This window comes from Ursus americanus, chromosome 20, assembly GCF_024610735.1.
Source record: "Ursus americanus isolate L20-20 chromosome 20, mUrsAme1.1.p, whole genome shotgun sequence".
NCBI classification, from domain to species: Eukaryota; Metazoa; Chordata; class Mammalia; order Carnivora; family Ursidae; genus Ursus; species Ursus americanus.
This window is the reverse complement of record NC_142146.1, coordinates 35,810,998-35,883,086: the sequence shown is the minus strand read 5'-3', so window position 1 is coordinate 35,883,086 and position 72,089 is coordinate 35,810,998. Positions and strand designations below refer to the sequence as shown.

General features: G+C 43.8%; 1 protein-coding gene and 1 pseudogene across 1 annotated transcript; both read left to right on the top strand.

Moving 5' to 3' along the window:
- Positions 1-26,627: 26,627 nt before the first annotated feature.
- Positions 26,628-27,389, top strand: LOC123788468 (protein farnesyltransferase/geranylgeranyltransferase type-1 subunit alpha pseudogene; annotated as a pseudogene).
- Positions 27,390-33,730: 6,341 nt separating this feature from the next.
- On the top strand, positions 33,731-55,801 carry RBP2 (retinol binding protein 2). The gene is made up of 4 exons (XM_045791955.2): positions 33,731-33,906; positions 45,066-45,244; positions 53,915-54,016; positions 55,576-55,801. The coding sequence occupies exons 1-4, from the start codon at positions 33,834-33,836 to the stop codon at positions 55,624-55,626; spliced, it is 405 nt and encodes a 134-aa protein (XP_045647911.1). The 5' UTR covers positions 33,731-33,833; the 3' UTR covers positions 55,627-55,801.
- Positions 55,802-72,089: the final 16,288 nt, after the last annotated feature.

Here is a 72,089-nt window from a genome sequence, read left to right as displayed (position 1 = left end):
CCACCCTGGGCACTTCAAGCCTAATTAAGGAGATCCAATCAAGGGGGATCTCCAGCTCCATATTGTACACATAGGAGATGCTCTAAAAATTATTTGTGAATGAGATGGAACTGGATAGAACTGCAAGCCAAAGTTAGAATGAGGTGGCCCTTAATCAAGGGCAATTACCAGTTGGATTTTATTTCAGAGGCATCACGAGCACATACTTCACCACCCCCAAAACCATTCCCACCTCATCTGTGGGCTGCCGTAAAGCCTTCCTTTTCACTGTTACAGATGAGACATAACTTGCAAATCCCTCTAGAGGAGGGAAAGCAGCCTCGTGTTCACTCTAAAGTGTAAATGACTGCTAGTGTTCTTTTGCATAAAGAAACTCAGGGAAACTGAAGTGTAAGGAGACGAGAGACCAGGATAGGGAAAACCACTGGGAAACGGAAGACTTACATCCAGGACCCCTTCGACATCAGTTCTGCTTAAGCTATGCCCTGCCCCTTGGAAAGAGTACTGGGGTAGGAGTCAGACGATCAGAGTTCGAATTCCAACACCACCGCCCACAGGGCAACACCACACTCTCTGGATCTCACTTCTCAGATCAGAAAACCACACTAGCAATCTACCTCACCTCCCACCGAGGTGGGCTGTGAAGCTTGGTAACGCGTATACAACCTGGAGCCTGCCAAGCACTAGACCAGCGGGTCTCAGACCTGACTAAACATTAGAACCACCTGCAGAGCGTCCAGAACTCCCTATATACCTGGGCCGCTCCTCAGAACTGGTTACATCAGAGTGTCTCCAGGTGTGACCCACACGCCAATATTTTTTAAAGCTCCCCACGTGATTCTAATATGCCACTAGAGTTGAGAATCACTGCCCCAGACCTGAGGGTGATCCAGCCCCTGCCCACCAGCATTTGGCCACGTCTGGAGACACTTGGTTTAACAACTTGGGTGGGGGTTGCTACTGGCATCTACAGGCCAGGGCTGCCCTTAAACATCCTACAATGCGCAGGACGGCCCCCACACCGAAGAATTACCCACCACAACATCAACAAAGTTGAGATACCCTGCCTTAGACACATGTAAGAGATGTTGAATGTTTTATTATCCAGGTCATGTCCCTGGCCTAGACCAAGGAAATGAAAACCCAGAATTGTCGAAGATTTTAGAGACCCCTTCACCTTTGCCCTGGTTTGGCTCTAAAACTAGAACAAAGGCAAAGAGCCTTATAAAGGCCGTTCACTCATTCATCACACAAATGTCTAATGAAGGCCTATTCTGTGCCAAACACAGAGCTAGCGTCATACCTGCTGGGCACCCAGGAGTTCCCATCCCATCCCATCCCGCCCCAGGGATTAAGACTCCCATCAGATCTCCACCCCCAATACGCAAATGCCTCACCCAGCAGTTAGGGTCTGGGGGGGACTCAAAGTGTGGCCCCGTTAGCGCGAGTGCGCATGTAACGTTAGCGTGTGTGCGCATGCAACGTAGGAATCATGGCCCCACCCCCTTGGGAATCTCTGGTCCCAGGGGGAGACTCAGACCCGCTCAGATTAAGAGCTTAACTACCAGGGCCTATTTTGACCCGCAGCCGGAGCCACGTGAGGTTTTTGAGCGAGGGCGTGGCAGGATCGGCCTTTCTCCAGGACTAATTCGGGAGCCATTCTCTCACGGGTAAGAAAAGAAGGAAAAACACCTGTTGGAGCTGAGCACGAGGCGGTCACCTTTAACTCCAAATTCGCTTCACAGGAGACTAATCTTCCCAAAGAGGCATATGTAAAGTGGGCGGGCTGTTCCTTGCCGCGTGTAAGTCTGTAACCTCGGCGGCAGCGGCTTTGGCTTCCGTGCGCTCTCCCGTCCTCAGCACCGTCTCCAGTGTTTCGCGGAGGGCTTGCCCCTAAATCGGCGGCGCGCATCGTGGTGCTGGTTCAGCCTTCTCTGTGGGGTTTTAGCAACTCTCACCTCGCGTCCAAAGCTATTGATGTGCGTTCCATTTTTGGAACGCTCCTGCAAAGCTCTGCCCCTGAACCCGCACGCGGATGCCATTGTTACAGGATCTGAAACCGATTCTCAGCGCGAACAGCAGTGCCTGTTAACAGAACGGGGCACTAGCAACGGACTCCCTCGCTGCACTTCCAGAGCACGCCATCAGCCCTGAGAGGCCCACAGGACTGACAAAGGACGCAGGATTGACAAAGGACGGAGCTTATCTATTTAACCAACTCACCTGGTACCACTGAGCTATGGAAATAGCTCCACTACACCTTGCAATGCCCTGGGCCAGCCAACTTGAAAAGGTTTTTTATTATTATTTTTTTACATTTTTCGAACTGAAGGGTCACACGATTTCAAATACGCTCTACACGAATACACCTTATCAACATGCTTGCATTACTTAACTTCAGCTTTTCAGGAAAACTAGTCTGGCCCCGTGCGGCTCCTCAAGCCGGAAGTGCTGAGGCTGAGCCGCGAGCCACGGCAGGCCCTCCTTGAGGAGGGGCAGTGGAGTGAGGTGGCTGAGCTCCCAAGCTCTGGAGCCACGTGGCCTGGGTTCAAGTCCCATCTGTGCTACTCCCTAGCTCTGTGTGGTTAAAGCAAGTCGTAAACCCTCTCTGTGCCTCAGTTTACTCATCTGCAAATCGGGGCTAACGGTTCGTCATAGACTTTTTGTGAGGATTAAATGAATCTAATCCATGCAAGCAGCTTAGGACAGATACAGCAGTCCCTCTTATCCGCGGTTTTACTTTCTGAGGTTTCAGTTACCAGCATTCTTCTGGAATCTTCTGGACGCAAAAGATTCTTCCTCCTGACCAATCTGCAGAAGGTCAATAGTAGCCAAACGTTAAGTCCCGGTGCCTGCGCCACTTGCCTCAAGTCATCTCCTCACGTAGGTTTTTTATCGTCCCACATCATCATCACGAAGGGTGAGTACATATAATAGGATACTTTGAGAGACCACATTCACCTCACTTTTATTATAGTATTCTGTCATAATTGTTCTATTTTATTATAGTTGTTAATGTCGTTACCCAATTTATAAATTAAACTTTATCCTAGTTATGTATGTATAGGAAAAATATGTAGTTTATATAGGATTTTAAACTATCCATGGTTTCAGGCATCCACTGGGGGTCTTGGAACGTATCCCCCACAGATAAGGGGCACTACTGTATATATTTTATTTACAAAGAGATTTGAACAGTGTCTGGCATATAACAAGCCAATTTATATGTGGGTTAAAAATAAAACAAAACCAAAAACAGAGACCTGAGAGGCACCCTAGGGGTGGAATCAACATGATTTCGTTGTGGACACAGTGTAGGTGACAGAGGAACAGAGGGAGCGGAAGTTCAGGGGATGCAGGGAAGTGTGTCACAGAAATCAGGAAGGCTGGCTCAGCTAGGGCTGAGGGAAGAGCTCGAGCAGGGCCTCTCTCATGTTCTGAGGGTGCAAACCCAAGTGCAGTTCCCTCTCTCTCTCTCTCTCTCTCTCTCTCTGTCTCTCACACACACACACACACACACAATACTGATTGGGATCCCGGAATTTGCGATGTATAGACACGTGACCTGTCATCCCAGGACTGGCAGGAGGATGGACCTCAGACCCTAAACCCCCCAAGGCCCCTAAAATATCATTCTCTGGGCAGCCTCCAAAACCCTGCCACAAGAAAATCCTGACAAGGTGAACCCCAAGTACCTCTCTGGAAGCCCTAATTTATAAACCTCCGTCAAAATTAATTAGGACTTCACTATTCTTTTCAGGTGCAAATTAAACAGCTCAACACTGCCCTACAATTAAACTCCACTTAATTTCCCTAAATGTCCCTTATCCACGCCAACACTGACAGGAGCAATCTCCCAGCCCACCCCTACCTGCACAGCTGAGTCTTTCCTAATCTCAGTTCCCAGGGGCTTCCCCGATGCAGCCCTAGCCCCACATCCCACCCTGAGCAGGGTCCTGCAGGACTGAGTCGGTGTAGGTGGTGGGGGCCTGCTAATCACCCACATCACAGGAAGAGCTTTCCTCTCAGGGGAGTGGGAACAAGGAAAGGGATGAGTATCCCTTTGGGAAAGGGGTTGATTCCCTCTGGGAAGGACACTGATCCATGATGACATTCCTCATTCTCTCTGCAATAATCAAAAGCCTACCAATCCTTCAGAGACAAAGTTTGGGGCCCTCCTCTCCTCCCTCCACAGCCCTCAAAATCTCCCCTCCTTTGAGTGCTGATCTTAAAGGTGATCCTGGCCATTTCTTCTTAAGATGCCTCCAAAAAAGAAGACCAGATATGAACAAAAGTTGTGGTTTATTTTAAATGGCTGCAGGTAACAAATAGGTTAGTACACAAAAATACGGTAAAATTTTGCAGGGCTAGTTCCAGGAAAATTTTAGCATTTATAAAATTCCCGAATTCGTAATGTACCTGAGGCAGGCTGGTCCAATCATGGTGCACAGGCTTAAAAGTAGAGAATGAATTCCTTCCATTCTGTCCCGTTACTGTCTCTCTGTGACCTTCACATATAACTTCATTTGGTAATAACATCAAAAGTTGAAAATCCCTTCATGAATGTGATGTCTGGGCCCAACGGGTCCCTTCCCCCAATACCCAGTGGATGTCCTGTTTGAGCTCCTTACGCTTAGCTCTCTCTCTTACCACTGTCTTAGACACCCCAGTGCACATTCGTCACACTTGTGGCTATCTGCCGTCTTGTGAACAAGTTTCCCATATTTAAGGAATTCCTTCATGGGGAATTCCATCTCTCTAAGATACTCACAGAAGGAAGAAATAGCGTTCCCAGCCTACCTTGCATGCAGTCTCCAGGTATGAGACCAAGATTCCCTGAATTGTATGCATCAAGTAACGAGATCTGGAAAGGGTACTAGGTGAGGAAGTTGAACAATGTGAATTCAATTTTTTGAAATGGTCGCAGTGGAGGAATTGGCTTGGGGTGACATCAGTGACAGACTTCTGGTTCCCAGGGTCCAGTGTCATAAGCACTCTGTATACTGGTAATGGACACCAAATAGAGAGGCAATGAGATCTCTGTGCTTCTTACACAAACCACTTATCAAGTGGCCTCACAAAAAAATCCATAGAATCTGGTCAAGTCTCTGGTTCTAACCACATATTTACAGGAAATGCAGGGGCAGAGGGACATATTAAAGGACGTTTGAGGGATGCAATCAGCAAAACCCAGACTGTAAGAAACAACAGGACAAACAATCTGGTTTCTTCAACAAATAAATTGCAAGGAACAAAAACATACAGAGAGAGAACCTATAGTCTAAAAGAGACTCAAGAGGGGGCGCCTGGGTGACTCAGTCAGTTGTGTCCAACTCTTGATTTCAGCTCAGGTCATGATCTCGGGGTCATGAGATCGAGCCCCGAGTTGGTCTCTGTGCTCAGCAGGGAGTCTGCTTGAGATTCTTTCTTCCTCTCCTTCTGCCCCTCCCCCAACGCTCTGTCTCTCTCAAATTAATAAATCTTTTAAAAAATAAATAATAAAAGAGACTCAGGAGACATATCAACTAATTATACTCTATGGCCTTCATTTGAATCCTAATTCAAATAAATAAACTGTAAAAACAAAATAAACTTAAACAAAAAATATATGAGATAATTAGGGAAATTTGTACACTGACATTTGATGATATTGTTAGAAATACTATTAAACTTTCAGGTGTGAGGGTGCCTGGGTGGCTCAGTTGATTAAGTGTCTGCCTTTGGCTCAGGTCATGATCCTGGGGTCCTGAAATTGAGTCCTGTGTCAGGCTCCTTGCTCAGCGGGGAAACTGCTTCTCCCACTCCCTCTGCCCCTCCCCCCTGCTCATGCTCTCCCTCTCTCTCTCAAATAAATAAAATCTTTAAAAAAAAAATGAACTTTCAGGTGTGATAATGGCATTATGGTCACATATTTTAAGAGTTCTTATCTTTTAAAGATACACCCTGAAATATTTATGGATAAAAGGGCGTGATACTTGGGTTTTGTTTTAAGATAATGGGAGAGGGGAGGTGGAGTAGAAATGGAGACAAATAAGACTGGCCATGACCTGATAAATGTTGAAGCTGGGTGACAGGCATACGGAATTCATTCAGCTATCCTATCTGCTTCTGTAGGTGTTTGGAATATTCCATGATTCGAAAGTTTTTTTAAAAAAACAGTTTAAAAATATAAAAATTTAAACAAATAAATGCTCTTGCACAAAATCAAACTCCATATGGCTTAACTATGAATACCCTTGCAAAGCCTATATTTTTCAGAGCCCCCTGGCAAGGTTAGCCAGGCACTTTCCCTTTTATTTATTTATTTATTTATGTATGTATTTATTTATGTCTTTATTTATTTATTAAAAGATTTTATTTATTTATTTGACAGAGATAGAGACAGCCAGTGAGAGAGGGAACACAAGCAGGGGGAGTGGGAGAGGAAGAAGCAGGCTCCCAGCGGAGGAGCCTGATGTGGGGCTCGATCCCAGAACACCGGGATCACGCCCTGAGCCGAAGGCAGACGCTTAACGACTGAGCCACCCAGGCGTCCCACTTTCCATTTTAGATCAAAGAATAGAAAGCCATTATTTCTCCTCTGGGGGAAATGAAGGATGGCACTGCTTGAATGTGGAAACTGAGAAGCTGTCGTGCACTCCGGCCATCTGGTCTCTCTCGGCTTCATGGGTGCTCTGGTCTCCAGGGCTGCATTGGGAACAATGGTGCCCAGTGCCATGACTACCAGGCCTCTGCACTCCATCCCAGCTAGCTAGCTCTACCACCCACCTGCAGCCAGCTCCCTCTGCCACAAACTGTCCACATGCTCTTCTGTAGCCAAGGGGACATTGGAAGGTGTGTGGAGATGATGGAGGATCTTCCAGAGCCAGATTCAGGTTCTGGTGCTCTGAGACAGTTGGAGGGTAGTCAGTGGGATGGTGTTTAAAGCCACTAAATTATGGAGTAATTTGTTACACAGCAAGAAATAACAAATACAGGAACTCTCAGACACACAATCAGAGTGGCCTCAGTGGGAACCATGAAGGACTGCTGTACCCCTTGAGTATGACGTATCAGCCCATGGCAAGACTTCCTTTCTTCTCTGTAGGCCTTTAAAGGCAGAACCAAAAGGAAGCACTGAGGTTGGCACCTGGGTCTTTGATGCCCAAGACTGTGACCCTTCCATAAGGTAACATTTCAGAGTCTGGATGCCAAGGAGCTAGAAGATGGGGAGGGAATAGCTAATGAACCTCAGATTGTTTTTTTGAATCCTAGAGAGGTCAGGAATTGGAAGATACAAGAAGATGGTGGTTCTGTTATTAATTACTTAAGTCCCACGGAGATGTGATTAAGGTAGAATCAAGATAAAATCGTGGTAAATCCAACAAGACTGTCCTTATAGGAGACAGAAAAGGGCACATGCAAAAGAAGGTGGTTTTAATATGGAGGAAAAATATTGGACTGAAGTATCTACAAGCCAAAGAATACCAAGGATAACCAGTAACCACTAGAAGCTAAGAGATAGGCAATGAACCGATGCTTGCTCAAACCTCCAGAAGGAACCAACCCTGTCAACACCTGGATTTTGGACTTTGGCTACCTGAAGTGGGAGAATAACTTTCTGTTGTTTTAAGCAAAAACAAAAACAAAAATAACCTATAATTGATAAAAAAAAAAAAACAAAGATACCTATTAAACATTAATAGGTTAAACAATATCAAATAACAGTTTTAAAATGGCCTAACTGGATTAAAATATCCCCCTATTGTCTTTCATTGCTGCATAAATGTGTACTGATCACATGAGCAGGGCCAGAGCCACGGCTCGGCCATTCAACCAGGAGATGTGACACCAGGGCCAGGGACCACATGAATGCCTCAGATGTCCAGTGCTACAGGAGTTCACTGGCATATTGAGAAGAGCACGCAGTGCAGGATACCAGAAAGACCCCCTGTCGGGTGTGGACTGAGCAAGCTGACTGGATATTTGGAGAGGCAAGAGGGGGAAGTTTTCTAGCAGGCAAAGAGATGCAGTGCAAGGTGAAGCACTTTAGGCTGGTCTGTTGTGTGGGAGGAGTTCCAGCGGGAAGAAATATCTTCAGACTGTTTACTTCTACAAGAAGAATCTGAAGAGAACAAGGCCTTCATCTGAAGAAGGCACCCGGGACCCTCCTGGACACCTTAGACACCATGACAAGTGGGGCGGGGAGAGTGTGGGGAGCTGCCTGAGCCCACGGGGGGCCCCTTAATTCCTGTCCTATAGCATCTGCCCTCCTCATTCAGGTGTCCAAGGCCTCCTTTAGAAGTCTGACCCTTGAGTCCTGGACACACCCTTCCTGTTTGAGCCAGGTCCATCTCCCGAAGTGAACAGTGACAGTTCCTGCACTACCCTCTTGTTCTTCCCATTCTCACTGAAAACATGCCTACCTCTTCCCTTTCCAGCAAATTCTTACGAAATTCTCCAAGTTCTTCCTCCAAAAAGCCCTCTTTGACTAACTCTTTCCTAATTAATTCTGCTCAGTTTTGATTGGCTTGGTGCTGCGGTGATGTTGGAAGACAGGGTCAAGTCAGGTTGCACATCCCAGGAGCTCATTCTTGTTGATGACCACATGGCTTCCGTCAGACTTTCTCCAGCAGGTAGGACTGGTCACATGCCATTCTCCTTTTCCTCTTCACTTTGCCCTGTGTTCCCTGAGTTACTGGGCTGTGTAAGTAAGTTAATTACTCCTTTGAACTTCACACGATGTGGTTATCAGCCCAACCTTGACCATGCTTTCATTTATGGCCGTTCTAAGGACACGTCCGGTGTTAAGAAATCTTCCTGCCACGCAGCAATAGGTAGAGACCTTTGGCCCACCAAACAGGCCACCTCTGAGAGGATGCTGCTCCTCCGATGAGGTGGGCATTGCAACACCTAATCTAGGATATCAGGAGAATGCCTGGGTATGTCTTCAGAGAATTTCTGCTAATTTTATAGCTCCTAATTATTAATCCTCAAGGTTGCTGCAATCACCACAGATTGTTTTCCCCCAAGCCCTACCTATTCTTGAAGACTCAGCTAAAGGCCCTACTGAAGCGAGACACCTTCCTTATCAGCCCTGATGGCCACTCTCCTGATGGACATTGTGTCATTATTAAATTCCATTCTTTTGTGGTACATTCACTCTCTTAAAAATATTTTTGGATCAAATAGTGAATCAAAACTGAAGTAGAAAAATGGTTAGACGTTGATGACAGTAAAAAGACTAGATGGGAGAAAATATTTGCAAATCACAAATCCAGCAAAGGACTTGTATACAAAATATGTAAAGAACTCTCTACACTCAACAGTAAGAAAACAGTCCAGTTAGAAAATGAAGGAAAGGGGCGCCTGGGTGGCGCAGTCGTTAAGCGTCTGCCTTCGGCTCAGGGCGTGATCCCAGCGTTCTGGGATCGAGCCCCACATCAGGCTCCTCCGCTAGGAGCCTGCTTCTTCCTCTCCCACTCCCCCTGCTTGTGTTCCCTCTCTCGCTGGCTGTCTCTGTTAAATAAATAAATAAAATCTTAAAAAAAAAAAAAAAAAGAAAATGAAGGAAAGACTTGAATGACACTTCACCAGTGAAGACATAAGGTTGGCAAACACATTAAAAGATGTTCAGGATCGTTACCACTGGAAAATGCAAATTAAATCATATGACTTAATCTGCTCAAAAAGCATGCTAATATACTTGTTAGAAGGGCTAAAATTAAAAATCTGATAATACCAAGTGTTGACAACCATCCAGAGGTACTAGATCACTCACACATTTTTGGTGGAAATATAAAATGGTAGATCCACTCTGGAAATGAGTCTGGCAGTTTCTTAAAAAATTGCACATACACTTATCATACAACCCAGTAATCACACTTCAGGGTATTTTTCCCAGAGAAATGGAAACTTATATTCATACAAAAACCTGTACATGAATGTTCTTAGCTGCTTCATTTCTAGTAGCCAAAGACTAAAAAAAAAAAAAAAAAAAAAAAAAAAAAAAAAAAAAAAAATCCCAGTGACCTTCAATAGCTGAAGGGTTAAATGAACTGTGGTACATTCATACAGTGGAATGCTAGTCAGCAATAAAAGGAACAAACTATCGATACTTAAAATAATTGGATGGATCTTAGGGCATTAAGCAAAGGGAAAAAAGCCAATCTCAAAAGTTCCATATTATATGGTTCCACTTATATGGCATTATCTAAATGATAAAATTATAGAGATGGAGGACACATCAGCGGTTACGAGGAATTACAAAGGGGCAGGAGGATGTGACTACAAAGGGACAGCGTAGAGAAAGAACAGTTCCATATCTTGATTGTGTTGGTGGTTATATGAATCTATGCATGTGATTAAATATAGAACTATGCACAAAGATATACAAAAAATGAGAGCATGCCAAAAATGGTGAAATCCAAGTATGATTTGTAGTCAATTATATGCATTGTGACAACAAATTTCCTGGTTTTGATGATGCTCTGCAGTTATAGGAGATATCACCAGTGGAGAAAGCTGGGCGATGGGTACTCAGGACCTCTCTGTACTGTTTTTGCAACTTCTCGTGAGTCTATAATTATCTGGGTGATGGACATTGGGGAGCGTATGTGTTGTAATGAGCACTGTGTGTTACATGCAATTAATGAATCATTGAACACTACATCAAAAACCAATGATGTACTATATGTTGGCTAATTGAACATAATAAAAATATTAGAAACATTTTTTAAATACTATATATAAAATCCTAAGGGTTATGATTAAAACAAGGCTCAGGGAAAAATTCATATCCTTAAATAATTAATAAACTAATATATAAATATTCAACAAAGTAAAAATAATTAAATTAATAACTTAAATATTAGAAAAAGAATAGCAAAATAAGAATAAAGATAATAGGAAAAAGGACCTGATAAAGCAAAACCAGAAATTAGTGCCATTGAAAATAGACAAATAAGGGCACCTGGGTGGCTCAGTCGGTTAAGTGTCCAATTCTTGATATTGGCTCAGGTCATGATCTCAGGTTGTGAGATCGAGCCCCAAGTCGGGCTCCATGCTAAGAATGGAGCCTGCTTAAGATTCTCTCTCTCCCTTTCCCTCTGCTTCTCCCCCAGACTCCCAACTTGTGCACATGCACACGCTCTCTCTCTCAAAAAAAAAAAAAAAAAAGAAAAGAAAAGAATAGAAAAGAAAGAAAGAAAGAAAGAAAATAGACAAAGAGAACAAATCTTTAAAAGTAAAGTGATGGATCTTTAAAAATAAAATACAGAAACCACCAGCTAACTGAATCAAGAAAAAGGAAGAATTCATAAGTATACAAAATTAAAATTACAATGAGGAAATGGCTACAGATATAGAGGAAATAAAAGTATGATAATTTCTCCAAAAAATGGAAGATTTTCAAGTAAAATATAAAAGATCAAAACTGATCACAAAACAGGTATTTAGAGAGACCAATGACCTTGGTTAAAATTAAGGAAGTTGTCAAAGAATCATCCTTCCTCATAAAAGCACCAGACCCAGATGATTTCATAGACAAATTTTATTAAACATTGAATACAAATACTAATACAAATAATGCCCTTGTACTTTTTTACTTTCAAGGTTTCATGCAGTTAGTTTTTTGGTATGAATATATTTTTCTTTCTATTTTTGTATTCTCCCTTTCCTTCATAAGCCACCATTAAAAAAATACTTTATTTTTAAGTAATCTCTATACCAAATGTGGGGCTAGAACTTACAACCCCAAGATCAAGAGTTGCATGTTCCACCGACTGAACCAGGCAGGCATGTCCATAAGTAACCACTTTAATAAGTTTAGTGTTAACATCTTTTTGCAAGATGAGCATTCTTTTGTGGCACTGTATTCTTCATTTTTGCAAATCATATTATGTTATATATCTCATTGTTTCCTATCATGTCTGATACTAACTTAAAAATGAAAGCATTGCAAGATAGACTTGGGTGGCTGACTTCTTAACAAGATATATTAGACTAAAATCCAATCAGTTTTTGATAAAACATTAAAAGCGTTTCTACTAGGGGCACCTGGTGGCTCAGCAGTTAAGCAGCAGACTCTTGGTTTCAGCTCGGATCATGATCTCAGGGTCACAGGATTGGCCTGGCGTGGGGCTCTGAGTTCAGCGTAGAGTCTACATGAGATTCTTTCTCTCTCTCTCTCCCTCTCCCTCTGCTCCTGCCCCTGCTCACACTCACGGTCTCTCTCTCTCTCTCTCTCTCTCTCTCATAAATAAATAAGTAAGTAAGTAAGTAAATAAGTAAATTTTTAAAGCATTGTGACTCCTGGGTGGCTCAGTCAATTAAGTGACCGATTCCTGGTTTTGGCTCAGGTCATGATCTCATGGGTCATGGGATTGAGCCCAGTTTAGGGCTCCATGCTCACTGGGGAGTCTGCTTGAAAATTCCCTCTGCACCTCCTCCACTTACTCAAGCTCAATTTTTTTCTCTCTCTCTCTTAAATAAGTAAATCTTTTTTTAAAAAGGCATTTCTACTGAAGTCAAGAATAAGGCACTGATACCCACTAGCATTCCTCTGTAAGGATTAGCCATTGCCAACAATCCAAAAGGAATAAAAGTTAAGCATTAGAAACATAGAAGAAAAACTATCATTATTTGTAGATGATATGATTGTATACATGAAAATAAAAGAATACAAACGAATCAATTAAAAAACTATTGCAGATAATAAGAGAATTCAAAAGGGTAATTAGTGCCCAATTGCACGAAATTAACGCCCAAGTCAGTAGCTTTCCTATATACAAACAAAAAGCAACTAGAAAATATAATGGGAGAAAATATTCCATTGATAATAATGACAGACAAAATATTTAGAAATAACTAGCAAAAAATATGAAAGATATATAGACAAAAACTTTAAGCTCAGTCCTAATATAAAATAAGATTTGGATTAATGGAAACCCCTACTCTGTTTTTGTATAGGAGAATGCAACATTATAAAAATGTCCATTCTTCCTAAGTTAATATGTAAATTGAATGTGAGCATTTTCCCATTTTCATAACATAATGGAATTTTAATTAGTGGGGAAATGATTTGAAGTGGTGCTGGAATAATCAGTGACACATTTGGGAAAATAACTGAGTTAAATCAAAAACTATAGGCTTAAAAGTGAAAGTGTAAAGGTTCTAGAAGTAAATACATGAGGTTTTGTTTTTATTTTTTAAAGTAATCTTAGGGTAGGGCAGACCTTTCTATGACATAAACCTTAGAACCAATAAAGGAAAAGTTTGATAACTTTAAGTACCTATAAATTAGAATTCCTGCACAGAACTTTCAGTTTAAAAGTGTGGATTAAATACATGAATTTATCAGTGCTCTTTCCCAAAATTTCACTACAATGACAATAAAAATGTTAAAGGACAATTTTTTTAAAGACAATAAAATCATGACCTTCATATATATGTATATATTGTATATATGTATATATATACACACATATATAATATACCTTCAAATATAAAATAAATGCTTGGCAAAGATTTTATTTAATTTATTAATTAATGAAAGAACCACTGAGATGTTACAACTCTTACAAAGGAGGGTTTGACTTACAGATTTGTAACCCCACCTAACGAAATCTACTTGCATTGCCATGATCAGGTGTCATTTGCATAGTTATAGACTGGAAACATTTGCGTTATTATCAGTTCCACAAGTTAACTTCTATCGCAGGGTATTGGAAGATAGCCTAGTCAGAAACAATCAACAAAACTGAAAGGCAACCTACAGAATGGGAGAAGATATTTGCAAATGACATATCCAAGCAAGGGTTAGTATCTAAAATGTATACAGACCTTATACAACTCAACACCAAAAAAATAAATAATCCAATTAAAAAGTGGGCAGAAGACATGAATAGACATTTTTCCAAAGAAGACATCCAGATGGCCAACAGATACATGAAAAGATGTTCACCATCACTTACCATCGGAGAAATGCAAATCAAAACTACAATGAAATATCACCTCACACCTGTCAGAATGGCTAAAATCAACAACACAAGAAACAACAGGGGTTGGTGAGGATGTGGAAAAAAGGGAACCCTCTTGCACTATTGGTGGGAGTGCAAACTGGTGCAGCCACTGTGGAAAATAGTATGGAGGTTCCTCAAAAAGCTAAAAATAGGACCACCCTATGATCCAGTAATCGCACTACTGGGTATTTACCCCCAAAATACAAAAACACTGATTCAAAGGGATACATGCCCCCCCATGTTTATAGCAGCATTATCTACAATAGCCAAATTATGGAAGCAATCCAAGTGTCCATCAATAGATGAATGGGTAAAGAAGAGGTGATATGTGTATATATATATATATTATATATATATATTATATATGTATATATCGTATATATGTATATATATACACACATATATAATATACATATATATATATAAGGTGATATATATTATTTATTTATTTATTTATTTGCAAATGACATATCCAATCAAGGGTTAGTATCCAAAATGTATAAAGAACTTATATAACTCAACAGAAAAAAGACCAAATAATTCAATTAAAAAATGGGCAGAAGACATGACTAGACATTTTTCCAGAGAAGACATCATTTGGCCAACAGATACATGAAAAGATGTTCACCTATCACTTACCATCAGGGAAATGTAAATCAAAGCTACAACGAGATATATATAATGGAATATTATTCAGCCATAAAAAAGAATGAAATCTTGCCACTTGCAACAACATGGAGAGAGCTAGGGAGTATAATGATTAGCGAAATCAGTCAGTCAGAGAAAGACAGATACCATACGATCTCACTCATGTGGGATTTAGGAAACAAAACAAATGAGCAAAGGGGAAAAAAAGAGAGAGAGGGAGAGACAAACCAAGAAACAGAATCTTAACTATAGAGAATAATCTGATGGTTACCAGAGGGAAGCTGGGTGGTGGATGGGGGAAATAGGTGATAGGGATTAAAGAGTGCATTTGTTGTGATGAAAAAATGGAATGAAATGAAATGAAAAACAACAACAACAAATAAGAACAAAAAATAGTTTTTGTTTTACTCCAATGCTTGCTGAAGTCTCTCCCATAATCTACAGACTAGAATCTTGTGTTTTTAACAAAGAAATTCTTAGAGCCTTGTAGAAAGAGTTACTTCCAAATATTGACCTTTCAAAGAATTAACTCTTGGGTAGAGGTATCTGGGCTGGAATCACTTAGGCAACTTTCAGACCGTATCAGTAGACTAAGTCAAGATTTCCAGAACCCTTTTTAGTCGAGAAACGGATGGCTTCGTGAGACTATGAATTTTAGATATGGAATGGAATAAGAATTAATTATTAGAACTGAATGAACTGATGAGAAAAATTTTATTCTGGTTGTTTGGAATATTGCTGATGTTGTGATAATGAACTGTTTTCCAGATAAATAAGGAAGCCCTTTCTATTTCTTCTTATGATCTAAGTGACCCATGACAATTTGGTAGACTCTGCTTTTATAAACGAAAATGAAACCTTTAAAAGTGATATCTAATTACATGAATTCCTAGAATTCAGAAATTCTGAGTCTTTTTTTCATGGCAATATAGTTATTTGCATAGGTTTAATAACAATCTGTCTTCCTTTCTACCAGAACTTAATTAAACAAATTGATCAAACAACCAAGGCCTTTGGATATGTCATTTGCAATATCTTCTCCCATTCCATAGGTTCAGTTTTGTTGTTTCCTTTGCTATGCAGAAGCTTTTTATTTTGATAAAGTCCCAATAGTTTATTTTTGCTTTTGTTTCCCTTGCCTCAGGAGAAATATCTAGAAGACTGTTGCTGTGGCCAATGTCAGAGAAACTACTGCCTATGCTCTCTTCTAGGATTTTTATGGTTTCCTGTCTCACGTTTAGGTCTTTCATCAATTTTGAGTTTATTTTTGTGCATGGTGTAAGAAAATGGTCCAGTTTAAGTTCTTTTGCATGTACGTGTCTAGTTTTCCCAGCACCATTTATTGAAGAGACTGCCTTTTCCCCATGGGATATTCTTTCCTGCTTTATTGAAGTTTTATTTCTGGGTTTTTTGTTCTATTCTATTGATCTATGTGTCTATTTTTATTCCAGTACCATACAGTTTTCATTGCCGCTGCTTTGTAATATAACTTGAAGTCTGGAATTGTGATGCCTCTAGCTTTGCTTTGCTTTTTCAAGATTGCTTTGGCTCTTCAAGGTCTTTTGTGGTTCCATACAAATTTTAGGATTGTTTGTTCTAGTTCTGTGAAAAATGCTGTTGTTATTTTAATAGGGATTGAATTAGACCTATAGACTATTTTGGTAGTATAGACATTTTAACAATATTTGTTCTTCCAACCCACGAACAAGGAATGTCTCTCCATTTCTTTGTGTCATCTTGAATTTCTTTCATCATATAGTTATCAGAGTACAGGTCTTTCACTTCTTTGGTTAAGTTTATTTCTAGATATTTTGTTTTTGGTTCATTTGTAAATGGGATTGTTTTCCTCATTTCTCTTTCTGCTGCTTCATTATTAGTGCATAGAAATGCAACAGATCTCTGTACATTAATTTTGTGTCATGCAACTTTACTGAATTCATTTATCAGTTCTAGTCATTTTTTGGTAGAATCTTTAGGGTTTTCTCTATACAGTATCATTTTATCTGCATATATTGAGAGTTTTACTTCTTCTTTGCCAATTTTGATGCCTTTTATTTCTTTATGTTGTCTGATTGCTGGGACTTAGACTTCCACTATTATGTTGAGTAAAAGTAGTGAGAGTGGACATCCTTGTCTTTTTCCTGACCTTAGGGAAAATCTCTTTGTTTTTCACCACTGAGTATGATGTTGCCTGTGAGTTTTTCATATAAGGCCTATATTATATTGAGATATGTTCCCTCTAGACCTACTTTGCAGAGGGTTTTATTTTTTTTTATCACGAATGGATGTTGTACTTTGTCAAATGCTTTTTCTGCATCTATTGAGATAATCATATGATTCTTATCGTTTTTCTTATTAATTTGAAATATTATGTTGATTGTTTTGCAAATATTGAACCACCCTCGCATCCCAGGAATAAATCCCACTTGATTGTGGTATATGATTTTTTAAATATATTGTTTGATTCGGTTTGTTTATGTTTTGTTGAGAATTTTACATCCAAATTCATGAGAGATATTGGCTGATAGTTGCCTTTTTTTTTTATGGTGGTTTTATCTGGTTTTGGTGTCAGGGTGATACTAGCCTCATAGAATAAATTTGCAAGTTTTCTTGCCTCTTGCTTTTTTTTGGAATAGTTTGAGAAGAATGAGTATTAACTCTTCTTTAAATGTTTGGTAAAATTCACCTGTGATACCGTCTGATCCTGGACTTTTGTTTTTTGGGAGTTTTTATATTACTGATTCAATTTCATTGGTGGTAATTGGCCTGTTCAAATATTCCATTTCTTTCTGCTTCAGTTTTGGTAGGTTATATGCTTCTATATCCATTTCTTCTAAGTTGTCCAATTTGTAGGCATACAGTTTTTCATAAAATTGTGATATAATTGTTTGTATTTCTATGGTGTTGGTTGTTATTTTTCTTCTTTCATTAGTAATTTTTATTATTGGGGTCCTCTCTCTCTCTCTCTCTTTTAATGAGTCTTGCTAGAGGTTTATCAATTTTGTTGATCTTTTAAAGAACAAGCTCCTGGCTTCATGGAACTGTTCTGTTGTTTTTTTAGTTTCTACATCATTTGTTTCTGCTCTAACCTTTATTATTTCCTTCCTTTTGCTGGGTTTGGGTTTTGTTTCTTCTTCCTTTTCTAGGTCCTTTAGGTATAAGGTTAGGTTGTTTATTTGAGATTTTTCTTGCTTCTTGAGGTAGACCTGTATCGCTATAAACTTTCCTCTTAGAACCATTTTTGCTGCATAAAAAACTATTTTTAAATGACAAAACTATGGTTATTTTATTACTGAAATTTTTCAAATGAGCTGATGAGAGTTCATAATAATAATAATGCAGGAATAATACAACTATCAAGGATATTTGGTTATTTGGTTAGTGGTATACAAAACAAATAATAAACCTGTTCTCCCAAAAGAAACTTTAAACAAATGTCTCTTATATCAGTCATTAAGTCTACTTGCTAAGAAGCCAGTGGATGCTACATCTGACTTATAAAACTGGATGAATATACTTTTATAGGGGGAAAATTCTTAAGATAGAACATATCATAATCCTTAGATATAACATGTATATAATATATGAAGAATATCAAGTAAAATGATTCAGGAAGTCTGGAGTAGGGCCTAGACATCTGTATTTCTATACAACTTTACATTTAGGTCTAATATGCATTGAGATCCACTGGTCTAAAAATTACTTGATTCATATTTTTTTAAAAATAAAAAATGCCTGTGGCAGTCAACACTTTAAACAATAATTGAATTGTATTGTTGCTCAATATCATTGGACACTGCCAAGACTCAAATAAATAGGAGAAAGTTCAACAGAACTATTTTTATAAGACTTTCAGTCAGTGTTTTCCCTGAATTTAAACATATACAGAAAGCAAGGCATTGAAAAATCTCCAGGTACTTCCCATAAAGCATAAAATTTCTGAAATATTTATATTAATAACATCTTACCTATACAAATTTAACCTAGAGAAGGCTGAACATTTCTTCTGATTTAACTACTCTTCTCATGCAGCTCACCAAACCTGATTATTTCTAGCATCCCTTTTTATAAGGTAAAAGAACAAAGCTTCGTGTTTTTCCAGGAACCCTCTGGGAGATCTCAAAGACTACTTTAGGTGTAAAAGATTTCCTGCAAGTTTTATTTATTTTCTTCTATATTTCAGAACTGATTTTTGGAAGGCAAAAATCAATAGTTGTCAGAGGAGACTTAGACACTTGATTAAGACAGGATCATTGGATGGGGCGCCTGGGTGGCTCAGTCGTTAAGCGTCTGCCTTCGGCTCAGGGCGTGATCCTGGCGTTCTGGGATGGAGCCCCACTTCAGGCTTCTCCGCTAGGAGCCTGCTTCTTCCTCTCCCACTCCCCCTGCTTGTGTTCCCTCTCTCGCTGGCTGTCTATCTCTGTCAAATAAATAAATAAAATCTTTAAAAAAAAAAAAAGACAGGATCATTGGTGCCTGAGAAACAATACTTGATTTCTTATTGAATCAAGGTGACAATAAAACATTTAAAAATAAATACAGGGAGGAAACAAGATTGTAAAGAACCTTAGCACTTTCACAAGCATTTCTCTTTTTTCTTCTCCTCCTCCTTTTTTTCTTCTTCTCCTCCTCTTTTTCTTCTTCTCCTTCCCTTTCATAGTTAAGAGCATAAAGTCAACATGGAGAATGCAAGATTATTCAGGCAAGTCACAGAATTTTTGCTTTCTAGGCAATAAGGTAGCCAACCCTTCTGGCTTCCCCAGGACTGTTCTGATTGTAATACCAAAAGTCCCATTACCCAGGAAACCCTCAGTTCCAGGTCAATCAGGAATGTGGGTCACTTTAAAAAGAATAGCCATTTGCATTATAGGTGAAGACATTAATCAGAAAATCAAGGATGCAAGTTCATCAAGAGTGAGAACTTTGTAAAAATTCTAATGCATTTCATAGCTTATGAGACTAAAGATTATAAACCAGGATAAGAAAAATACATTTTCCAAGTTTTTTCCTTTACCATACTTTTTCATACTCTGGTTACACTTCTAATAAAGATGTCAAGGGGTCCATAAGTTCAAAACTAATTCTATATTAATATTAAGATGCTATTTTTGATAGCAAACTATGCATTCATCACTATCTTCAAACTAATGCATAAATGAATATTTTAAATATTCCTGTTTCTGTTTCGATTTTTAATGGAGTAAATATAAATAATTGTTACCACATAAATCTCAAGAACCACTGCTTATGGAAAAGCAAAAGCATATTCTTGGCTGTATTTCTCTGTCTTTGCTCCTAGTGCAGTTGCAACCAGTCATATTAATTATAACTTTTCACTGAAGTAATTAACTTCTATTTCACAGAGAAAACTAGAGAGCAGATAATTGAGAACTTTCTGTCATACTGAAGCATTTTAGCAGATTAGCAGAGTTCATAATACAATTTTTTACAGTCACATGCATTCCTGGGTGGCAAAAAAGAGCACATTCATTAACATGACTCATTGCTATAGCTTCTCCTTTAGCATATAAAAAAGCAAAATTATGCTTCATAATCAATGTGTCAGTGCTCTATCCTACTTAGAAAGTACCTAGATATCCACTGGTTACATAATAATTAATTTAATTTAGTATCAGCTCATGGTTTTTTAAAAAGCTGTTGAAATTAAAAATTGTCAGAATAATGATTCAATTTAGTCAAATATAAATTAATATTTTTCATAATCTTAAGCATTATGTAGTAGTAATGTTAGCTTGTTTGATTAGCAAACTTGTAAATGTCTAAGAAAAACATACCTACATAGAAAAAACTGCTTATATTATACCTAACAGTGATAAATCAGAAAAGACAAAGCTGTTTTTTATTAAACTCACATTAGTAAACTGGTCTTGTTTGCCAAACATTTACTTTAATTATGTGAATTTGGATTCTTAAAGGTTTCTGATTTAGCTTCAGGAAGAATAATTTTAGCATATTTTTATAGCCCATTTAAAGTATTTGAGGTTTAATTATCTTATTTGGGGGGATTTTTATATAAGCACTTATTTATTCTATAAACCAATCAGAACAAAACTCCTTTAATTTAAAAGACTTTGTAATCTAATTTATTTATACCCTCCAGAAATAGGAAAGTACACACACACACACACACACACACACACACACACACACACATTGAGAGGTAAAGCCCTTTCCAAATTATAGACAGAGAGTTTATAGCTTCAATTCTATAATTTTAGTCACAGGTCACATGACACATACACAGAAATTTTTTTGAAAATCACCATTCTATGCATCAAAGAGAGCTGTTCTCCTTCCTGGTGGGCATGAATTTTTTAATTAATTTGTGTTCAAAATAGACAAACACATAAGCAAATAACAACAACAACAAAAACACATAAAAAGTACTAATCAACCAGATTCTCTGTCATTTCTCACCCAGCAAATAATAGATATCATTTATCTACAGCAACCACCAAATGGCCAGACCATTAAGCCAAATTCCCAGTTATTGCTGTCACCAATGAAGTATCACTGATGGACTATAAGTGAACAAAACCAAAATGGAAAATTAACAGAGGGAAAAAAACCCAGAGAATATAGAGTTGGCAAAGTTAAAGTTCTATTAACACTTGGGATTCACTTAGGATTGAAAAAAAAAAAAGTCTCTTGCCTAAGTATGCTCATGAAGCATACTTCTCTGGGCACACAGTCTACCTGCCTCTGTCAGCTGAATCTATAGTGCATCTCAGCAGAAATTTCAAAATTGTTAAAAGATAATTTTTTAAAAGATGGAACCATAACTCTCATATAAATATAAAATGAAACTTAGCAAAGATTTTAAATTAACTCATTAATTGATGAGGGAATCAATAAGATGTTACAACTCGCTCAAATGATGATCTGACTTAAGGAGATTTATATTCTCTACTGGACAAAACCTATTTGCGTTGCCATGATCATGAGTCAATTGCACAGCTATACACTGGAAACAAATGCATCACAATCAGCTCTGCAAGTGAACTTCTATCTCCACAAAATTGGAACATAGCCAAAGACAGCCTGAATGGGTAGGCTAGACAGAACACCCACTGATTTTTTCCCCCATTTAAAAAACTTTTTACAACCTTTCAGAAAAGAATAAAGATGGTATAAATCCACAAAAGTGAAAGAGCAGTTGAGGGATAGGAAAAATGGAAAGTATTTGGATGAGTAGTAATTGACTCAGCAGAATAGAAAAAAAAAACCTAAGTGTCACAAAGGAGTATGCCAATAAGAAGCCATCTAATTTACCCATAGAACTTTCTGTGGGACACAGAAGTCAGAAGCACCAAATGCCCAGAAGGTAGGAGTTATTTATTTTATAACTTGAAGTTTGTACCTCTTAGTACCCTTTATCTATTTCACCCATTCCCCCACCACCACACCCATCTCCTCTCTGGCAACCACCAGCTTGTTCTCTGTATTTAAGAATCTGATTTTTTTTTGTTCATTTGTTTTGTTTTGTTTCATTTTAGATTCCACATATGAGTGAAATGATATGGTATTTGTCTTTCTCTGATTTATTTCACTTAGCATATTACCCTCTAGGTCCATCCATGTTGTCACAAATGGCAAGATCTCATTCTTTTTTATGACTGAGTAATATTTCATTGTATATATTCATTATATTTATATATACTATATATATATTCCTTATCTTGGCTATTGTAAATAATACTGCAGTAAACACAGGGGTGCATATATCTTTTCAAATTAGTGTTTTTGTTTTGGAGGGAGGTAAATACCCAGAAGCGTAATTACTGGTTCATGTGGTGTTTCTATTTTTAATTTTTTGAGGAACCTACATACTGTTTTCTCTGGTGGCTGTACCAATTTACATTCCCACCAACAGAGCATGAGGGTACCTTTTTCTCCACATCCTCACCAATACTTAACGTTTCTTGGCCTTTTGATACTAACCATTCTAACTGATGTGAGGTGATATTTCATTCTGTTTTTGATTTGTATTTCCCTGATGATTAGTGATGTTGAGCTTCTTTTCATGTGTCTTTTAGCCATCATACATCTTGTCCTCTGCCTATTTTTTAATTGGATTATTTCAGGGGGTTTTTGATGTTGAGTTAATTAAGTTCTTTATATATTTTGGATATTAATTCCTTATCGGTATATATCATTTGCAAATATCTTCTCCCATTCAGTAAGTTGCCTTTTGTTTTGTTGATGGTTTCATTCAGTGTGCAGAAGCTTTTTATTCTGGTATAGTCCCAATAGTTTATTTTTGCTTTTGTTTTCCTTGCCTGAGGAAATATACCTAGAAAAATGTTGCTAAGGCCAATGTCCAAGAAGTTACTGCTTCTGTTTTCTTCTAGGAGTTTTATGATTTCAGGTCTCACGTTTAGATCTTTAATCCATTTTGAGTTTATTTCTGTGTATGGTGTAAGAAAGTGGTCCAGTTTCATTCTTTTGCACGTGGCTGTCCAGTTTTCTCAGCACCATTTATTGAAGAGACTGTTTTTTCCCCATGGTATATTCTTACCCCTTGGTTATGGATTAATTGAGATTAATTGACCATATAGGTGTGGGTTTATTTCTGGGCTATGTATTCTATTCCACTGAAGTATGTGTCTGTTTTTAATGCAAAACCATAGTGTTTTGATTACTGCAGCTTTCTAGTATATGTTGAAATCTGTGATTATGATGCCTCCGACTTTGTTCTTCTTTCTCAAGATTGCTTTGGTTATTTGGGTTGGGGTCTTTCGTGGTTCCATACAAACTTATAAAAAGCCCTTTAAATCAGTAAAAAGTCTAACAACCCAATTTAAAATGAACAAAGGACATGAAAAGGCTGTCAGGAAAAAGGTTCACAAATATTTGCAAATATGCTCAATTGTACTTAGAAGAAATCCTTTTTAAAACAACAAAATACATTTCTACAGACCTATCTGATTGACAAAGATTTTTAAAAGTTATTTGTTAATACACAGGGTTGCCAAGAATGTGATGAAACAAGAGCTCTCATACACTGGGGACAACCTATTAAAAACCATGCTGACGTTTTCTGTAATATGTACAAAAACACAGACACAAGATAGATCAGAATTGCACTGCTTATAATTACAAATAACAGTAAACAATCCAAATGACCATCCACTCAGGACTGGCTAAATTAATTATGGTCCTTGGAAGGAGTTGGATGCTATATAGAAATCAAAAAGAATAAGAAAGCTCTCTGTGTATTAATATGAAAATTTGCTAAGAGAAGCAAAAAAGAAAAATGTGGATCCAAGTTTGTTCTATTCTATATTTTAGATAAAAATATGAGAAGGGGAAAATATCTTCATGTTTCATTTTATGTGCATAAAGAAACTCTGGAAAGATACACAAGAAATTAACACGAATGGTTTGTTGTTCAGCAGGAGCAGGAGCTGAACCAAACTTTCACTGTGTATTTTTCATGCTAACTTCAATTTCAAGCCATGTGAATATGTTACTTATCCAAAAATGTAATAAAATAAGAATAGATAAATAAGAATGAGGTAGATCATATGCGTTGATTTGGAAAGATTTACAAGATATATCAAATGGAAATGGCAGATATTCCCTAGGTCTCATGGTAGAAAGGGTCAGTGGGAGAGGCAGAGACAGGTCCCCTTGGGAAGAGGTGGTCTGGAGTGACTGCTGCCAACTTCCTATCTCCTCCTAACTACTAATAAGAGGGTGGGGGAGGGTGGGGAGGACACAATGATTGCAAATGGGCCCCTTCCTAGGCCTGAGCCATTTGGTCCCTGTGGTCCTGGGAGGGTTGAGTATTTATGACCTCCTGCTCTCCTAGCCTGCCTTCTTGGCACAAAACTGGAGAAGGGGCACAATTTACATAAAAACTAAAGCAAGGCCCAGTGATGTCTGACAGCTGAAGGAACTCCCAGGTCTCCTTCCTCCTGGAGACTCTGATAACCCAAATCCAATGGCTCATACCCCAGCCTGACTAGCACCAGTCATTTACTCAGGACCCCATGGGGGCTCTGAGTCTGGGATCCCACCTCCAATGACATGGGGAACAGACTTGCCTGGCCCCAGTTGCCTCCTGGTGGTGTCCAGTCGGGAAACATTGAGTCTGACTCAAATACATGGCTGAGGTTGGCAACCCACCCGGCTGGTCGAAGGCAGCACAAACAGGTACTCCCCACCTGCACTGGCCCAAAAAGACTGACATGTCCCCAGTGGCTGCCTTGAGGTCACGATGGGCTTGCAGGCAGCCATGTCATGGCCATTACTAATACCTGTTCCTGACGCCTGGCTCTCCAAATCCAGAGGGCAGCACTCACACAACAGAGGGCACCAAGGGGACCACTAGAGGCTGATGCTTTCTGTGGTCCAACATCTTCGGCTACCCTCAGCTTTCTTTTTATACCCAGACTTCATAGGGATGCTGTCTCTGCTTGGTTTTTGTAGCTCCCACATGTTTAGTGTATGTAATGTGCAGCATCAATGCCTTCTTGCACTTTGACAGGTGTCAGAATCACCTGGGGAGCTAAGAAGGCCCACAGAGTCCCAGGATCCTTAAAGTAGCATAGGGCCTAGCCTCTGTGTTTTCACCAACTTCATGGAGATAACTCGGGTGGGACCAAAGTTGGGAACCACTGCATTAAACTCTTTTAAAACATTACACAATTTAATTCTCAGCACTGCCTTACTAAATAAATATTTTCCTCAACTAGAAAACAGATTCTTATAGGTCAGATAGAAGAGTGTCTGGGCTCAAATCCACAATCTTCTTATCAGCTGTGTGACCTTTAGAAGATACCTAACCTCTCTGAACCTCATTTTCATCATCCTCATAGTGGGACTTTGGTGACACTCCCTCTCTTAAAGGGTTGCTGAGAGAGTTAAGTGAAACAAGACAGGACTAGTGCTTGGCACACTCAACAAAAGATCATGATTGCTATTCTAATCATGGGATAAACCACTTAGTGGAAACAAAACATTGTATAATAAGAGGTTTTGAATGGGCACATCTTCATTGATTTTAACACATCAAATGGCATTTGATAAATGGTGGGAGAGAATATGGACCAATATCTTATTGATTAAATCACCAATGTTTTCATTTAATTTGAGGTATTAAAAAGAAAGATTGCTGATAGCTTACGGCATCACTAGTAGTCAAATGTTTCTGCCCTTCCTTCGCAGAGTATACAGAAATTTGGGGTTTCTGCTGCAGAAATACCCTCCCCATTTACATTCAACACTAGCAGTCTTCACTGCACAAATATTTGTTCATTTGTCATCTACAGTGTGCTAGGTCCTGGGGATGTGGCAGTAAACAAAACAAGGAGAAAGAGAGTAAATAATCCCCTAATCTTAGGAAGAGGGACAATAAATAAACAGATTTTCTCTAATCTGAGAAATGTCAGAAATTCGTTAGGTCTGGTGGAAGAAATGTTCAGTGGGGAGCAGTTTCCATCTGGCGGGATTGCCAAGGGCATCCCAAGAATCCTTGGAAAAGAGACAGGGACAGCTCCCTTGGGAAGAGGTGGTCTAGAGTGACTCACTCTTGCCAGCTCCCTACATCCTTCCAACTGCAATAAAAGTGTAGGGCAGGGTGGGAAGGACAAGGGGATTGAAAATTGACCCCTACCTGTGCCAAAGCAATTTGATCCCTGTGGCCCTGGGATGAATCAGAGTTTGTGACCTCCTGTTCTCCTGGAATGCCTTCTGGGCACAAAAGTGGGAAAAGGGCACAATTTACAAAAAAACCTAAAGCAAGACCCAGCTCTGTGTGGTGCCTGAAGGAACTCCAGGTCTCCTTCCTCTTGGGGACTCTGGCAAAGACAAATCTGATGGTATCTACTTCCCATAACAAACACGGGCCAGACATGCAATGTCACAGGGACATTAACCAAAAAGAGGGGAAGGAGTGGGCCCTGGGGAGAAGCTATGTGAGAATCCAGCTGAGGCCATTTGTATCAACCACCTATGGTGGCTGACCCCAGAGAAGCAGTGGCATCCCCTATAGACGACAAGTTCCTGAGCCCAGACTCACCCAGCTATGTCCTGTACAGGGACAGAGCAGAATGGACAGATATAGACCCAGTGCCATAGACTGATGGCCCCAATTCAGTGGTCTAGATCATTTATTGTAAAAAAAAATTTAGAGATGTTTATGATTATTTGCAGCTGTGATGGAAGAAGTGAATAAGCTTTTAAACTAACCAGAGATGCTAACTCAATAGTTAAATGCAGCCAATTATACACTGTGGCATTTTTGGAGAGTTCTCTTAAAGTCACTTCAAAAGGATCTACATGAGGAAATGAACTCCATCACTGCAATAATTGAGGAAGAGCCCCAACACTATCAAGTCTGGCTTCACAGGCAAGTATTAGCAGCATGGCTAAAAGATCCATCTCAGGAGCTTGAGTTTATTGCTGATATTCTTAATCAGGATGCAGAGAATTATCATGCCCGGCAACATCAACAGTGCGTTATTCCGGAATTTAAACTTCGAGATAGTGAGCTGCAGTATGTAGACCAACTTCTTAAAGAGGATGAGAAAGAACTCTGTCTGGAACCGAAGCTACTTCATCATTTCTAACACCACTGGCTAGAGTGATCATGCTATATTGGAGAGAGAAGTCCCGTTAGTAATCTCCTTCACTTGTTCACTCATTAAAAGAACATTTGTGTGCCTGTCATGGCTCAGGCATTCGGTATACAGCAAAGATCAAGACTGCCCTTGATCCTGCCCTCATGGAACAAATAGGACAGAAACTTAGATGAATTCTATAATGACAAATTTATAGACACTATAGTGTTCCTCTATGGTGTATTAAGGTTCTTGAAATATTGTTGCTACTATGGATTGAGAAGAAATCAGTTTTCATAGTGTCTAGGAGGCTTTATTTTATTTTTTAAAGATTTTATTTATTTGAGAGAGAGCAGAAGCAGGGGAAGCAGCAGAGGGGAGGGAGAAGCAGACTCTATGCTGAACAGGGAGCCCGATGTAGGGCTTGATCCCAGGACCCTGGGATCATGACCTGAGCAGAAGAGCAGACGCTTCACCGACTGAGCCACCCAGGCATTCGCATTCCTGGTCCTGGATTGATAATAGTCCCCAGAAGCCAGGTTATCATCTCAGGATTTGGAGCAGAGTAAGTCTTTGTTGTAGGGGGCTGTCCTGTACATCATAAGATGTTTAGCAACATTCCTTTATGCCCTATATCAGTAGTAACCGCCTCCCTGCCAAGTTATAACAAACAAAAAGGTCCCTATTGGAAATGTCCCCCGTGGGGCAAAACCATCCCCAGCTGAAAACTGCTTTAGCATACAAAAAAGCTGTTGTAAGAGCTAGAAGTTTCTGAAATGGCGTGAATTTCTATATTAATGTCCATAAACATCAATAGTCACCTCTTTTCTGGAAAAAAAAAAGTCTACTTGGTCTGATATAAGTATTGCTACCTTGGCTTTTTTTTTTTTTTCCACTTCCATGTGCATGGTATATGTTTCTTCATCCCTTCACTTTGAATCTGTATGTGACTTTGAAGTAAGTGTCTTGTAGGCAGCCTGTAGAGGGGTTTTGCTTTTTTATCCCATTCAGTCACCCTATGTTTTTTGATTGAAGCATTTGGTTCGTTTACATGTGAGGTAATTATTGATAGGTATGTACTTATTGCCATTTTGTTCATTGTTTTCTGGTTGTTTTTGTAGTTCTTGGGTTTCTTTTTTCTTCTCTTGTTCTCTTCCCTTTGTTGTCTGATGGCTTTCTTTAGTGTTATGCTTGGATTCCTTTCTTTTTTATTTTTTGTATCTATTATAGGTTTCTGATTTGTGATGACCATGGAGTTCATATATAACATCTTATGTGTATAGCAGTCTATATTAAGTTGGTCACGAGTTTGAACACATTCTAAAAGCACTAAATTTTTACTTCCCCCTCCATGTTTTATGTATCTGATGTCATATTTTACATCTTTTTACTTTTTTGTATCCCTTGACTAATTTTTGTAGATATAATTGATTTTTGTAGATATAATTGATTTTTACTGCTTTCATGTTTTAACTTTCATACGGCTTTATACGTGATTGATCTGCTACCTTTACTATATGTTTGCTTTTATCAGTAAAATGTTTTCCTTTCATAATTTTCTTCCAGTTATGGTCTTTTTTTTTTTTCACTTAAAGAATTCCCTTAAACATTTTTTTGTAAGGATGGTTTAGTGGTGATGAACTCCTGTAACTTTTGTTTGTCTGGGAAACTCTATCTCTTCTCCTATTCTGAATGATAACCTTACTGGGTAGAGTATTCTTGGTTGTAGATTTTTTTTCTTGTCAGCACTTTGAATAGATCACACACTCACTTCTGGGCTGCAAAGCTTCTGCTGAAAAAATTGCTGATAGCAGCAGGATTTTCTTTGTATGTAACTGTTATCTTTTGTGGCTTTTAAAATTCTCTGTTTATCATTACTTCTTGCCATTTTAATTATTATGTGTCTGGTGTGGACCTTCTTGGGTTCATCTTGTTAGGGGCTCTCTGTGCTCCTGGACCTGGATGTCTGTTTCCCTCCCCAGATTAGGAAGGTTTCAGTGATGATTCCTTCAAATAAGTTTTCTTCCCCTTTGTCTTTCTCTCCTCCTTCTGGGATTTCTGTAATGTTAATCTTATTAACTTGATGTTGCTGAGTTCCTTTAATCTATTCTCGTTTTTAAGTTTTATTTTTTCCTATTCACCTTGGTTGCTTTTTACTACCTGGTCTTCCAGACCACTGACCCATTCTTCTGTGTCCTCTAATCTGCTGTCGATTCTTTCCATATTTTTTATTTCAATTATTGAATTCTTCAGCTCTGATTTGTTATTTTTTATATTTTCTCTGTGTTGGCATTCTCAGTGAGCTCATCTACCTTTATGTCAGGTTCAGTGAGTATCTTTATGATTATTACTTTGATTTCTTTATCAGGCGTATTGCTTATGTTGTTTCACTTAGTTCTTTTACTGTGATTTTGTCTTGATCTTTCATCTGGGACATATTCCTCTGTCAACTCATTTTGTGTCTCTGTGTTTGTTTCCGTGTCTTAGGTAGGTCAGCTACATCTCCTGGTCTTGAAAGTCATGGCCTGTGAAGAAGAGGTCTTGGGGTACCCTATAATGTAATCCCCTCTGGTCAGCAGAACCAGGCACTCCAGGGGTATCCTCCGTGTGGGCTGTATGCACCCTCCTGTTGTGACTGAGTTGCAGTTGCAATAACCTGCTTTTCCTGCCATGGGCACACTGGATAGGGTTTGGTCCCTGTGCTACTGAGAGGTCTGTCTGAGGTCACTGAGGACTTCTTGGTGGGTGGGGCTGGCAATCAGATTAACCGTTTGCCCTTGGCCTCTCTGCCACAGCTGCAGGCATACCAAAGGGCAGGGCTTGCTGTCTGGGCGGTGAGGTAACAGGCCCATCTACTACAACTGCAATGCTCGTGTGTGGAGTTATCTTCCTCCTTCCCCAGGGCAGGAGTCAGTTTGAAGTGGCACCATTTGGGGCTAGGGAAGCCTATAGAGTGTCACAGGGCAGGAGCGGCTTTGGAGGGATGCTTGCTGAGTCCGGCAGTTTGAATAGGGTAGGTTCTGCAGGAAAGCACAGGGCTAGGGCTCATGGTGCTAGTAAGGTAGTAGAGAGTATTAGTGCTAGCTTCCACAAACATCAGGCTATCTAGGCTAGAAGAAGGGAAGAGAAATTCTTTTCTTCTTGAAGATATCTCCTGAAGGTCCCTGCCTCTCCAGCACACATTCTAAGAATAGTCAATAAATCTTCATGTCTACCCCAGGCACTTTTCAAACCGCTTTTTCTGTGCCATGTCTCGGGCTGAGTTATTTATTATGCTGGCTTTTTAATGGAAGGAGTTCAGTTTCCTATCATCCTCCAATTTCCCAGAGTTAAGCCCACTGATAATTAAAGTTCCTGAAATTAAGCCCTGCGGGTTTTCAAAGCCAGATGCTATGGGGACTCACTTTTCCAATGCAGGTCCCTAGTGCCAGGGGTGCCTGGTACTGGGTCTGTCCCTCTCATTTCTCTGTGTTTGTGATGTCCTTCCCACTTGTAGTTAGTCTCACTGGAAGAGTTTGGTTCCCGACTGCTTCTCTACCTTTCCTACCCTTTTCAACATGGTCTTCTCTCTAAGATTAACTGTGGAAGGTCTGTTCTGCCAGAGCTCAAGTCATTTTCAGAGTTATTTGTATAGATGTAGCTGTTATCTCTGTGTGCCCATGGGATGAGCTGAGCTCAGTATCCTCCCCTGCCATCTTCCTGCCTCCCCTCAACAATCTGTGCTTTAGTTGGCCCTACAGATAAATCTGACACTTGCTAAGGTTTGAGAACCACTGCTCTAGAGGTTCCTCTTGTTTATCAGATAGTATTTAAACTTATATTTCTTACAAACATCTAGTCAATCAATAATAATAGCCTCCTTAGCACACATTTATTTCATGTCAATCAACTAATTTCCCATACAGGTATAATATGGTATTATAGTTTGGGTTGCTACTGATTTTTTTCCCAAAACCATCATGATTGAATGCATGAATAAAAATGATTTCATTAATTTTTTATTAAAATTTATTTTACATACAATAAAAATGAACAGATATCAATTTTTGTGGAGTTTAAGTTTTAACAATTGTCATGTAGCCACCACCTGAACTATAGAACATTTTCATCCTGCCTCCCCAAGAAATTTCCCTTGTGCTCTTTCCACCTTTTCTTCTTCCTGTGCTCACCAAATTATTGATCTATTTTATATTGCTGTAGATTAGATTTTTTTTCCTGGAGTTTCCTATGGATGGAACCATGTAATATATGATCTTTTGTGTCAGGTTTCTTTCCCTCAGCATAATATCTATGAGATGCATTCATGTCATTATGTTCCCTTTTACTGTTGAGTAGTATTCTGTTGTGTGAATATACAATAATTTGTTTATTAATCTGTCAATGAATGTTTGGGTAGTTTCCAGTTTGGGGTTGTTATATCTGAAAGTATTTTAGTTTTTAAAACCCTCATATTTTAATGAAGTTTGCTGCATTTAGAATTCTTAGTCAAAAGACTTTCCCCTCATCATTGCAAGATATTGTTCTATTGTTGCCTTCCATCAGAATTGTTCGAAGTCTGATATTGGTCCGATTACTGTATTGTTTATTTTTAGGTAATCTGTTGTTGTTTTTGTTTTCCCTGGAATATTTTAGAATTTCATTTTTATTTTGATGTTCTAAATTTCCACCAGTGTATTCTGTGTTACATACATTCAGGTTAATTTCCTCAGCTCTATCAACCAGTTTACTTGGTCTCTCTTCAGCTGTGTTGAATCAGCTATTTAATCCACCCATTACCTTTTAAATTTTCATGACTATATTTTTAAAATTTCTACTACTCTCTGGTTATTTTTCAACCTATTTTTTAAATGTCATTTTATTCTTTTTCATGGTTTTAAGTGCTTTTAAAATTTTTTGCTCATTCTAAACATACTTATTTTATAGTTTGTTACTGACCACTTTTATCATCTGTGGCTCTTAGAAGTCTAGTTTGTGTGTTTCTGCTGACGTTTGCTTTTTGGTAGATTTTCATGTGTCTTTTACAATTTTGGATTAGCTCACATTTGGCTGACTTTGTCACAGGAAATTCTGGTTGGCCTGGTTTGAAGATGTGTCCCTCCAGACAGTTTTCACGTTTACTTCTTTCTGGAAGCCCATATGTTTTGCAAGTTCAGGACTCCATTTATTTAATACATTGGCTAGCAGAAAGCATAAGCTCAAACCCTAAACCAGAGGCAGTGCAGGCAGAACTTCTTTTTAACTCACATAGATCCCAGGCCAAATGGACAAACTTTCTTATTGTCTCTGGGCAGATTTAGGTATTTCACACTCTCACTGGCAGAATGGTTTGTCCAGTGTTTTGGTTTTATGCAAGCATCTTAGTTTCAACTTCCTGCCTGACACAGGGTGAATTCCCCCATCCACCCATTAAAATTCAGATCTTTTGCTTATGGCAACCCCATTTTTGCTCCCAACCGCCTCCCCCACCAGGTCATCTTTTTAGTATTTTCTTGCAAGGGAGGCCTATAGGAGACTCAGTTGGGGGCAGAAGGGGCTGTGTGGAAGTCCGTGAATCTGAACCCAGAGGGAATACCTACCTTTCCAAACCAGGAGGCTAAGTGCTCAGCTTACAGCAGCTTCTGCATGGACATCAAATAATGAAGCCTGATGCTGCCCATCTGTCTATTTGTTCTGCCTTCACTCATCTTCTCTTTGTGGGAAGTTGTCCTGTACTCTTCCCTTTATCCCACATTGGTTTTTTTGATAGTGGCTGGGCTGTTTTTTACTGTGTGTCTTCCTGTTTCCAGTATATTTACTAAAAAATAGATGTGCTGCTTTACACCCCCCCAAACCACACACAGACAGAACCATTTGCTTAGATTTCACAGCATATGAATACATGTATTAGAGCTCCAAAGTGCCATAATCAAAACTCACTTTTGGGGACTCATGGTTTATCCATCTCGGCTCACACTTCTGTGCTTCAGAGTGTAGTGGATCAGGCCTCATCTCTCAGAACTATGCATCAGAGCAGTAAACCAACCCATTTTCTGACCCACTAGGACAGCTAATTTGGGGAACAGCCTGAACCAAGAGTCTTTCTCTGAATGCCAGCTATGCCCCCCACTTTGGTCAAGGTGATCCTCAGCTTGCTCCTGGGGTCTTGAAGCAGAGTCCCACTGCCCCTCTGCCTCCTATCTGGCCTCCCTCCAGATCTGGCTTACTTTTAGTAGATTGGGCCCTGCCCAGTGTGGGTGGGGTGGGCACTGGGTATTTGTTTCCTCAAGGGCAGGATAGAGTGTTCAGTGTGGGGCCAAGAGCTCTGTGGGAACCCAGCCAGCCAAAAAGGAGCTGCTCTGGGGCCCTGCATGTGGAAGAGGTCACTGGGACACCCATTCTGGCCACGTTGGACCTTGAGTGTGGGTTGCTCATAGTCCTGCTGAACTTTGTAAAGGAAAGGAAAGGTTTTTTGGGTTGTGCTTATAACCTTTGAACCTGTTATCTCAAAGCCATAAACCTGGTCCACTACACTATAAAAGTAGCTCATTTTAACATGTTCTCCCTGCAGCCTGCTCCTTGACATTCAACACTCACCCACACTGAACTAGAGGCTATCACCATGACAAGGGACCAGAATGGAACCTGGGAGATGGAGAGTAATGACAACTTTGAAGGCTACATGAAGGCCCTAGGTAAGGAGGAGACCAGGGGTGAGGGAAGGAGGGGAACTTTGGGAGAACTGTGGTCCAGCCCTCCAGACAGTGCCACCATGGAGTTCAACAGATCTGTGTGCAAGCCTCGTTCCTTTTTTGCTAGCTATGTAATAATAGGAAAGTCATACAAATTCTCTGTGAAGCTCAGATTCCTCATCAGTAAGTTGGGAATAATAGTAAGTGAGATTATGTCTGAAATGTCCTTAGCATAATTCCTGGCATGGAGAAAAGACATGTGAATAGAGGGTACACACACACACACACACACACACACACACACACACAGGCATGCACACACGGAGTAAAACCAAACTTGACAGGATGGTGCAGTGGCTCTCTTGCCTTTGATCACCATCTCTTAGATCACCAGTTGGACCTGATATTATCCACGAATGGCCCCTGTATTGCACTTATGTCAGGCTTGTGGAGGGGAAGCAGACAAGGAGTGGTTAAAAAATTTCTCAGCTAGAGAATATCAGACCCACAGAAGGCTAGGAGTGGCTTTTGTCACACAGATCAAACAACTCACTGCTTTACCTGACTTTTGAACTGGACTCCAGGCCAAGTTCTTGATCAGCGTGTGTCCTGAGTTGATGCTCCTGTGGGATCTCTCATGGGGCTGACAGACGTCACGTGAAAGCTGAAGGAGGAGCTGATGTGTGGGCCAGCCGCCATGGGCCAGGCACTGGGCAGGGAGCTTTGGCTGCCTGGGCTTATTTTGTCCTGCAACATCCTCCTCATCCCTTTTTCCAGCTTTAGAGCTCTCCACGTAAGGAGCTCCTGGTGGGAATCTCCCCACTGCTGGGGCTGCCCTTGGGGTCAGAGGCCCAATAATTTGGATATGATGATGGGAAGTCTCATCAAGAATGGGAATTGTGGAATTTTCTGTGCAAGTAACTTCTAGCTTGATGAACATTTCCACCGTGTTCAGTGAACAAGGAGAGCTGGGACGTATTGCACAGCTTATAGAGATTGGAACTTTCTTCATGTACTCCAGGCATGTTTCCAACACAGAATTGCTTTATTTTTCCTCCTGGCTATCAGAGTTTTACCTCAAATCCTTGGGGGAGTAGAGAGAGGGACAAATCCTCCTACCAGAACCCCAGCCCTGCTGCGCTGAGTTTAGTGCCCAGAGTGGACCATAAAATGGAAGACTGCTTCTATACATGGGCAGATGGTCTGGAGCTTAGCTCAGAAGTATAATTCTGAACAAGATCATGTAGGTGAGGAAACCAAACCAGAAGGGCCAGCCCAGTTAAGGCTTGTTCTCTAACCTTGACCAATTTTTTAACCTTCCGGAACCAGTTTCTTCATCTGCCAGATAGGAATTTTCTGGTCTGGGTTTCCTTACAGCATGCTTGGAGAGGAGGCAGAAGCTGAAGGGCCTTGTATGACTCAGGCTCAGAAATCATACAGTATCACTTCCATTGTATTTTATTGGGTTGAAGGAGTCATGAGCCCACCCACATTCAAGAGAAAGGTACAGAGACCCCATCTTTCAATGAGAGGAGTGGCAAAGTCACATGGTATGAACAGCGTGTAGGATGAGAAGTACTGTTGCAGCCGTTTAAGTAAATGTAGTCTGTCACCCATGGGACAGTGGGTGATTCCATCCCTTAGGTCCATAGCAATAGAACAGGAACAAGATGTATGTGTGGGGTGTTGGAGGGTGTTACTGTACACAGGTCATTGAAGGCTTCCTAAGTGCCTGGTGGGGTTTTGAAGGATGGAAGGAATTGCTCCACACAGAAATGGAGTCAGGCATGACTGCAGGCATATGCAAAGGCCAAGCCAGTAAGAACGTGGTGTTGGGGGTGCCTGGGTGGCTCAGTTGGTTAAGCGACTGCTTTCGGCTCAGGTCGTGATCCTGGAGTCCCAGGATTGAGTCTACTTCTCCCTCTGATCCACCCCCCTCTAGAGCTCACTCTCTCTCTCTCTCAAATAAATAGATAAAATATTTTTTTAAAAAAAGAATGTGGTGTTGGACAGAGGGAACAGAACAAGTTGTATTGCCAGACAGTGAAGTGCAAGGAGGGGATGAAAGAAAGTCAGAAAGGTGACAGGTCAGGTCTTGAAGGTGGTGTGCCACCACTGTGGACTTCATCCTATAAGGAGAGGAAGTGTCTGCAGAGGAGAGAGAAGCCAGCAATGCTTGCTCTAAGAGCAAGGGGTGAATAGATCTGCAGGGACCATCATAGAAGTGAAGGGGCTGTTGTGATGGCCCTGGGAAGATGGTAAAAGCAGTGCCAAGAAGGAGGACAGGGTTAAGTCTGGAGTGGAAAATAGACTAGATTTGGTGCCTGGGTGGGGACAGGGCAGGGAAGGAGCCTAGAAAATGAAACACTGTCATGTAACTTTAATCAGTGAAGATGTGGACATATAATGGAAGGTGTGTGTCCTAAAACTGGTCAGTTAATGTTCAATGTAAACATTAAGATGTTCTTTAGTCCACAAACTGTAAATATTAGGGAAAATCCAATTCTTCTCTTAATTTGGAAAAGGAGGGGGGCATCTTCTATGAAAAACATCTTCTCATTTAAATGAACATGCACAGATTTAAAAGAGAAGAGGCCACTGCAAAAAGTCCTAGTGGGTCTCTGGAAAATTCTACCAGAAAGGAGGTAGGCTTAGAGGATGTAGTCAGCCAGCTCCCACCTGTGGGGTCTCTGCCTGGAAAGGTTTCCTGAATACCCACAATGGTCCAAATCCTGTCCTGACTGCTTAGGAGCCACAGTCCAGCTCCAGAGGTGGCATGTGCCATGAGAAGCATTATCAAGCCATGGTAAGCATCTTGCCAGAACTTCATATACATTATTTCATTTAACTTATTCAGTTTCAACAGATGCATTGAGCACCTATGACATGCCAAGAAATGTTCTAGGCACTGGCAACATGGTGGTCAACGACACGACAAGTTCCTTGCCCTCTTGGAGTGTACATGCTAGCGGCAGTGAGAGAAAGTAAATAGTTTAAGGTAGTGTACAGTAGGTAGGTAAGAAAATGAAAAGGACCTCTGGAGTGAAGAGCAATGGGTGGTCAGGGAAGGCTGTCTGAGGTGACAAGCGAGCCAAGGCTTGACTGTCGAGAAGTGGTGTCACAGGTACAGGAGACAGCAAATGCAAAAGTTGTGGGTGTGTTCAAGAAACACAAAGCCTGGTGTGTTGGGAAGTGGCAAACAAGGGGCAGGTGAGCCCTTATGATGGAAGACAATCTAGCTTATTTATATTCTTTAAGGATCACTACAGCTCAGTGCAGAGAATGAATCATTAGAAAGCAAGACTAGAAGCAGGGAAGCCCATCCTAGGAGGCTGCTGTGTTGTTCAGGCAAGAGGTGCTTGGGCTAGTAGTGCTCCCGGGCCTGGAGAAGAGAGGACGGGTTCAACATATATTTTGGAGATAAGGCCAACAGGGCTTGCAGAGGAATATGAAACCAGAGCATATGGAGGAAATGAAGATGGCCCCAGGCTTAGGGTTGAACAACTGGGAAGACAGTGATCCCGTAGGCTGAAATAGAGAAGCCATGAGGAGGAGTGAGTTTGGAGAGGGGTGCTGGGCGGGGCGGAATGCAAGAAGACTTCTGTTTTGCCTATTTTGACTTCAGATGCCCATTACACATCCAGGTAGAGTATTAAAATTGGCGTGTTGATACAAGATCTAGTGCTCAGGGTGTAGTCAGGGATTAAGATGGAAGGAATGCTTTCCATTTCACAGGATGAGGAATCTGAAGCCCAGAGAAGTGAAAGGACCTCCCTGGGGTCACCTGTGGCTGGGAAATAATATCGCACAGACAGGATCCCAGTCTGCCTGCTTCTCCCACCCAGGCTCTTTCCACAGCACTGTTCCAGGTGCAGGTACTAAGCATGGGGTTAGGGGAGAAGGAGCTTCATTCTGAGCAAGGTCTGTCGGGATGGTAGACAGTCAGGACCCTCAGAAACACTGCAAGAGTCACTCAGAGTCCCGGGGTGGAAATTAATTAGCAAATGAGGGAGAGGGAGAGAGAGAGAAAGAAAAAAATGTCTGATGATCCAAGGAGTTAGTTTGACAAAATTTGGATTTCTGCTAGTGCTTACAGGTCAAAGAAGTTATATACATTGCCAAAGTGTTTACTTGAACCACATGGTATCTGGTTGGACTTTTATTTATTTTTTTTTAAGATTTTATTTATTTATTTGTCAGAGAGAGAGAGCAAGCACAAGCAGGGGCAGCTGCAGGCAGAGGGAGAAGCAGGCTCCCCACTGAGCGGGGAGCCTGATGGGGGGCTCGATCCCAGGACCCTGGGATTATGACCTGAGCCGAAGGCAGATGCTTAACCAACTGAGCCACCCAGGCATCCCTGGTTGGACTTTTAAACAGGGAAAGGCCTTGGGGTGCCGTGGGTAGAAAAGCCCCCAGTGAAGATAAGTTCAGCCCCTTCCTCCCAGCTTGTATTGGCCTCACCTCCCCCTGCCCCCATCCCAATGATCAGCACTAGAGTATGAGTGGGGAGGCAAAATCATGCAGAGGGAGCAGGGGAGGCTCCCCAGGGTCTCCAGCCTGCCCCCACTGTCTAGGAAAGGTCTTAAACATATTTGGAGATGCCCGTGAGAGACAGGAGGAGGCAGGCGGGGGGCCAGTCCAATTTCTCTCTAAGTGTGTTATCTGGAGGAAAAGATGCGGAGAAGATTGCTCTTGCACTCTGCTTCTCGCGGTTGCCTAAGAGTGCTATCATCTGAGAATTAAGGAGTCCAGGTTTGAAGCCCATCAAAGCCGAGCTTGAAATGGGTCTCAGATTTCACATGATGAATATGTGTGCATCTCTCTCTTTAATTTACAAAGACTGCCTGCCCTTTTAGCCCGCAACTTTAGCTTTTCTCACAAGCATATTACAAAGCATTTTAATGGTGAGCAGTATACTCATATTTCAACTTTACGACTTACATTGTTCAAAATGCAGTTATGGAAAGTATGCTTTAATAAAGTCACTTCGGTGTTGTTGTTTTCTTCTGCGGTAGCTGCAAGCCACATATATTATTCAGAAATAGCTTGCCTTTGGACCTTTTCCTCTGAGATAGAAATTCATTTCACCTGGCTATAAATCAGGCTCGAAGATACCTTTAATCCAGAAAAGCAGATAAAACATATTTGATAACCCTGGTGTTAAAATACCATATCAGGAAAATAATTTTCTCTGCAAAGTACAAAGAGGAAGTGTTTTTGTAATCTGTGTGTGTGTTTGTGTGTGTGTGTGTGTATGTGTGTGTGTTCTACAGCCGCAGTTAAACCTTTCCTTTTGATTAGAAATATCACAAATTCGCCGACAGAACACTTGGCTCCCTTCCCTGGGGTGGAGCAGAGGTGACGTGATTAACTAGCCTTTGCAAATGCTAAAGGGTGGCCAAGACGCCGAACCATTTTTCAATCCAGAGAAGCAGCAATGCTTGATTCCATGTGCATAGAGCCCCTAATAAGATTCTCCCGGCGCTGGTCACAGAGATTGGCTGGGGGTGTTGTGCCAGGACAAACCAGTTCTCTCAGCAATAGGTATTTTTAGCTGTGATCTACCTTTCTAGGCAACCAGGGACAAGCAATAATTTTCATTAGGAGCCTTAGTTGTGAGTGATAAACAATTTATTTGTGGACAAGCTGTCAGGAGCTCTGTCCCAGCTGGGTAACTCTGAACCCACCACTTAAATTCTCTGCGCCTTGATTTCCACATCCTCTCTGAGGAACACTGCTGTTCTAAATTTTTCTGTAATCCTCAGTTCTCCCTTCGTTGCTTTACCTGGAGCCTTCCCCCTCGTTTCACCTGGTTAACACCTGGCCTGCGGTTTTCTTTCTCATCTCCTAACTACAGTTTCGGCACCGTGGTTTAAAACAGCATGGACCTCAGGAGTGGGGGCTAAAGTTACTTCTACCGACTGGTCAAACTTTGCAGCGAAGAAGCTGGTCCATGCAGAGAAATGTTTGGTCAGGCTGGATAAAATGCCCACGTGGCAGGGCAGGGCGACGCTGGTGAGGGAGTCCATCAGCCACCATTCTGACTGTTCCCGTGGAGTCCAGAGGCCTTGGAGATGCATCAGTATGAACCAAATATTTCACTCTGGCCTGAATGCCGATCTGGCCACTGTTTCACCTAAACAGAAAAGGCCAAGGGGGTGGAGGCCAATGTGCACAGAATGCCCACAAGCTTATTGGTACTTTGTAAAGCATTTTACATCATCGTAACTGAATCCTTACCTAAATAACACTCTGAGATGAGCATTCTTTCCTGATTTTACTGTGAGTAAGCTTAGGTTCAGAAAAGGAAAGTGACTTCCCTGAGGTCACATAGCTGGGAAATCTGGGGCAGGATTTATACCTGGATCTGACCCTCACTCTTATACCAGCAGTTCTAAACTTTAGCATGCAGAGAATCACTTGCAAGGCTTGTAAAAACAAGCAGGGCCCAACCCGCAGGTCTAGGGTGAGCCCCAGAATTTACATTTCTAAGAGGTTCCCAGGTACTGTGATGCTGCTGGTCCAGGGACCTCACTCTGAGAACCACTGTCCTAAACTATGGTGCCCATTAACCAATCCAGAAGTGTTTCTTGAGCACCTACCTGTGCCCAACCCTGGAGACACAGAGCAAGGTCCTAGAGGTAAGACTTTGGAGGAAAGAATCACCCCCATGGAAAAGTCAAAGGACACTATCTGTGTGTCTCCTGGGGGTAAAGCTGTGTGGTCTGAAGAGCAGGTGAGGAAAGAGCAGAATCATCTGGAGAAGGCAAGGTTGGGGCTGGGTCTTGTGAGACTTGGAGAGCTGGGAGGAGAGCAGCAGGGATTTAGGGGGCGAACCCACAGGGCATATCTGGGAAAATGCAAAGGACGTGGAGCACTGCAGCCTGTGAGCGCAAGGGGCTTCATAGTGATGATTACGATGATGGCAGCCGCCACCATTGATGGGGCCGTTACCACAAGCCACTGGGCAGAATTTAAGCCTCAAAGCAACCTGGTGCGGTTCATAATAGCTCCAGTTATGGCCACTGTGCTCTGCTGGACTCTAGGGTTCAGCCGTGGGACTGAAGCTGGACACACAGGTGTCACCTGACTCGCTAGACTGTGTTTCTGGGGCAGAAAGAGAGAAACAGGAGTTGGAGTGTGCCATGTTAGCCCTCTGCCTGCCACAAGCATGTGTTTATACTGACTAGATCTGGAAGACTCTTCAGTGGCTTTTAGCAATTTTAAGGCAGGATTAATTTCTAAGACAGAAATACTTGACCAGTTGGTCCTATTTAGTCTTTTCCCTTCCAAACAGGTCAGCAGTTGCCTCGAAGGGAGAAAATGAAACAGGAGATAGTTCCACAATTGCAGGGCCCAGGTGGCTGAGAGAAAGCTGGAGAGTTTTGTCAGCCCTTTCTGTATCATGTTCTATGGAACACCGGACCAGCTGGGTGGCATGTCCCACCACAGGGCGGGTCTATGGCCGCACAAGACTGGGAGAGTCCATACCCTGCATCCCCACGGTTGGGGTTGCCAAGCATCTTTCCTAGATTGAAGGCTCTGAAGTTCTTCAGTGTAGAAACCTGCTTCTCTTGGTTTTACCTCCTTGTTTCCTAAACATAATTGATCATGAACCACAGTTTTGGGACCTGTGAAGCTGAGCGCCATGGCAGATGCAGTGGGGACCCCGGGCTCTGTGAATGCTGGCCTAGAATGTTCACAGCACAAAGGGCAGCAGAGAGAGCTTTCATCTGATTCCACGTCCGGTGGCCTCATTGCAGGCTGTGTGGCTTGGATGTCCCCGGGTACAGTTCCCTGAGCCACGGAGCAGAAGCTAAAGGAGCTATCAGAAAAAGGCCAGGCTTAGAGTGTGACTGACCGAGCTCAGACTTCACAGAGAGCCCTGAGCCCAGAAAACAACTGCGGTGTGGTGAAAAGGGTACATTCGAGCTCCGGGAAACGTAAACTGCCCCAAACAGGGATGTGTCCTCCGGCTGGATCCAGAAGTCCCTGTGGCTCCAGGGGAGCTGTAAAGAAGAGTCGCTCAGAAGTTACTGGTGTTTGGGCAACCACAGAAAGTGCACAGACTCGGGGGGGTGGGGTCTGACCTTCTGACAAGACGGGCTGGCCCAGGGCTTGTGGAGCACGTGCTGGCCCCGGAGACAGGCCATTCTGGGTTCAAATTCCACCTCGATCGCTTCCTCGTTATTACAACCCAGAGAAAGTGCCACAGCTTCTCTGAGCCAGTTTCCTCATTGGTAAAATGGAGATAATATAATACTTATCTCATGGGTTTGTTGGGTGAGGTTTCCCAAGGGTGGTTCCACCCTGGGGCACCATTCCTGGTTGGTTCCAAGGCATGTCTTAATTACCACCCCAAATATTACCAAGGGTCCACACAGAGTAGCCCCCAGATCATTTGACCTCAAATTCAGTTCCTATGTTCCCCATAAGATTAATTCTCTCTCCTACTTTTCTGGATTTCATCTTGATTCCCAAGCTCAAAACTACTGTTTTCTCCTCCCAACCTGACCCCTCCACACATATCCATCCAATTATCAAACCCTGTGATTGCTTTTCCAGCTGTGCATGCTTAGACAAGTCACTTAACCTCTCTGGGTCTCTGTGTCATCACCTATGGCTGGAGGAGTAGGTGCTTAAGTCATGGCTTTCAAATTTCTTAAACCATAGAAGTCTCTCCAAACAGCCTGTTATGAGGAAATTCAAGATCAAAAACCACCCAGAGATTCCGGGTCTAGGGTAAGACCCAGAACTCTGTAGTTTTTCCATCTTCCCACCTGATCCTGTTGGGCAGCCAGCTTTGGGTCCCATTGGTGAATTCTTAGACACAACAGGTTCTCAACCAAGAGTCATGAATGATATTTGAGCAAGGCCCTAGCATTCATGCACTAGCTCATGCCAACTTGAACCTGTTTTTCTTTTCAACTTAGGATACAAGTATGTAATCCTTTTACCTTCTGCACTGCCTGATGTTACTTGAAATTATTCCCTTTATGATAAATGCTGACTATACAATTTCACGTCCAAAAGCCCAGCCAGGGCCCTTCCCCATGCAGATGTGATACTCTTGTGGGTTCCCAGCTGTGGTCAAACTGCTGGCCCACATTGAGGTCCAACCAGCCAGCTTCAGTCTCTTCTTGGTCCTTTAGGAGGAGAAGAGAGATAGTAACTAAAGAAATCCAGAAGGAGATGAGTCAGAAAGGAATGAGAAGAGAGGATGAGGGACGTGATGCTTGGCTACCATGGAAGGGCAGCAGAAAGGGTGGGGGTAGGCCAGCAGAGGTGTTAATTCTCCATATTGTCAGGAGCTTCCTAAACTGTTGGTGACTGCTAGTCTTCCTCATGGGCACAATAGTATTTATCCCCCACCAGAAAGCACACAGTGTGAAGTTTAATTACTGACTGACCATAGAGATGGGTCTGGGATTCTCAGAGCAAGAATACTCAATGAATCCAAATTGTTCTTACTCTTGAGGTCATTATTATCCTTCGGTTATGATAAAAACCAATGTCAGTATTTTTAAAAACTTCCAGCTGGAATTTCTGGGAAAAAAAAAGTTAGATTTAGATTGGCATCCAAAATATCTGGAGAATTCACAGACATAAAGGGGATCCAATATGATTTTGGCTAGATACCAAGAGCTTAATGATGTTTATAGCAAGTTCCAGAATGATCCTCTGTTTCTAAATCTATTCCACAGGGCAGTGACATTTTGGCTTGGGTGACATTTTATACACAACCAGAGGTTAGCAAGAAGTTTGGCTCCATACCTAGCTTCGTACTGTAAAATTGAAAGCTTGGTAAATGAAACACCCCACTGAAGGGCACACCCTTTTGCTTATATAATAGTCTCTGAGAAATGAATACGTTTTCCATTAAAATACTTCCTAATAATTTCCTTCCTATTTGAAAATAAAGATATAGTTAAAGATAACTGGAAGGCTCTCTGGTGAAACTTAATTTTCAAACATCCATTGCCATTTGTCTCAATCAAAAATATATGTGAAATCAAATACTGCTGATGTATCAATTGTCAATCTGTCACAGCAATACTGCTCAAAGTGTGATCAGTGACCGATAATATGAACATCACCATGGAGTTTATTAGAAATGCAAACTCATGGCTTCCCTGTGAACTACAGAGGCAGAATCTATGGGACCTGGGTCCAGGGATCTCTTTGTAGGAATTCTCTTGGAAACTCTAATACATACTGAACTTTAAAAAGAACTGCCTATTGTTGGTCAACATTTTGCAACATATATGTGTATCAAATCATCATATCTACCACTGAAAGTGATGCAATGTTATTTGTTAATTGTATCTTAGTAAAGCTGGGGATAAAAACAACTGCTATAGAATTTGATGGAAAAAATCAACAAAGAAAAGATGTAAATGGAATAAATGTGGCAAAATCTTGATAATGGTTGAATCTGGCTAATGGATGTGTGGAGTTCCTTGTACTCTCCTTTCTACTTTGGTTTGTTTTAAACTTTTCACAATAATCTGCACAAGTATTTATTAAATGTCTAGAATACGCTTAAAGTTATCCTGGGGGCCCATGACTGAGGCAGAACAGCCTACCTAAGTACACCCCCAATCTGCTTTAAAAATGGAGGTGCATATGTATCCTAACCTGCCATGGACATTAACAAGAGGCCCATTTTTACCCATGATCTAGACTGATTATTTTTAAGTGGTCTTCTTCCTTTTAAACCGTGAAATCTTTCATTCAGCAAACTCCTAGGAGGAAATCCAATTATGTTAAATAGAATGGAACTTCTATGGGGGAGGGGTGTGTGTGTGTGCATGTACCTGCATGTGCATGTGTGTGCGCGTACCTGCATGTGCATGTGTGTGCGTATGTGTATGAATGCACGTGCCTACTGGGAGTTGCAGCTCAGGGGTGAGCCCTGCCTGTTACCTCCCCCTTCCATCAGAGCTCCTGAGGAGGCGCCAAAAGACCCTAGGTTTCCAGACAATCGATTGACTGAGATGCCCAAACTGGCCATGTGTAAGACAGCTCTTGTTCCCCATTTGAGCAAAGAAATGTGGGCTGCCCGTGGTCTGTGTCTCTAGTCCTTAATGTTTGGCCTTGTTAAAGAAATGAATGAGTCTGGCTGAGCACATCATAACCTCCACGACTTTCTTTGCCAACAGATATTGATTTTGCCACCCGCAAGATCGCAGTACGTCTGACTCAGACGAAGATCATTGATCAAGACGGCGATAACTTCAAGACGAAAACTAACAGCACATTCCGCAACTATGATCTGGATTTCACTGTTGGAGTGGAGTTTGAGGAGTGCACAAAGGGCCTGGACAACCGGAATGTTAAGGTGAGGACCTGGCCTGGCAGTTTCTACTCATATATTCTGTGTGCAGAAGCCGGCCATCTGGCTTTGCAATGAAATATGACAGAAACAACCAGGGAGGGATCAGCAGAGGAGACCAGAGTGACTTGATGCTGGCATTAAGAAAGTATTGGAGGCTCAGCAGGAAGAAGCAAGCTGGCTTCTACACTAAGCTTATAAGCAAAGGAGAGATGGAAGATTGCCCACCTCTCCAGGACCTGGGGTAGGAGGCCAGCACTATGCTGACGTGGGCCTGGAGGGCAAGGGCAATACCGTAGGGAGTGAGAGTGATTTCGCGAGCTGGGTAGCACAGCTCTTCATCTCAGGGTCAGCTGTACTCAGCACCAGCCAAGCATTGCCATGGAGCATGGGGGCCTTGTGTTGCTAGGTTACTTTTTTCTTTTCAAGAGATGTTGAGAATTCGCATGTTTTAATATGAAATACGTCAATTTTGGATGATCCCAACTGATTTAACTTTTTAAAAGAAAAATGCAATGCTAATCAAAAAAAGTCAGTGGACTAAAGAAGTCAAGGTTTTCCCAGTGCTAGTCACTTAGAGAAATCTCTGGCACATTGATGGCTTCTGTCCCAGCATCACCTTAATTCACAGGACATAATCGAGGAAATCCTCCATACATCAGAAGGCCCGGCTTCTTGAACTGCTCGGATATAGGTAGGACCCTGAAAGTGAGCAGACAGCTCTGAGTGCACGAGTGGGTAGTTATCTCAAGGCCTGAGAACTTGACTCTGCAGAAGAAGCAGGCCCTTGCCCAGAGGAGCTGTTCGTAAATAAGGCAGAGAATGACAGCAGCAGGGAGAAGTGGGGTTGGGGGCAGGGGGCAGGGGGAGGCAGGGTAACAGCTGGTCTCCCTCGCCTTTTGCATTACCATGTCGTATCACAGCCCAGTGTCCAATCGCTGCAGTGCTCACGCTCACACTCAGTGCACCTGTCTTTGGTTATCCAAATCCAATTACCCCTGGACAGTCCCTGCGAACAGGAATGGGGAGAAATGCAATCTCAATCATATTTAAGGATTCCCCCATTCCAATTTTTTTTAAAAGATTTTATTTATTTATTTATTTACTTATTTATTTATTTGAGAATGCGTGAGAGAGAGAGAGTGCGCGCACGCGCACCTGCATGAATGGGGGAGGGGTGGAGGAAGAGGGAGAAACAGGCTCCCTGCTGAGCAGGAGCCTGACTCGGGCTGGATCCCAGGACCCTGGGATCAGGACCTGAACCAAAAGAAGACACTTAACTGACTGGGCCACCCAGGCAACCCCCCCCCCAATTCCAATCTTAGCACCATGCAAGAACCTCATGGATTACACAGTCCAGGAAATTTGGAAGGACTTCCAGTTTGTCATTTAGCATGGTTGCCACTGACCACTCACTGTCCAGGCCCACGAGCTTATACAAGGGTTGGCAGCCTGCATATTTATAGCACCCACTCCCTTCATGCCCGTGCAGCCACCAGGACCTCTGCCCTGGCTCTCAAAGTGAGGGAGTGCTGAGTATCCTATCCCCAGGTGTCTGTGCCCTCACCCCAGCAGTGGGCCAGCCCCTCAGAGTGCCACAAGGAAGCTCAATCCTCCATCCTGCCTTTTCCCTTTCACCATGAACCCCACTCTCTCCAGAGTCCCGCTCTTCTCTGGTGCTTCCAGGAGCTCTTCCAAAGTCAGAGGTCTCAACTCTCCCCCAAAGCAAGGGACATGAGCTCTGGCTGCTCTCCTGGGGTGGGGGGAAAAGCTGTCATCGTTCTTTGGCGATGACTCTAAAGCCAAGAGAGCAGGACGCATTTTATTTATCCATCAAGTTGTCCTGCAGCATTGATAATCTCAGCCATCAAGTCAAGGTTGAATTATATTTAGTGCTCCTTGCTAAAGAAAAGTGGGAAATGAAAAGCACTTTGGAAATGCTTCCATCAGAGCGGTCTTGGCATAAGAGCCAAAGCCTCCGGGCTCTGGAACAGCCCGTTGTAGAATCCCCTCCCTGAGGGGTTGATGGATCGACAAGGCTTCTCTGAACTGTGTGGCTGGAAGGCCAATTCCTCAGACACCGGAACGGATGGGAAATTTGTCTCTGAATTTTTGCATCACTCTGCTGTTCTAGCCTAATCTGTTCACAATGATTCATTTTCCTTCGCCTTTTCATTCTGGATGTGGGCTGTGGAAAAGCAGGCCTGTTCTCTCTGACTTCTTCTTTCATCACCTTTGATAGTAGAGAACTCACTCTTCCTAAAATAAGTTACATCCTTTCAGCCCTGACCGTTAGAGGGTTCTGCCTCTCAACACCGACTGTTGTGCTCCTTCGCCTTCTGTCCCCCGCACCCTGGAGCCCCATCCTCTTCCCAGCCTTAGTCCTGCAGGGAGAGAATCCCGCTTCCCACTTCTTATCTCTGCTTTGCCCACAACAAGAAGTTGGGGCTTACACACACACACACACACACACACACACACACGCACAGGCAACTGGTGGGGTCTGAGAAGTCCCCAGGACAGAATTTGCCCAGTCTCCAGCAAAAGGCTGTTCCCATGAGAACCACAACACAGAGCAGATGCCTCGGGACTACCTGCTTTCTGTAATCTGACTGGAACCCTTCAGCTGGAAAGGGACCACAGGGAGCAAGTGAGTCTCTCTCTCTGATTAATTTCTGAGGCCCGCATGTGGCAGCATGCCTGAGGGCGCACAAACCTGTGTGTCCGTGTGCACCTGCACACACGTGCACGTGTGTGTCTGTGCCCACACGTGTGTGCATGTGTATGTGTGTGTGTGTGTGTCTATATCTGAATGTGTGCACATGCATCTGTGTGTGTGTGTGTGCACGTGTTTCTGTGATATTCATGCTCTTATTCTCCAGGGCTCTACTTCTCAACTCCTCTGTCGCCCTCACGAACCCCTCTGAGAACCTCCCCATTCAGCAGCGTGGGGGAGAGATGTGTGTGGGGTGGGGCTGTAGCAGAGGCACAATAGGGCCCGAATGTGCCCGGATCCATGCCATCCCAGAGCAGGAGCAGTGACACCACTTGAACTGTGGGGTCAACTCTTTAAGAGACCCAGAGACCCCCTTCTTCCTTCCTGCGGGTCATACATATTCTTCACTTTCTATGCTGAATTGTTTCTAAGAGGATTTAAAGCCCTTTTCAAAAATACACAAGCTACACAGAATAAAATTAAAAAGAAATAACGGATCCTCATGTAATGGAATAGCATGCAGGCGTAGAAAGGAGCGCACACTGATATATACCGCCGCCCGCATGAACTCAGGACGTATCCTGCTAAGCGAGAGCAGTCAGCCACAGAGGCCACATATCGTAGGACTTATATGAAATGCCCAGAATAGGCAAATCCCTAGGGGCGCCTGGGTGGCTCAGTCAGTTATGTGTCTGCCGTCGGCTCAGGTCATGATCCAAGGGTCCTGAGATCGAGCCCCGCATCAGGCTCTTTGTTCAGTGGAGAGCCTGCTTCTCCTTCTCCTCCCCGCTCGTTCTCTCTCTCACTATCTCTGTCGCTATCTCTGTCTCTCTCTCTCAAATAAAAAAATAAAATCTTTTTTGAAAAGTCAGGCAAATCCCTAGAGACAGAAAGTGGTTGCCTGGGGCAGAGGGAATGGGGAGTGACCACTGGCTGATGCAGGGTTTCTTTGGGGACCCATGAAAATGTTCTGGATTTAGAAAGTGGTGAGGATTTTACAACTTTGTGAATATACTAAAAATGACTGAATTGTACTTTAAAAAGGTAAATTTTATTGTATGTAAGTTGTATCAATTAGAAACAATAAGTAATTGGGGTGGACAATTGAGGCAGGGGAAAGCAGACACAGATGATGGCAGTTAGAACAAGTGGTGCCACTGTGGTGTCCATGGGAGCCCGGGGCAGCAGCTTCTTCGGGAGGCCCCCGCTTGGGATTGCCGGAGGGGATGGTGGGCGCTGCCGAAATGGCTCTGGCACAAGGGCAGCTGTGCTGGGAGAATTTAAACACGTTCATGGTGCCCTTCAATGCGCTTTATTTAAAGAGCTGTTATTTTCCTTTAAAAAAAAAAAAAAAAACTCTTAGGGGACTGATTCGAATTTACAGAAAAGTTGCATGAAAATAGCAAAGAACATCCATATACTCTTTGCTGAGAGCTACCTACGGTCAATATTTTCCCCATTTGCTTAATCTTTTGTACGTGCTCTCTCGCTATTATATACATATTTTTTCTGAGCAATCTGATGTGTTACCTCTAAGTAATGCAGCGTTTCCTATGAATTAGAATAGTCTCTCATATAATCCCAGTATAGTTATCCACTTCTGCAAATTTAGTGCTCCTTTAGTACCTTATCTAATTTCCCATCCAGGGCTGTTTTTAATGATTTTCACTGTGGACACTGAGAGAGGGAAACTGCAGCGTGGGCCCAGCTTCCTTCTTTAATTCAGTGCAAGTGTGTCTTCTTTATCCTCTGGCTCAGAAGCAATGGTTTTCCTCACTTGTCTCCATCTCCTCAGCCTCAAGATCTTTGAAGGCAATTGAGCCTCTTTCAAAACGTCCTCTGATGCAGGGATGAGGGACGCCAACTGAAAGGAAATTGAATGGTGGAATTTCAGTTCATTTCTCTTCTTACTGTCTGCTTTATGTAGGAGTAAGGCTGTAATATTGTAGAATTACCGTAATTCATTGGCAGCCAATTACTTAGGGTCAGAATAACTTTTAATCTTGCTGCTTACTAAGATTTATTAAAAGAAAATATTAGGACAGGCCCTCGTGCACCAACGTTTTTCTTTTTTGTTCCTTCTACAAATTTGCCACACCCCCACTACATGAGACGCCTGGGTCAGGAGCTATGGGTAAAGTAATGAATTAGAGCCCTTTCTGCTCTGAAAGATCTCACCGTCTCATGAGAAAGCAGACAGGTAGATGGAAAGTTAGCATCCAGTGTCCATAATGATGGTCATGTGTGCACTCCAGGGGACCACAGAAATCAAGGCAAGAAGGCGGGCTGGCTGAGTCGTCAGGAATCATCATCAACAAAGAATACATACGATCATTTATTCTCTCACGTGGATTTATTTATTTATTTTATATATATATATATTTTTTTTAATGATTTTTTATTATATTATGTTAGTCACCATACAGTACATCCCTAGTTTTTGATGTAAAGTTCCATCATTCATTACTTGCGTATAACACCCAGTGCACCATGCAATACGTGCCCTCCTTACTACCCATCACCAGCGTATCCCATTCCCCCACCCCCCTCCCCTCTGAAGCCCTCAGTTTGTTTCCCAGAGTCCATAGTCTCTCATGGTTCATTCCCTTCTCTTTACCCCCCCTTTCTTCTTCCCTTTCTTCTCCTACAGATCTTCCTCCTCCTTATGTTCCATAAATGAGTGAAACCATATGATAATTGTCCTTCTCTGCTTAACTTATTTCACTTAGCATTATCTCCTCCAATCCCGTTCATGTTACAGCAAATGTTGAGAAATAGTTCTTTTTGATGGCTCAGTAATATTCCATTGTATATATGGACCACATCTTCTTAATCCAGTCAATTGCACTACTGGGTATTTACCCCAAAGATACAGACGTAGTGAAGAGAAGGGCCTTATGCACCCCAATGTTCATAGCAGCATTGTCCACAATAGCTAAATCGTGGAAGGAGCCGAGATGCCTTTCAACAGATGACTAGATTAAGAAGATGTGGTCCCACATGAATTTACCTCACGATTCCGTTTCAACAAAATAACTCAATCACAGAGTCATTCAACATTGCTCACCAAGCACCTTCTCTGCTGAGTCTGGGATTGCAGAAATGAACAGCCGACATGGCCTCTTCTTTCATGGAGCTTCTTGTCTATTGGGAGAGATAGACACTAGTTCAGTCAACATGTATTAGGTGTCCATGAGGTGTAAGGCAATGTGGGCGGGGGTAGGGGGTTAGAAGACACAGTCCTTGCCCAATAAGAAGACGTGATCCTTTCTCATCCTTTTGGGAGGGAATTGAGTCCCAAAACCAATGATGGGCAACGACAAATGAGTATTCCTTTCTCATCTATTTGGGAGGGAATTCTGGAATATTCTAGCTCTCCTTGTTCTTCCCTCGCAGAAGAACAAGGAGAGCAATCTGTAAATTAAGCTTCTTAAAGACCTTCAAAGATGTGAGGCTTCAGATGGCCTCAAAGAAGCAGGAGACCTATTTTCTTTAGAAAACATGTAGAATTTTATTGTTAAATTAATTTAGGGAATATTACATGCAGATGGTTTAAGAAAATTTAAATAGTAAAAAGTGAAATTTCCTTCCCATTCTGGCCCCCCAACCTCTCAGTTCCTTCCTCAGCGACGATCACCATTAAGGGCTCTTTTACTTCCTTGCAGAGAATATGTGCAAACATATGCGTGCATACACATTCCCCCCTTGTTTTATGCATATGGCCATGCTCCTTGCTTTTTTAACTTCACTATACACTATGGAGACTGCTCTCCTCCATAGGTATAGAACTGCCTCCTTCTTTCAAGGGCTGCATAGCATGGATGAACCACACGTTTTTTGTTTTGTTTTGTTTTTTTTTTTTTTAAGATTGTTATTTATTTGACAGAGACACAGCTAGAGAGGGAACACAAGCAGGGGGAGTGGGAGAAGGAGAAGCAGGCTTCCCGTGGAGCAGGGAGCCCAATGTGGGGCTCAATCCCAGGACCCTGGGATCATGACCTGAGCCAAAGGCAGACGCTTAATGACTGAGCCACCCAGGTGCCCTGATTGAGCCACCCAGGCACCCCATGAACCACACATATTTAAGTAGCCTCCTGTTGACGGAATTTATGAGGCTTCTAGTCGTTTGCCGTAACAAACAACACCGTGATGTGTTGAGGAGTAAAATGAGGATGGATAAATTGGTCAAGGTCAAATATTATTTTAGAAATAGGTAGACTTAACAATCTGTAGAAAACAAATTTGTCCCAAAAAATAGACCCGAATGTGCAAGGACAGTGAATAAGGAAACACAGGTCAGTTTGTCGCCAACTACGTTGGCAAGATAGAAAAGCAAACGTCTGGTCCTTAGCATAATATTGTTCACAGAGACATAATACAATTTGCATATGCTTGGGAGAAAACCAGCTGGCATCGGGGTCATCCCTGAGAAAGGACAGGAGCAACACAAAACCACTGTCTGGATGGGAGTGACGTCATCCTTCAGGAGGTGCATGTGCGGTCCTCACCTGGGCTCAGAGGCGGGCAGCCCTGGAGAACCATCTAGGGATAGTACAAACGGTCCCGAGGCGGGGGCTAGGAGAAATAAAAGGAGAAAGAGAAGCCAGAGGAGTTGGGGGGGGGGTATGAGCTGTAAGTATGTGCACAGGAATTTGAGCCTCTTGGGGTTCAGTAGGTTTATGGCTTCTTCAACTTGCCGGTCAGCTCAGCCCGGCTGTCCTGCACGAGCTCTGCAGCGCTGCTGCCGCCCCCGTGTTACGAGCCGGTCCGCACTGCTGTCCAGAGGAAGCCCAGGACCAGGAGAAGGGCCACCCTCCTGCTTCTGGATGATGAGGACAGCCCTGGAACCACCTGTTGTGGGCCCCTGCTAGTCAGGTAGCTTCTCTGCCTGCACTATTGCCCTACGACAGGCCATCCTCACCGTGTGATTCCTGGAGGGAAAATTCCCAGACGCAGAATTTCTAGGTCAAAGGGTATACACAATGTTATATTTCAAGAGGTAATATAAAATTGCCCTGCAAAAGGATTCATACCAATTTATATACCCACTAGCCATTTATGGAGGTGCCTGCTTCTCCACACTTCCTCTCAGTGTGTTATCAGACTCTTTGATCTTTGACCGTGTGATGAATTGTATCTGAAAAACAGCCTTAATTTGCATTTCTCCTATTATGAGCAAGGTTGAATATCTTTTCTTATGTTTAAAAGCCATCTGCTGGGTTTTAGGGTTTTTTTTTTTCCCTCAGAAGCTGTTGGCTGTGTCCTTTTTAAAATTTCCTATTGGGTTAATGATCTTTCTCTTATTGATTTACAGGAGCCCTTTACATATAAGAAAGTCAGGTCTTTGATATGTGTTGCAATTATGTTTCCCAGTTTGTTCTTCATCTGTTGACATTATACTATTTTGCCCTTCCAGAAATTTTACATCATTTATAGTCAAATGCACCATCTTTTCCCCCACTGATTTGGAATCCTGTCTTCACCATATGGTAAAATGGGAGAGAAGAATTCTTTTTTTTTTTTTTTTTAAGATTTATTTACTTATTTGAGAGAGAGAGAGGGCGTGAGCGAGTACAGGGGCAGAGGGAGAGGAAGAGAGAGAACCTCAAGCAGACTCCCCGATCAGCATGGAGCCTGAACCAGGGCTTGAGATCATGACCCCCAAGATCATGACCCGAGCCAAAATCAAGAGTCGGACGCCTAACCAACTGAGCCATGCAGGCGCCTCTAGGATTCTTTAAAAGAGAACAGAACCAGCCACAATAAGCCGGTTTGGCGGGAATGGAGGGTATATGTAGAAAGTGAGTCTGGCCGATCTCGGCTCAGCAGAGGCTGAGGGCTCTGCCCTGTGGGCAAGCAGGAGCCTGACAATGGCCGCAGGCACCACACCTGTGGGCTTAGGTTTGTTCCATCCCAATCAAGACCATACATCTGATTTGCCTGGGAACCTGTCATTGCAGACGCTGATCACCTGGGAAGGTGATGTCCTTGTGTGCGTGCAGAAGGGGGAGAAGGAGAACCGTGGCTGGAGGCAGTGGGTTGAGGGGGACAAGCTGCACCTGGTAAGTCCCGGGGTCTGCCCAGTCCCCTTCCGCGGTGCTTACACAGACTGCAGGTTCACCTCGCCAGGTGCCTTGACAAGAAAAATGGCCCTGCACTCGTCCCCTGAGCGCCAGCCAAATGCGTGTGGTCATATAGTCAGAAAGCCATTCCTGTCTGGCTCAGGGGACTCCAAGAAGAAATCTATATGGCTGTCTCTGTGAACGGCTGCAATTAAAATGAGAGTTCAAAATGCTGAGTTAGGAAGCCGAGATCCAAGGCGTAATGCAGGGAATCCGTTAAAGACCAGCTGAAGAGAAATGTGAGGCACAGAACAAAGATGCCCTGGAGGAAGGTGGCTCCAGGCCTCCTCACCATGATGTGAGCCGGGAAGAAGAGGGGCGGGAGTGGGACGGATAGGGACAGGGGGGCTTGGGAACCACCTTGTGGACCACAAGCATTGCCTCTCATCATCAGGTATGTCCACCTAAACCTGAAATATTTTAAGTTAACTTGGTACAGTAGGAACAATGGCTGATCTCCTGAAATAAATGTTATGTGTCTAGGTAGCTGAATTTTTCAGTCTTCAATCTTCAAGGCAATTTATGTGTCCAGCATTCAAATAGTGAGGAATCTTTCACTCCTTCATGCATTCAGTCACTCGTTTGTTAAATGGCTTTTCACTCATTCAGTCATTCCTTCACCTGCGGAGTCAGGCAGCTACTTGGCCCCAGTGTCAGTATGCAGGTCACCGCGGTGCCCTCCAGAGCCAGGCTTCCTCACCTGAGATCTTTATTTTGGAAGCAGTGTCAACTGGTGATAAATGGGAAGCATCTAGCGTGTTTTCCATTGACGGTTTTCCCTACCTGCTCTGGTTTGGATGATGGATTTTTTTAATTGTAGTACAATCCCCAGTGGTCCCTGTGGCTAAGACAATGGATTCATTGTCAACTGCAATGATTTCGTGGCCGTCCCCACTCTCATATTTCTCTCTCCTCCCTCAAGGAGTCATGAGGCGTGGATAAGGCCTGGGGGCTCCCTCTGTCTGGATGAAAAGCAGTATCTTTTCTGCATTGGCAGGCCTGGGGGGAGCCCTTCTGCTGCCCACGCCCTGTTGCCCTGTCATTGCCTGGGATGCCACCAACCAACATTCTAATCACCTGAGTCCAGAAAGCCTGCAGCACGGAGTGACAGCCCACCAGCCTGCAGATTCCCAGGCCCTTGCCTTCCAAATGCTTCTCCCCATTAGATCCTTTCCTTCTTCATGGCTTCACTGCCTTTTATAAATTAGGAGATGTTGCTTTAATCATGGGAGTAGGAAAAATCCCGCCCAAGAGGGTAATTTCTTTGCATTTTTCATTTTTATAGTTGTTCAAGCTCAATTCAAGTGTCACAATCAAATTACTGCTACCTGCAGGGCATGCCAGCTGATTGGGTCCATGAGATGCACTTGGCCCAGAATGACTGAGTGTCCTCTGTATTCCAGCTTCCCCATGCTCACGCCTACTCACAGACACCAAGGCCTGGGGGGGCAGAGGAAGGCCTGGCCTGCGAGTCACTCACCCACTTTCTGACCTTGCAGAAGCTGACCTGTGGTGACCAGGTGTGCTATCAGGTGTTCAAGAAGAAGTAATGGCCACAAGGAGGCTGCTGAGCCGTGCTCCACACTCCCCACCAAGGGTTCTCTCCGGGCTTTGGGAAGCAGCCGAGGGGACCCTCCCACTCCTGACAAGCCCATTAAGACATCTGGATGGATTTTAAATAGAAAAAGTGTGTTCAGTTGACAGACATATTCTTCCTTCTTTGAAACCTAGCATTAAATGAAAAAACAAAAATCATTCCCATACTTTGAAACCCTTTATATCTCTCTCCCTTTATCTCTAGGACTCTCAGTTTTATCCACAGGCAACAGTGGTGATTGCCTGCATGGTCGTTCTCTGGGAGGCTTTCGTTGTGGTGGTTGTTGTTTATTTTTTGGTCCGGTTTTGTTTGTTTTCTGTTAATTCATTTTGGGGGGGGGATTGCTTTACCTGGAAACATTTTCTAGCTAAGACAGCATTCCCTGCTCATTCTTAAACATTGCCCTTTGAGATTCATTCCTTCGGCTAACACATTCATTTCTCCAAGAGCTATTTTAAGATGCATATGGCTTCCAGTTTGTGCTTTGCCTTCAGCAGCACGGGAAGAGCCACTTGTAAAGGTCTCTGCAGGTCTGTGGGAGCAGCTGCTCTCGGTCCAGGACCGCCCTCTGCCTTTCAGCCCTGGGGAGAGCGACACCACTACAGAGGACTCCCAAGCTCTGCCAGGAAGCCTGAGTTCTGGTCTCGCTGCTCCGCTTCTTAGCTGGGTAGCCAAGGGCGCATCACTTGGCCTTTACATCCTTGTTTTTCTCTTCTATAACACGGAAAGACAAAAATAGCATCATCTCCTCCACTGGGTCGCTGTGAGGGGTTAGCAAGTCAGTGCCTATGGAGTGCTTGGAGCTGGGCCTGACCCATGCCAGGAGCAAGGTCCCTGCTGGCTCTGGCCATTATGTAGAGTTACTCCCTCTACAGCCCAGGGGTCCAGATGAGCGGATGCTAAGTAGTGATGGGTCAGTACCTCCGAGGCCTCCTGGTGCTTCCAGAACATTAGGTTTGCTACTCTGAGCAGAATTGTATTTTCCTGCTGGATACACAAATGGAATAGTGCACCTGGAAGGGCAGAGTGGTCAACAGGGACAGATGTATGGTGGATCATTCATGGGGTCCTGGGAATGCCCTACAGGTCAAAGCCATTTCCTTCCCCCCTCTGTAGCAGGGCCTAGAACCCCACCGTTAGGCAAGCAGTACCTTTGAAAAGCAGGTTTATCCCCGGAGAGGTAGCATGTGGTGTTGGCCCACTCCGGTGTGACTTGAATGAACAGATCATTCATTGATCCTGAGCTTCCTAAATGGAATCGAGGATGGAGACTAAAGTTGTAATCTGGTCATGTGGACAAGGGCCAGCCTTGGCCTAAGCCCCTATGACCGGGCAGCCTTGCCATGGGCCTCCTGGCAAGCTGTTCTCCCCAACAGCCATGCCACGTTCCTGCAGCAAGAGAGCCCAGAAGTGCTTGGATGGAGTCTCATGTTGGCTGGGGTGTGGGGATGGGTCTCCCCGTGGATGCTGGTTGGGGGGGAGCCTCCTGAGGAGCTGCAGGCCCGTCTCCTGGGGCAGAACAGGGACCAAGTGCAGGGACTGGTGAAGCAAGCTCTTTGTCCCCAGCTCCCCGGGAGCTTCTCCAGGAGCCTTGGGTTCCCCTTTTGATGCCCCCTCCTAGTCTTGCCCTAGCCCACCACTGCCTCAAATCACCCTCTCGTTTGTCCTTCGAGAACAAGATCCATCTGAAAGCCCATTGGGAACTAGCTGTAAAGCATTTCTGTCCATGGCAGGGTTCTAATTATTAGTAACTTTTGATCCTAGGTTTTGCAAAGTATATTCTAGGGGATGTTACCCTCCCACCACCCCCCCCCCCCGTGAAAATGTTCATGGTCAAATGAACTTTGGGAATGCTAAGAACTCTATCTCCTTCTTAGACATTCACAGCAAGAATTCCTGTTTTAAAGCTCTGAAAAGTCCTGCAGCAAAGAAGCCAGACCTTAAACCCTGGGTCCCCCTTACCCACAGCATTTCACTCCTGCACAGTGTTTTGGAAACACTGACTTGTTCCTTACATGTGCAGAGCACTTTTTCAATTATAGATAACAAACAATATAATTTAAAACTCCCATTTCCCATTTAAAACTGATTTTCTCAGTGCTTGTTTTCTACAAATGAGGGGTAACTGAATGGATTGGTTGACATGTGGTGCTAAAGACCCATAGTGGCAGCATTCGTTCTACCGATCCTTCTTTTCCAACAAAGAGGCACCTGCACTCCGAAGCAGTCGGGTTTGAGGTTCTCTTGTCAAAGCCGGGCAGGTGTTCTGCGCCGGGGCCTGTCTTCCGGTCCGGCGTGCCCTGTGGAGGAGATGGGGCAAGTCGCCTACTTCCTATTTTTGCTCCTTTGGCTGATTTCAAGACTCAGCCATGACAGGACTGCTTCTCCCAGCATGCACAAGGCTGTTTGGGAACAGAGTGGAAGGGGCGGCCTTTGAAAACCCATCTTACACTGAGGCGGGTGGGGCTGCTGGGAAAGACGCTCAGAACCTCAGAATGCCGGCCTCCAGGGGTGCCCCGAGAGACGGCAGCTGAGCTGTGAACCAGGGGCCTGATCTTGCGAGTTAAAGAAAGCCTGTCCCATGAAAGATCCCAGTTCACAAGTGGGAAGCACTGTGGAGTCGCTCGAACGTGGGCTTTGGCCTGAGCCCATAGTTCAAATCCTGCTCTGCTCCCCCCCCACCCCCCCGCCAGCTGTGCGACCGTGCACCTCCATTTCTTCTTCTGCGGAGTGAGGAGAGAGGACTGTGGCACCTGCGTCACAAGGAGTGAGATGGAGTCAGATGTTAACAGAGGTCCTAAAACAGCAGCCAGTACTCGCTCTCCTCCCTAACTCTACTTGTCTATACACGCGTGCATGACACGGTAACAGCCCCTTCATTACAATTCCTGCTTTCCAAAAGCTGGAACACCGACATCCTTTACATAGTCCTCGAATTCGAAGATCACAGGAGGATGGATTAAAAACACAGATTTCCGTCCCCTCCCGCTTCAAGGCAGGGCCAAGGAATCTGCATGGTTAGAAGGTCCCCAGGTGAGTCACCTGCAGGCGCTTGGTGGGCACAATGACAAGCCCTGCTTCTTTCAGCTAAAGCACGATCCATTTTAAGTGTGTATTCACCCACGTGCCCCCCCCCCGCACACTCTCATGCCAAGCCCAGTCCATCTCCATGGGTGGTCAAAGTGCAGGCGAACCACGTACACGTTTCTCTGCGAGGCGGTGCTGGCCTGCGCGTGCTGAGCCCTGAAAGAGAAGTGTCGTGCTCTCCAGAGCAGCTTCATGGCAGGGGGGCCACTGGGGCTGGAAGACAGTGGGGGGGGGGGTGAAGGTGGAGGGCATAGTCGAGAAGTAACTGCCGTGAGCAAAGGCACTAGACAGAAAATGACACAGAGGGTTGGGGAAAGGTGAGAGGGTAGCGCCCACTCATAATGGAAGGGAGGAGGTGAGGGCCAGGAAGGTTGCTAGTTCGGACTAGAGTGGGATGGGAATGCCTTGCAGGGCCTCAGCGAGAGGATCATGGGAGCCAGTGCAGGCTTCTGAGTGCTGTGGCCTGAGACATGGGCCAGCGAAAATTCTCCAGCTATTGTTGGCAGGACAGATGGAGGTGGGGAGAAGGACTGGGTTCACCTGCTCAGGGGCTATTGTGATAAAGAGTTCGGGGAGAAGCAGTGAGGGATGCATGTCAGGGCCAGGGAGTGGCGGGGGGGGGGGGAGGGGAAGAAGGGGAGAAGGGGAGAGGCGCGAGGCGCTTCAATTTAGGAGCCCGTGCGCTAGGCAATGGTGGCATGAAGCTCACAGAGGAGGTGAGGCCACAAAGATGGAGGTTTGGGGAAGTGGGGGAAGGGCCGTCCTCAGCACGGCTGCAGGGAAGATCGTGCATTTGGCTCAGGCCTGTTGCGTGTGAGGTAGCAAAGTAACGATTGCCAAGGCCAGCAGGCCCTCTCCCCAGGTGCCCACTGCCACCCTGCAACGGCCCCATGTTAACCCCTTCGTGAACCTACCAGCCCCCAGTCACTGGGGCAGGAGGAAGGCCTGGGCTGAGGGCTGGAGGAGCAGCCAGGCTGCCACAGACACTTCTGAGGTGAGGAAGTGCTGATGCCCCCAGGCGTGAGGGGACGTGAGAGGGGAGGAGGGGAGAAAGAGAAAGAGAAGAGAGGAGGAAAAAAGGATGGGAAAGGAGGGGAGCAGGGGAAAGGAGGGAGAGGAAGGAGGGGAGGGAGGGGAGAGGCTCAGAAATAGAAGCCTCACTCACCATGAGCAGCTGCAGAACAGAGGAGCAAATGCGAACTGTGCGACAACTGGCCAGCGTACAGCAGCCAAGACAGACCACAGGGGTTCTCTCATTTTGTCCCAGCCCCGCACACTCCCCAAAGCCCAGGAAGGTCTAGTTTAGCACAACCAGGCAAGTCAACACAGAGCAATTGTACTTACAGGCACAGAAGAGGCCCGGCCTGGGACTTGAATCAAAGAGAGGATAACAGGCCTTTTGTTCAATATCTTCTCTGTCCTGGAGCTCTTTCTGGGACTATGATAATGAAAGCCATTTTACAAATGAGGAAACTGAGGCTTGGATCTGGTCAAACACTCACCGACGCCCCTACAGCTGGTCAGTAGCCCAGGCAGAATTTGAACCCAGGTAGATCTGTCTCCAGAGCCTGAGACCTTGCAGTCAGGAGGCGGTTCCTGGTAGGGACAGGGTGGCCCTCCCTGTTCCTGGACGTTCAAACCTACCAGCAGCGTCCAGTCACCCAGCATATTCAGGAAACCTCTAATGCCGTTTCTTCCCAGTCATCTGAAATCAGGCTTCATTTCTCTTAATTCAGCATTCACCCTCAGTTTCCTCCAAGACTAATTCCATTGCAGACTGGATGTCGCTGGAAGTGACTTGTTCACATCCTTGCTGGATTGGGGGGGGGTGAGTAACACCTCCATGCAGAGCTGGATGGAACGGATGGACAGAGCAGGCCTCCCAGAGCCAATTCTTCCACTTGAACCAGCTCTTTTCACTCTTGATTTGTTATTGATTAGAAAGGCAGAAGTTGGGGATAGATATTTAATTTTGGCTCACTGATTACACTTGTTATATAAATGGACCCAATTAGAAGCCGGGGCTTGAGAAAATGAAATAGAAATGAACTAGACTGAATTTTCAAGAACTTTAAAGATTTGGTCATAGATTTTTCTGGGGTTGGCCCTCACATTAGTTGTTCCTCATGCTTCTGGATCGCTAAAGTTTTGGAGGGTGAGGGGGAACCAAGGGCAAGGCCTGGAAAGGTGGACAAAAACCCCACCTTCTTTGGAAAGTGACAACAGAAAATGCACTCAGCCAATCAGAGCTCCCGTCAAGGCTGGGGACACAAAACCCATCAGTCTGCTCTTGTCAGGAAACAACCATGCTAGGCATTTCACATGGAGGAAGTTCAGTACAGGGAATTGCTTATGCAGAAGCTGGGGAAGCCTGGAAGCCTGATAGGAGATGGGGGAGTGACCTGGGGCTTAGCAAGAGCAGGAAGCTACCTATTCCACCAGGGACTCAGGGAGGACAGTGGTGTTACCAGAACCCAGAAGCCGGGACTTGCAGGGAGGGCCGGACCATGGCAGGAGATGCTATCAGAGGAGATGCAGCCCCAAAACACCCCCAAAATGGAAGGGGGAGGAAAAGACAAAGAAGCATCCTGGCTCCTCCTTCCTTTCCACTTTCCACCCTCCATCCGGGCTCCCACTGGTAGAAACCCTGGCCCAAAGCCTGCTGCCAGGGAGGCTGGGAAATGTTGCGCGCAGTGCAGGGCACAACAGGGAAGGGGGATGGAGGGTGTCCGGTGGCAATCAGGGATCGAGGGGCCCTCGGCCCCGGTCCCCCATGAGCTCCCGGTCAGACTCAGACCGCGGCCAGCATGCACGAGAGTGAGCATGCAGAAGGCCAAGGCTGCCCAGAGAAGGCCCAGCCCTCCACTGACGCCGGACCTGAGTTTTAAAGACTGAACATAACTTGGAGAGGCCGTCTCTGAACTGAAGGGAAGAGGGGAGGGGGTCGCCATCAAATGAACCCTTCTTGTAACACGCAATACTTTCCACGCGTACCTTAGTTCTCTTAACCCTCGACACGACCTCACACAGTAGTACCACCTGCTCTTCACAGCTGAGGAAACCGAGTCTCGGCAGAGGGGGGAGGGGAACACGTCTGCGGGCACAGCGAGATCATGGCAGGGCCGGCGTCTGGGGCAGCCTCACAGAGCCCTGGCTCTTGTTGGCATTCCCAGTGCAAGCGGCTGCCTCCCTCCAGTCCTCCATCAGTCTTTGGACAAATGTGACCTTTTCCAGATGCAGACAAACCTGAATCCCAATCTTAACAGACAATGAAGTTAATAAAAGAACGTGCTTATTGAATTGGAAGAGAACAGACTATTTGATTAGTTTTAATTTCTTTTAACTCCTATTAAGTGTTTACAAGTTCAATGGAAATGTTTTCTTTTATTAAAGTTTATTGTTTGAAACTTCCAAAGCAATGAAAACTTCTCTAAACGTTCTCCAGAGCCTCGATCCTTGCCTAACCACAATCCCACAGGCCAGACGGCGGGGCATTTGCTCTCACCTGCCCATAGTTGGGTGTGCTGTGTGTGAGTGCATGTCCGGGGAAGTGTGAGCATGTGGGTGACTCTGAGCCTCTGCTTTGCGATATTTTCGCACCTGCAATTATTTAATGATTTGTAATTCTTGTTCATTGTCGTTCCCATCCTCCTGGATCACAAACTCCGCAGGGCAGAGGCGGCTGTCCTGCTCGTAGCCTCCGATGCCGGCCGGTGCCCCTGACACGCGGTCAGACAGGAGGTATTTATGGGGCACATGTCAGTACCAGTGCCTGGGATAGATGGCAGGCATTTTTCTTCATTGACCTAGTCATTCAAGGAGCATTCGTTGATCATCTATTATGTATGCACCGGATCCAGGGGGCCTGGCATTGAGGAGAGGGTGGAGAGCAAAGCAGGCATGTTCCTTCCCCTCACAAATTTGTTTCTGAGCCTCCCAGCCTTGCAAGGCCAGTATTATTATCCTCATTTTATAAATGAGTTTCCAGAAGACTGACAAGGATGTCCAAACGCACACCCCTAAGAAGTGACACGGCCAGGACCCTAATCTTTTTGCCCAGGCCGACACTGCCACTTCTCTCTGGGTGGGGCTGGAGGCAGAGGGAGAACCTACAAATGAACTAGAGAAATTGGAACCCTGTTGCTTGATGTGTTTCTCATAATAACAGAAGAAAATAAAAGGCCTTTGTAATCCAGTAGCCACAGATAAACAAGACCCTTCCTGTAAGACCCTTAACACGGCACCTGGCATGTGACGGTCACACAATGAATAGTGGCCAACACGACAGTCTAGTATTACTTTTTTTTCAAACCAAAATGGAATCACTCCCCCCTCCCCCACCAGAGACATTTGGCAATGTCTAGAGACAGTTTTGGTTTGGTAACTAGGGGCGGGGTGCTAGTGATGACTGGAAACCAGGGCTGCTGTTAAATGTCCTACAACACGCGGGACAGCCCTGCAGCAAAGGGTTACCCAGCCCCAAATGTCAGCGACGCAGAAGGTGGGAGGCTCAGCTAGTGGGAACTTTTCTTGCATCATTAACGATTCTTCTATAACATTTGCAGTGGATGCAGAGCCATCAACGACATGGTCGATGATCTGGAATAAATTGGAAGACTTCTTATGACCCAACTATAGGATCGATCTGCTTTACCCTGCCTTCCAAGACTTCACAAGACTTTCATTCGCCTGTGAGGCTTCCTTCAGAGACCAGCTTTGGGGTGTTGCCCTGTTTGACTCATTCTACCCCCACCCGTCATGTTGGTTCTCTCAGGTAACATGGAAGAGTTGAACAAAGCCTACTTCTTTACAGGAAGAGTCAAGATTCCAAGGCTTTGGTAAGTATTTTTAAATGACCATCTTCTCAAAGTTCCTTCTCTCTCTACCACAGGCCTGGAGTCCCCTTCTTATGACCTTTGGGGAATGTTAATGCACTTCCAGTAACGGGAACCCTGGAAGCCAGGACCATGTGACATGAGCCCAGCCAGACTAGAGCTACTTGAAGTCCCTTTAGACTTAAGGAACAATAGCTTTGTCGGAAATGTCAGGATAATTAGAAAAACTAGTGTTGCTTTCTCTACTCAGGGTGAGGGTCAAGGGACTGCAGAGGCGTCAGCTGGGAAGCAGCTACATTTTCCCCAAAACGTGAGGCTATAGAGGACCTACAAGAATCAAGACTCTAGTCCCTATTACTCCATCTTGGCCAGAAGTAGATGTCCCTAGTTTATTGTTTGTGCCAGTGACACCTCCATAAAGCTTTTTTTCTTCTTTTTTTAAGTCAAGACTCTGCAGTGGGAGCCTGATTATAACTCAATAAAATTCACAGAACTGGAGACAGGAAGGGCCTTAGTGGTTGTCTGAGCTGCCACTCAGCCACAGTACTCCTACCTATGTTCCAGAGCTTTCCCTGTTCCTCTGGCGCCCACATTTATTGCAGACCCAGAAATTCTAAAAGGCAGGAAAAACCCCAAGGCCCCCAGATATCCCTGATGGGCCTCTTCCAAGCTTGGGAGACTCCCTTTGAGAAACGTTACAGGGAGCCCTGGCAAAGAGAGAGACACTCAGGCAGACCCTAAGGCCACCTGTGACGTGCTGGCCTGGAGGGTGGGCATTTCAATGGCTAGAGGAGCCCGTGGCCACTTGCTGGTACCTAGGAAGGGAAGCCTCCTTGTCAAAGGGAGGAGGGTAGGATGGATATTCCTTGGCTCTAGTTCTCCCATTAAGATAGAAAAAGAACGAGAAAAGTCCACGTCCTTCTACAACCCTTTAGGAGAAAAGGTTAAGCCCCACCTGCCAACAGGTGGACTCTGCCCCATTGACTCCTTTGAAAGCCAGATTGTCTGAAGTCCTGTTTCCAATCTCTTACTTCGTACCAAACATCAACAGGGAAACTTCAAAGGAACCACATCTTCCCATGGACAAAGCAATGCATTTGCCTTAGGAGTCAACGTTCTGGCAGGCAACTGCTAGGCCCAGCTGCACAGATCTGCTCAGATGGGCTTCATTGCTATTTTGCCAAAGAGGGGAGTTGCCCCAGCCTCTCTGCCTCGGAATGTCCTTTCTCTCTCCCTTCTCCCTGTCCCCTGCCTGTCACACCCACACTGGGAGGATTTTGTCATTAACTGATAGTAAGTAGTCTTGGAACAAAGGGCACTAGGGGTGGGAAGGCAAAATGTGGAAAAGCAGGGCCCGTGGGTAGGAAGCAGGGATGGTGGTGGGGAAAAGCTGGGAGCCAGAAGGCAGTTGGTTGGCCACTAATGGCTGAGGGTGGGGAGGAGTCATGCACCAAAGTTCTAGGATGTACATGTTGTGGAATTATCTCTGAGAGAGTTGTTACATACCAACTGTACCCAGAACAAACAACTCAATCACTCATGGGACTCCCTCTTGCTCTCGAGGTCAAAGGATTCTAAACCATAAACAAGTTCTGAGTGAGCAGGGAAGGTAAAGAAAGTCCTGTGGCTGCTCCACCACTTGTGTGACCTTGAGTCAGTTTCTTAACCTCCCTGAGCCCTTTTCTGGCAAGTAGATAGGCTAACCCTTGCTCACCTCTCAAGTTTGCTAGGGGTGTTTATGAAGCCAGAGGACATCACACTCCTGAAAACCTGGGAGTGCTTCCCATATGCCAGTGTGAGATATATATTTGTTAGAACGTGTTGAGAAGTTGCTTGCCTACCCAACCCAGAGCATCCCCAGCCTCCTTTCCAAATGAGTCTCAAATTTGTTCTGGATCCCCCCAGCTCCAGAGGGAACCTGTTATTGATTGGAGTACCCTACATTGCCCAGTCAGGCTAAACAGAAATGTTTACATTTCATGGTCAGGGGAGAGGTCTCTTGAGCACTTCCCCCACCCTCACAAGGAGGCAGGTACTTGCCACTGTTCCTGGCAGCCATCTTGAGATTCTGAAGGAAACCATCTTAGGAGGATATCCATGCAAGGATGGCAGAGCTGAGACCCAAAGTCAGCCTGCATCACCAGTAGTCTCTCACCTGGAGTCTGCCTTACCTCAGGACTTCTAGAACGGTGAGAAGTAAACGTACTTGTTGCTTGCAACCTAATGTGTCATTACTGCCTGTGGTGAGCTTCTCACTTACCAGCCCCTGAATCCATCATGGAAGCTGCCACATTTCTCCTCATACACTAGGAAGCAAGACAGACATACTGTGGTGGGATACAGAGAAGTGAATGTTCCCTCACCACCCCAGGATCAACGGACACTCTCCAGTCTGGCTGTCATTATGTTGGATTCTTTCTGACATTTCCTACTGGCATCCAGAAATTCAAGGAGAGGACAGAACCAGAACACTCTTATTCCTCCTCCTCATTTTCATGATATCTGGTTTCATGGACTGACCTGCATGCCCACCCAGGGACCATCTCTAGAGCACACAAGAACCTCGGTTTTAATCCTGAAATGGTGCCCCAAATCTGTTTCCATTCTGTTCCTGAGTCTTCCCAAGACCTGGATTGAACCCTGGCCCCTGGCCCTTACAAGCCCTCAGATCCTTCCCTGCGGAACAGAGTCCTCAGTTGGCCTGCTCACCTTGCTTCTGCTCAGGCCCCTGCCCAGGCCCCAGTGATTCAGAGAGACCCTCTGTCATGCAAGAAGCCCTGCCTATATTCTGTGGTCCGTGGCAGCCACCGATGGGCTTCGGGTAGTACGAGAGTTACGGATTAGAGCTCCATTTTTAGAAACACTCTACTGGAGGCTGTGTGGAGAGTGGGCCCAGTCAGCCTGCTCCTTGGCCTCCGAGTCCTGGAGTCTGCACAAAGCTGAGGGGTTGATGGATCCTCTCTGGAGTCCCAGCTTTGACACTGAGCCATTATTTGGAAAGAAATAATAAATATATAGTAACAAAGTCTACCATTGGAGTATTTAGCAGTGCTAGGCCCCTCCCATGCATTGGCTTATTTAGTCTTCATAGTAACTCAGTGGAATAGTACCTTTTTCCTCCCCATTTTACAGACAAGGCTCCCTGATGCTAAGTAATATTTAAGTGATCTATCTAAGTTCCCCCAGCTGAGAAGCAACAGAGCTTGCAGTAAACCAAGATCCAAAACCCCCCTCTCTCTGAAGCAAGTGCTGGTCCATGTCCTACAATATGACCATCATGAGCACTACACTTCACTGTGCAAGAGAGCAGAAGTGCTGACCAATGGGGCTTTCTCAGGAATTCCATGTCAGAACAAACTTGAATTTGTTCAATGTTCACTGAGTGCAAAGTCGGGCCCGGGCTCTGGAATCTGAGCTGCCGCCCAAGGCAGAAGAGGCCTATCCAGGAGGAGGTCTCAGTGCCCTTCAAATCCTGGTTTCCCTTGGGCCCTTCTTTCAGAGCTCAGGGCGATGAAAGTGATACATGTGGGAACCGTGGGCCCCATTGTATTCAGGTCTGTGCTCTCTTAGTGGGTGGGCTGTGTGTGTGTGTGTGTGTGTGTGTGTGTATGCACGCGGTAGGGGCCATGATGCTAGGAGGGAATGAGGCCAAAGAAAACCGAGGTCCTTGTGTGCCCTAGGGATGGCCGCTGGGTGGGCATGCAAGTCAGTCCATGAGACCAGATACTATGAAAACAAGGGGCAGGAAGAAGAGCGTTCTGATTCCGTCCCTTTATTGAATTTCTGGAAGCCAGTAGAAAATGTTGGAAAGAATCCAGCCAGACCTCCATCAGTCACGTTGAATCTCTGGAACCTGAGATTTTGTTCATATTCCCTTGTCTTTCATTTTTGCCCACACACCACCCTGCTTTGGAAAGAGACCTTTAGCTGATTGCACAACGTCCCTCATCAGCCAGTCTTCCCAGCCCTGCCCTGCATCACTGCCCCCGCCAACAATATTTCCTCAGATGCAAGGTTCAGCAGGCCACCCTCAAGCCTGAGAAATCACCGGAAAGGGAGTCTCACCAAGCCGCCAGTTCCCAACCGCAGCCTTTCCCCTCCCTAGTTTCAATGTTGTTAATTAAGAAAGCAGACTGGGCTTGGTGTGAGAGGGACTATTGTGCCCGCCTCTCCAAAGCAATGGCACCACCGTGAGAACCAGTTGGCATGGCGACTGAGCTAGGAGGACGCTTTCAAAATGGGCAATTTCGTTTAAAATGATCATTGCGTTTTTCACGAAATGTCACATTCCCATAATTGTGAGGACAGCTAATTGGGCAATTAATTGTTTGGAATCTTTTATTTCCGTTCTCTTATTCCAATTAATGTGTGAGGATGCATGCACACGCACACACACATACACACTCTCTCTCTCACTCACAATATGGGGCAACTTACTAATCGCATGGCTACCAGTGACCAAAATTATGAAGCGCTCGGTCTCAATGTCTGAATGTTTAGTGGTTGTTGATTTATTAGCGTCATCACTTCCTACCTATATTCAACCCAAGACACAGCCCCTGGAAGCTCCCTCAGTCCCTTCCCCCACTCAGAGGGTGTTTGTGACGGTCAGGATGTTGTTAAGTCCCGTGCAAGTGCATGCCCATCCAACACGTAAGGTTTACCTGGTGGAGGGACTCTGACTTGGGGACGTTATGTCGTGGATCCTCCTGCGTTTTTAAATTCTTAGGCCAGGGGCTTCAGGGTTCACTTGTATGCCCATCTTTCCTAAACTTGAACCTCAGTGAAAAATACAGATGTTGTCGTCTGAGGGAGAAATTGCCCGGAACGCATGCAGATGTGTTATTTGCTCTGATTGATCCTGAATTCCATGGCCACATGCTTGGTGTCTGAACTGGAACTCGGCTCTTTGATTTCACCGCTTTGACATGCTAGTTGCCATAAAATATTTTCTGTTTTAAACATTGTTTCCAAAACCCCGATCCAGTGAGCGATCCCATTTTTCTGGCTTCCTGTGCTGAGTGGACTTCAGAGAGAATGTTTTCACCATACCCTAGGACAGACTGTCCCTCTAAAGACAACGTGTAAGGCTGGTTAACACATCTTAATTATTTTTAAAATACAAATTGCTGTTCTGAATAAACTAGAAGTACCCACACGTGCTCAACTTGTGTGTCAGCCCAGGGCAGCAGGCTGACTCTGCTGTTTAATTGAGCCCAAAGCCAGAGATGAAAAGCTGGGCACCAAGGGTCTCTCACCCTGCAGGGAGCAATGGAAAACCTATGTCCGTCTCAGATGCCATTCTGACCTTTCGTTACTGATTGCAAGCCTTTTGAGTGCAAAGCATTCCCTTTTGTTCTGATTTCCTGACAACTGTTTAATCATGTTCTATTCATAGAAATTACAGTAGAATTCTCTTGTTTCCCACATACCAAATAAGAGAATGCACAGGGAAGTCAAGTTCTGGAAACAAATAATTGAGTTGTAAGACTCCCACCAGCAGTAAAATTCTAAAGTGTATTCAAGGCAAGATTGCGGGCATAGACTAGAGGGCAGGGAGGGCATTTACCCTTACATAAACATTTCCAAATAAATTTGCCCTCAACCCAAGGTCCAATCATCAATAAAATGGAACATCTAATTTTAACAGCACAATGGAAAGACTTTGAAAAGGGAAACAAATTCATTGGCTATCTTTCACATATATTATTTCATCCGATGCCCACAACGACCCTGTAAGGTAGGTTCCCATTACCCCCATTTTATACAGGGAAACTGAGGCTAGAGGGGAGAAATCATTGCCCAAGAACGCTTGGCCAATAAGTTGCTGGGTTCTCACTCTTTCACAGCACTATTCTGCTTTCCAAAGCAATTCATCTGGCACAGGTCCAGCGTTCCAACGGGTGCCTAACCCAGCTGGTCATCCGGAGCTTCAGGTCAAGCAGCTGTTGCTAAGACTCCCCAAGGGCTTGGGGCTGCAGAACCATCCTGAGGAAAGACAAGTTGTTGGCCACCCGTTACAAAGCAAATGTGACCTAGTCACATCCTACCTGGTCTACTTCACCCCAGAGTACTTCAGGTAACTTGAAAGTCCCCTGAACTCAAGAAAAGCAAAAGGGGGTACAAGCTTTTTTAAAAAAATAAATAGAATCAATACGTCTATTATGTGAAAGGAAAAAGTAAACTCAATACAGAAAAGTGCAGAGAAGGGGGAAAATTAGAAATCCCATCATAAGACATGGAAGCCATGGATAACATCTTGGGAAAACACCCTTGGGGGCACTTTTATGAACATTAGCACATGAGCACAGATTTGCAGATCATCAAAGAGGTTTTCCTTTACATGTTGCTCCATAACCTAATTATTTTTACTCAGAAACAGAAAACACAGATCTTAATTTCAATTCTCAACACTCCATGCAAATTCCACGGTATGAATTTCTACCATTTACTTAACCAATTTCTGATTATATAAATCATTTTCGCTTACTCTTATAAACAGCAGTAGAACAAATATTCCTATTATAAATGCTGTTTTGTTTGGGGCAGTTCTTTGATTTTTGCCTTAAGCAGCAATTCCCCAAAGCAGAGAGTTAATCAAAGATCTCAGCCTTTTCTTTCTTTTCCTTTTCTTCCACTGCTACAAAAATCTGGTGAACAGCCAGTTGGGCAGAAACAGCTGCCTCCAAATAGCCAGAGAGAATTTTCTTTCATTCCTTGGGTTTTCTTCTACGTCAGGATTCTTCATCTCTCCTTTGCCTTCTACGTACTGCTTGTTTTCATACTTGTGATGCATTCCTTTTGTTTTGCTCATTATAATGGAGATAACTCTGGAAAGACTTTATGAACTCTGTCCTGCCATACCCAAAGCCTGTTTGTCTTCTCTAAGTTCGAGAGGCTAGGGCGATGCAGTTCTCTCCACTTTTTTATACCCTGAGGGTGCAGTAGGGAGAACTCCTGTAGGAGTCAGGTGGAGCCCTGGGGACTTTGGCTGTCTCTGCACTGGGATTTTATTAAAGCCACAGGCAGCTCGCTGAGACTGGATAGTGGTATCCCCATTCAGAACGGAGCCCATGAAATGGTGAGTCCCATTGCCAATGAGACCTTTCTAGAGTTGTTAGAGACTTCTGCTTGAGGGGTTTTTTGTTGTTGCTGTTGTTTTAGTTTTTTTGTTTGTTTTTGTTTTTAATTTTTACAGAATATCTGCTCATTTCCTCAGTCTAGCGTTGCCAGATTTAATCAAAATAATAATAATAACAATACCAAGACTCCCAGTTAAATTTGAATTTCGGATAAACAACGAATCATTTTTAGTATGGGTATGTCCTCCACACTGAATGGGGTGTACAATAAGGAGCTATTCACCATTCATCAGAAATTCCAAATTTAACTAGGTATCCTGTGTTTAAGCTGGCAGCCCTGCCTTAGTCCCGCTTGAACCAGTCTGGGGCATAGTTGTGTGAATTCTCAGAATTTTTTTCACTCACTTGCATCTGAGAGGCTTATGGGGGAAGTTTACAAGTCATGGCAAATCAAGCCAGACTTCTCTGTCTCATTCCCTGACCACCACGTTTTGGACTGTAGGGCACGAAGTTGTATCCCTTTCCTTGATTGGCTACTGCCAGGGGTTCTTGCTTGCTCACTTTTGTTTTTGTTTTTGTTTTGGCAAGGGGAAGCTTATTTTAATTTTGCGATTCTTTCATTAAGTATTCCAGGAAGGTGAGTTTGTGATCCGACTTTATTCTCTCTCTAGAGCTCGGGAATTACATTCTTTTCTAGAAGCTTTTGAAACACAGAAAGGTGGATCTAATCTATACCCCAAATCTCCTTGGAAATCTCTTTTCTCTCTTTCCACATTCTCTTACCCTCTATGTGTTCTGAAGCCCCTCACTAGCCAAATGGCCCTCAAAACGATGTCTTTCTACCTTCAGCCTTCTCAATTTTTCTTTTTCTCATCTCCTCTCTTCTTTCTCTCAACGCTTTATTCTGCAGACTGACCTCCTCCTCCAGGGGTCAAGTTCTTACTCTCTTCCTTCTCTCCCCTCTACTGTCTTCTTTTGTCCTTATCTACCCAAGTAGTTCTACAGAAACAATCTCAAACTCTCCTGGAGTGGAGGTGGGGTGGAGGAGGATTGAGGTAGGGACAGAATGGAACCAGGTGGAAAATTAAGGGGGGATGTAATTCTCTTTGATGGTCTGGGAAAGGGGAGTGTCTGAATATTTCCATGCCAACAATTGATATCCCATCTCATAGTTCAGTAGTGGACTTTACAGTTTAGTGGTTCAGAGAGCCCAGGTGGTTTGCCCAAGGTCACACAGCTAGCTGCGGATACAGTTTAAACCCAGATCTTTGGATCCCAAAGCCTGGGCACTTTCTATCTCATGATATTGCTTGTCCCACATTTTAGGTGTATTTGAGGTAGAGATATTAGTATGACATTCATTACCCGATAGCAGGTGCAGTGATCATGGCAGCTGACTCCCCAACATCTGG

Excerpts from the sequence above, each read along its gene's own strand:
- RBP2 (XM_045791955.2), top strand. The coding sequence starts at position 33,834 with ATGACAAGGGACCAGAATGGAACCTGGGAGATGGAGAGTAATGACAAC. Across the intron at positions 33,907-45,065 it reads AGGCTACATGAAGGCCCTAG|ATATTGATTTTGCCACCCGC; the intron begins GTAAGGAGGAGA and ends CTTTGCCAACAG. Across the intron at positions 45,245-53,914 it reads TGGACAACCGGAATGTTAAG|ACGCTGATCACCTGGGAAGG; the intron begins GTGAGGACCTGG and ends CTGTCATTGCAG.